The following is a 53538-nucleotide window of genomic DNA, read 5'->3' as shown; positions in this document are numbered from 1 at the left end:
CGAATCACTCGTACAGTGCTAATGGGAATGTAAAATGGTACAGCCACTCTGGAAAACAGCTTGGCAATTGCTAAAACACTAAATATGCAACTGCCATACATCCCAGCCATTACCCACCTGGGCATTTATCCAACAGAAATGAAATTTTGTGTTCACACAAAAACCTGTACACGGATATTTATAGCAGCTTTATTTGTAATAGCCAAAAAGTGCAAACACCCCAGTGCCCTTCAATGGGTGACAAACTGTGATACATCCATACCCTGGAGTATCCTCATCAGTGAAAAGGAATGAACTATCAATGCCTGCAACAGCCTGGATGAATTTCCAGAGAATCATGCTGAGTGAAAAAAAGCCAGTCACAAAAGACTCCATACTGTATGATTCCATTGATATAACATTCCTGAAATATGAAAATGGAAAACAGGTTAGTGGTTGCCAGAGGTAAAGGAGGAGGTGTCACAGGAAGGAAGTGGGTATATCTATAAAAGGATATGAGGAATCTTTGTGGTGATGGAAATTTTCTGTATCTTGACTGTGTCCATGTCAATATCCCAGTGGTGATATTGTCCTACAGCCTTACAAGGTGTTATCATCTCGCAACATTTATTGAGCACCTACCATGTGCCAGGTACAGTACTGAGCACATTAATCCTCAAAATAACCCTATCAAAGAGACACAATTACCATACACTTTTTACAAGTACGGAAACTGAGGCACAGAGTGGTTAAGTCACTGGGACAAAGTCACACAGCTGGGACCCCTGAATAGAAGCCAGGCAGTCCACTGTAGAGCCTTTGCACTTAACCACTACTGCCTGAAATCTTTTTAAAATCATCCCTGACCCTGAGGTTCTTATTCAAAAGGTCTGGGGCAGAGCCTGAGCTTGTCGAGTTACTTACCCTTCCTCACATCTTTTTCTTCAGAGCTGGAACCCCCTAGCAGACGCTCTGCCTTTGAACGTTACAATCGGGAGTATGATACAATTTCAGCTCACATTCCATTGTCCAGAACTTAGTTTCACAGCCACAATTATTTGTAAAGGAAGCTTGGAAATGTAGTCTTTAGTTGCATGGTCAGGTCTCAACTACAATTTCTATAGCAGAAGAGGAGAAAGGATATTAGAGGACAAACAGCAAACTCGAGGCCATTCTGTCACTAGATAATCACCCTTGTTCCTGTATCACTCGACTGTTTAAAACTACGCAACAGCGTCCAAATCTCTTGAGGTAATGTAGCAGCAGGATGACCAGCCATCCCGGTTTGCCTGGGATTCAGTGGGTTCTCGGGATATGGGATTTTCAATATTAAAACCAGAAATGTCCCAGGAAAACAGAATAAGTTAGTCGATCTCCCCAGAAAGCCTCTCATGTCATGAGCTGGCCCCACCCACCTCTCCTACCACTTCTCTCTCCAAGCTCCCCCAGACCTCACTTTCTTGAAAGAGCCCAATGAGCCCTGCTCTTGTCAACCTCCTTCTCATTTATTCAGCCTGTATTTATTGACTATCTACTATGAGCTTGGTTCTCACAGGGGATACAGCACCTCTACCTAAAACCCTCCCTTCCCCTTGGCTAGTTCTTGCTCATCTTTCAGGTTTCAGGTGTCAGTCAGATTCCAGGGCTCATCAAGGAAGTCTCCCCATTCCCCCTTGTCTGGTCCCTGGCTCCTGACAGGCACTTCCTTAGGATAACACTGAACTTTGATTGCACGTTCTCTTGCCTGCCTTCCTAGTAGACGAAGGTCTTGGTCACCTTTTAGTACCAGTGTGGAGAACAGAGTCTAGCACATAGTAGGTGCTCAATTAATGATTGTTGCATGAATGCTGCCTCTCTAGGAGCCTAGGGCTTACTCATACGAGGAGCTATGTCCATCCTTTCCTTGGCCATTTTCCCTCCTCTAAGTGCTCATAACAGGGAACTTATGAGACCCCCTCCCCACCCTTCCCAATCCAACACCGCTGGACTCCATGGGGTGCTGAGCTGAGAACTGCTTTCTGGGAAAAGCAGGAGACAAAGCAACAGAGTTGCCATTGTGACCTGAGTCCCCAGACTGCTGCTTCCCATTCCACACCCTCTGGTCATTTACCTGATAATGATCCTTATAATAATAATAATAGCAGGGTGGCCAGATGGCTCAGTTGGTTAGAGTGTGAGCTCTCAATAACAAGGTTGCTGGTTCAATTCCCTCATGGGATGGTGGGCTGCGCCCCCTGTAACTACTAAGATTGAAAACGGGGACTGGACTTGGAGCTGAGCTGCGCCCTCCACAACTAGACTGAAGGACAACAACTTGTTGCTGATGGGCCCTGGAGAAACACACTGTTCCCCAATATTCCTCAATAAAAAATTTTTGTTAATAACTTTAAAAAATAAATAAACACACTAAAGATAGCAACACTATACCCCTTAATTAGGCAATAATGACACCAGTTTGGCTGCCAAGCAAGGCTCAAAAACTTAATTATTTTTCAAAAACAGAGCTTTCCCAATAACGAGGGGAAATAAGGGTCATTTTTACCCCCCTTCCAAAGTTAAACAAAAATAGCATGCCCTTCCGTCAGCACAGATAACGGAGCAGGCAGAACAGTGAGTGAGCTGGTGTGTGTGTGTGTGTTCCAGGGTGCCGACAGGGTGGTAACAATATGCCGGGCCCATCTGGTCAGTGCACATTTTAAAAGTTCCCAAACAAATGAGTTTCTCATGAAGTTTATTGAGAAGTATAGTGGGGGAGGGAGCAGGAAAGAGGGGGTAAGAGCAGAAGTGGGCCACTCTTGAAAAGGAAACATGGGACACAAGATTTAACCATGGAGCGTAGGGGCTTTCTTCATGCCCCTTGTAGCCCAGCAGGTCACACTGGACATTTAATTCAAACTGGACTCTGTCTGGAGTATGGTCCTAATATATATTTGCTTCTCTTCCATTTTTCTCCTGATCCCTGGAGAAGGGGAGACACATGAACTCAGCCCCCTCTCATTGTCTCCAGGTGGATGACCCACACTGGCTTTCTCAGGGGAAAAGGGGAGGCCAGGTGGGCACACCCACACCCTCCAGGTGCCCAAAGGTCTTCCTCTCCCTTCCTCCCTTTGGTGAGCACCAGGGTCTGTGAATCTATGGATACAGTCTCCTGATGCCCCAGAATAGGTCACATGGGGCTTTAGAAAATCAAATCGGAGCAAGTTCTTGATAAGCCATGGCAGCAGATAATCAGTATAATGACTAACATGCATGAAGGTGGATAACCGAGCATTGGTAGTGATCATAGAAAAGCAGGTGTGCACGTGCCTGTGTTTCAGGACTGAGATAGAGGAGAGCTTTTGCTTCTGCACCACAGAAGGGGCAGCATGGACTAAGGGCTCTACAGGGATACAGGCAAGGCAGGGAGAAGGTGACTGACAGCCCTGTAGGCCCGTTGAGACTGCATGTGAAGGGTTTCCAGGGGCCCCAACCTTTGGATGTATGGGGCCGGGATGGGGAGGAACAATTTGTTTTGATCCAGGAGCCTATTTCCAAAATACCAAAGAAAATAAAAGATGAGGTAGGTCCAGAACAGGTATATACACTGTGAAATACTCAGGTTGATGGACATCTTGAATCAGGGCCAGATGATTCAACTCTACTTTTGGGAGTGAAACCTACAGGTTTCTGGGCCCTGAGCTGGAGCCCTGGTTTCTTGTTGAACTTGACTTTTCATGTTCCATGCCAGAACCAGTGTCTCCAGAATTCCCAACTTGAGGTCTGGATCCTCGGGGGCTCCCATTGGCCCCGGCAGACCCCACAGCCCTGGACGCAGACCCAGGTGCTACACTGGATCCTCTGAGGGGGCTGCCACCCCTCATGGAGACTTTGCCCCCTGAGCTGATCCATAACTTGTAATTCAGTCTCACTCTGGAGAACACCTGGGTCCCACAATTGTATTCGTTCCCGCCTGGAGTAACAAGGGCAGCTGTCCTCAATATCCCTTGCCCATGCTCCCACCCTCAGTGGGCTTGCCACGACTGTTCCCGGACTCCCACAATTGTTCTTCACTCCCCAAGCCTCCTTCTCCTTCGGGTCCCTCTCCACCCTTCCCCCGACCAGGGCTCAGTCCGGCTGTGCTGGACTGGGTCATGCTAAGGAAAGTTATGCCTTTTTCTCTACCTTTCTCAATGGCAAGGAAATCTCCCCATGTTTCCCTTTGGTCCAGAGGTCCAGAAGGAAAGTTTGGAGGAGTTAAGAACTTCAGCACACAGGCCAGGACCTACATTAATCACTACACTCTGGACAAAGGCCCTGACTGGACACACACCCCACCACCACTGACAAAGCTCAGGTGTCGTTTCAGAAATGAGTGAGTTAATTAATTGTCCCATCATACACCTAGGACTGCTGGCACAGGGTCTCTAGTCATGGACACTTGCCCGTTCTCACCTCTGGGTCAGTCACCTGCTTTCCTCACTCTCCAACAGCCTGCAGTAGGTGGTCATCTCCACGTCCAGGGACAGCTGGGCTCCCAGCAGCTCCTGGTGGTCACGCAGCCGCCAGGGCAGGTGCTCCTTAGACAGGAGCACCTCCACGTCAGCCGGCTTGGCCTGGCGTCTTTCAGGGCTGCCTCCTCCTTATGCTTTGCCTCCAGGATGATGTCTTACAGGGCAGTACTCTGCCAAGGGCCAACAGCAAGCAGTAGGGGAGACACAGGAGACCTGTACTTGGCTGGGCTTCTCTCTTGCCCTCCTTCATAATTCACTGCAGAAGATGTGAGAATACAGAAAAGTACAGGGGTGCAGGGGGCGGGAATCTATCCTAACTGCAACCCCCAAAGGCTACCACAGTCTACTGGGTGCCCCACCTGGTCCTTGAGGCGATTTCTGCTCGAAGTCTCTGAATGCCTTCGTTCAGCTCACTGACCTCCACCTCAGTCACTTTGAGGTCACCACCCTTTCTCCCGGCAGTGACCCGGAGCTCCTGGGACTGGAACCAGGAATAGGTGAGAGTGAAAAGGTAACACAGGAAGAGCCAACCCCAGGGCTCCTCACCCCAGACCTCTGAGCCTCCTGCCCAGTCTGGTCTTTGTGGCCGAAACCAACCTATAGAGGATACACACTCCTGTCTGCTGGGATGGCCTAGCTGAGGAAACCAAACATTCCTACATGACATAGTTACGTGACTATCACCTAGCCAAATTCTAGACAGGACTATACCTCTGGTCTGACCTTCCCAGTCAGACCTCGGAGGGAGGGAAAACTACAGACAATCCATACTGGGAGGAAAGCACCGACCACTTCATGTGTGGACCTGGAATTAGTATTTCTGTCAAAGAACCACCTTAAATTGTATTCCACTCAGGTGAGTATTAGGAAGGTCAGGCTTCCTGAAGATGTCCTTCCATAGATGTAGGGTGGGAAGGCAGAGGGGAGCATGTGCAGGTAGAAGGAAGCTGGCCTGGTTGAAACACCGGCTGCCACAATACACGAAATTAAGAGCTGACTATGCTGGTTAGAACACCGCCTTGGTGTCTCTACATGTGCCTGTGTCTGCAGAGTTGGGTTAGCTCTCCCAGCATAGGACTGGCAAATCCCCAGGAAGCCAGAGCTCTAGTCACTTCTAGTGGTGGCTGAGCCAGAGACTTTCATGGGTATCCTGCCCGTTCATCTCCAGGACAGGACATATGAGGTCAGGTGACCCTGCCAACTCCAAGGCCAATGGAGCAGGTCAATCCCTGTCGGCAGGGGTAGGACCCTTATATGCCCTCTGAGAATAATCTTGGTCTGGTACAGGGCCTCGGCCTCGCTCCTCTGGGCGATGTCCTCGTATGGGGCCTTGACCTTGGAGAGGGTGCTGTCCAGGTCCAGGTCCCAGTTGTTGTCCGTGGACAGGACCACGCTGGTGTCCCTGACTGTCTGCTGCACCTGAGCCAGCCCCTGCGCAGCAGGGCAGGGATCCGTCCTCAGGAAATGCTCAGCAACCACCTTTTAGGGTCCCCAGGGCCACCTTGCCGCCAACCATGCGGAAGCTCGGGGGCAGTCCAAGGAACCTTCTCTCTCTTTCTCTGTTTTCCAAGCATCCCAGAGGCTCCCAGGGAGCTTAGACCCCAAACTTACAGCCACATAGAAGACCTGGAGGAATTCACTCTCCCGCTGCAGGGCATGTACTTTGACCCTGAGGTCCACCTTGACCTCAGGTACTGTGAACATCCTGAAAGAAAGGAGGCAGCGGCCCCCGTGGGCTGGAAGAGCTTTACCTGCACTGTCAGGATGCCAGAGGGAAAACGGCATCACTCGGGCTACTCTAAAAGCATCTAAAAACTAACAGAATGGGTGCAATGCCAAGTGCACTTGTAACCTAGTGGTGATATCCTTAAGTTAAAAACAGGACTTCTGAGCCAGAAATCAGTTGCCTTCATTCTTATCACTTCTTTTGCAGTCTTGCAGTCAGCACAGGTCTATCAGAGGTTAACTGGGGTGGGAGTGATTAGCAGCAGAGGAAACTGAGTCCAAAGCACAGAGGAGGGTGAAGAGGGCCAGAACTGAGCCGTGGGGGCAAAAGCCAGCTGCCTCTAGCCTTTTCCAGGGCTGCGGTGGTTCTCGGCATCTGTCCTGTTGTTGATTTCTGCTTCGTATCTGGTAAGAGTCAGTAGCTAAAAAGACTCTTATTTCTCTACTCTCCCCCACCCCTGAACAGACATCTACAAACAGATTCACAAGAAGAAAACAAACACGCATTCCTAGAAAGGGAGGCCAGTTCTATGCCATAGCACTTCTTTCAGACCTAGACTGGCAGCCACAGATATTTTGGCCAAACACCACTATCCCACCTTCACCTGCTCACTTCTTCCTGCATTCCTCTACGGAACCCTGGGTATATGTCACCTCTGCTTACTGCCTGGTCATCTCTGCCATGACCTTGTCCACCTGCCTCCTGAGGTGAACGATGCAGCCCTCCAAGATGGCCTCCAGGCTGCTGGTGTAGGTGCTGACATCCAGCTGCTGCAGCAGCTCCCACTTGGTTTTTAGCACCTGGTTCTGCTGCTCTAGGAACCGCACCTGCAAACAGGAATTCCAAGGACTCAGCCCCAGGGGACAGCTGTAGTGGGCTTGAGGAGTTCTTGCTCACCTGGCAAGAGGGACAAGAGATTCCAGTTTGGCATTAATTGCCGACGTACTATAAGTAAGTTTGGTTAGCCCTATGATTTGGAGAAATTTCAGGTACGTGTAAATGGCCAATTTCTTAGAGCAGTGGTGCTCAAACTCGAGAGGTTATTAGAATCAATCATTTGAAAGATCACAAAGAGCACAGAGGTCCAGGTTTCTTAATGTAGCACAGGGTCGAGGCCTTTGTGTGTTGACCAAATTCATTCCAGAGCTGATTCTGATTCCCGTCAAAGTTTGAGAAGCATTGGCCTAGATCATTAGGGAAGAGCAGACATCAGGGAGAGACTCATCAGTGAGCGAGCAAAGTAACTCACTCTCAGGAATGTTCGTTTACAAATAGCCACGACGATTTGATGTGAACAAAATATTCCCTTTCCTCACACTTCTCACTGTTTTCACGGCATTGCAAGCAGCAGTGGTAATGAGGAGCAAAAGAGAAGGATTAACTAATAATTTAAATTTAAATTTGTTGAGGACCTTGCTGGTAAAGATCAAGAGACATTTGTCTGTACAGGAAATCTCCCCGCTACTCATCCCCACCCCACCCACCTACCTAAACCCCATCAAACAGCCCAGCAGCCCACCGAGGCCCACAAAGAAAGAACAAATAAAAACGAACCTGCAGTTTTATTTCCCCAAGCCAGAGCTTTCATCAAGCAAGAACCTCGTACAATTTCCCACCTCTTCTTTCTTCAGTTTTATTGAGGTATAATGGACAAATAAAATTATAACATATTTAAAGTGCACAATATTGTGAAATAATCCCCACTATCAAGTTAATTAACACATCCGTCACCTCACATAGTTGCCCTTGTTTCACTGTGCAAATTTATTTTTAAATTTATAAATTATAAATAAATCTATAAATTGTACAAATTTCAATTATACAGTACAGTGTTATCAACTATAGTCATCATGAAAGATCATAGTTCCTCAATGCACCATCTATAGTGGTAAAACTGCCCCAGACCCAGAGCTCTGGGCACATTCATTAATTCTGTACTTCTTACTGGCTTCTCCTTATATTAGTCCAGCTCCAAGTCCACACAATAGTGTGAATCCATAGCTGCTCTTCCCTAAGGAAGAGCACCCTAAGTAGAATTAGAGCATTTCTCCAAGACAATCCTGAGTGTCCCATTGGTGCAAACTCAAGATGCAGCCGTCCTGACCACCATTTTCCCCAGGGCTATTCAGAGTAAACCCCAATCCAAGGCTGGTTCAAGAACAGATTGTTGACTTGCCCAGTATAAGATCTGGCCTCCTTTTGGTGTAAAGACTAGATGAGAGCTGAAAGTCAGGATTTCTCAAGGCTATGGACATAGTTCACCATTCCCAGCCTGACCAACAGAATTTAAAAGTCATCTGGTCAAATCATTTGCACTGGCCCCACTCTCCTTTTCCAGAACCCATTAGCAGGGCACCATCTGATTCTGGTGGTCTCCATCCACTGGCTTGGACAGCAGAAATGCCAGTTTGCTCGGAGAGAAGCTTCTAGACTCAGAATCACATGGCAACTTATGGGGGAAAAACCATTTGCGAATGTCTTAATGTGTCCACTTACAAGACACCCACGGACCGTTTTGACTTCTTTAAGACCGGACTTCTTAGCTCGTTTTGATTTACTATTCATGCAGGAGGGATCACCTTTCCTTCAGGGCTGGCTGCGAGGCCCTATATTTGACATGGCAGTGACAAGTTGCTGAGGTTCAGATCCAGTCTCCTAGGGAGGTTTGGAGAACATGGAAAACAAAATGGGCACCTTCCACCAGGACCAACTTTAATGCACAGGGACTGAACAAGTTGACCTGCACTATCCAATATGGTAACCACTAGCCACATTTCGATCATGGCAGAAAGGCCTTGTCTGCAGGTCCCTGGAGTTATTCAGGTCTGGTTGTCTGGCCTCCAGGCATCAGCACTCACCTTGTCAATGAAGGAGGCAAAAGTATTGTTGAGTTTCTTAATCTGCTCCCTCTCCTGTTGTTTCACCTCCTGGACCTCAGGGCCAAACTTCACATCCAGAGGCTCAGACAAACTTGGGTTGATTACAACTTCCTGGATGCCCTCAGGGCAGACTGCTGGACCTATCCACCCCAGCCCCCCAAAACCACTGCCAAGGCCAAAGCCCACCACGCCTAGGTTGCATACCCCAAAATGTCTACCCCCATTGTTCCCCAGACTGCCGCCATGGGCCAGGCCTCCAGCTACAATGGTGGAGATACTCCTGCTCCCCCAAGGCTAATGAGACTCCAGCTACTGTAACCTCCTCGCCCGGCATAGCCTTGGCAGCCGCCACTGCTCTTGAGGACCGACAGCAAGCTTCCTGTCCATCTCCGGCACCCTCCTGACAGGGTGACTGACCCATTGCTGAAGCTTCCACTCTGGCACCTCAAGGCATAGACTGGCCTGCTCACAGTGACTAAGGGGAGTGAGTGACACTGTGAGGGGGAAAGAGGTGTCTCAATGTGTCCCTGCTAGAGCACGGAGGGCTCTCTTTATGTATTTCCCAGAGTTGTCAGCGGGCCAAGGATAGGTTACTGGGTTTGGCTCCCCTGAAGCTAAAAATGATTAGAAAATAAATAATACCATCTACTTGGGAACAGCATGTCAAGGAATTGTTGCTTAGTTAGCAGGGTTTGCTTATCATTATTTATCTGTCAACTATCTGCTGACCTCGGCAATATGAGGTATGTGCAATTATACCCAAAAGCTCCTATATAGGGTGTTTTCTGAGACGGTTCATATTTCAACATTTCTAGTTTCGACTAGAGTGTTATTGAAACTCAAGATACGTCTCCTAGAAGCTTTAAAACAGTGACGCTGATGAATTAGAAACTAATATCTAGAAAGAATAGTGATTCAGAGAGACCCACTCAATTAAGTTCTTGATAGTTGGTGGGGATTGTTTCTGCCTCCCTACCAAAAAAATATTTTTCCCCAAAAAAAAGTCCAAAAAAAATAGAGACTAGTTAAATAAACTATGTCCATCGATGGAATGTTAAATAGATAATAAAAATTATGGTTACAGGGTTTGTTTACGCAAACATTAAATTTTTTTTTTTTTAAATTAAATTTATTGGGGTGACAATTGTTAGTAAAATTACATAGATTTCAGGTGTACAATTCTGTATTAAATCATCTATAAATCCCATTGTATGTTCATCACCCAGAGTCAGTTCTTTCATCACCATATATTCGATCCCCCTTACCCTCACCTCCCCCCCCACCCCCCTTACCCTCAATGTTAAGTGATAAAAGGAGAAATCAAAACTGAATAATCTGTATGACCACTAAATCCAAGGCATAGAAAAGAAGGCTTGCATTTAGACTGGAGATATAGTATGAGCATAGCTATATCCTTTTTAAAAACTGACTAAAGCTAAATATTTTAGAAAAATATGTTCAAAATACACACACACACACACACACACACATGCACACATTTTAAGAAAGGAAAAAACTGTATTGATATATACCAACAACAAAAGATGAATACAAGTCACGTTTGACTTCTGTAATTATAAGAGGTGCTCAAAGTGGTTACCATCAGCATCCAGACACTTCTGGTTACAGTGAACTACTGCTTGAGCAATGCTGACCAAAGTGTTAACATCTCTTAAAATGTGTATATATATTTTTTGGTACCCCTGGTATAACCGCTTTTTTTATCTCAGAGAGATTATTCATTATGAATTTATACCAACTGGACAAACAGTCAACCAAATTATTATTTGGAAGTGCTGAAATGGCTGTGTGAAAAAGTTAGACACCTGAACTTTTCACCAACAATTCATGGCTCTTGCATTACGGCAATGCACCAGCTCACACAGCACTCTCTGTGAGGGAGTTTTTAGCCAGTAAACAAATAACTGTATTGGAACATCCTCCCTACTCACCTGATCTGGCCCCCAATGACTTCTTTCCTTACTCGAAGATAAAGGAAATATTGAAATGAAGACATTTTTATGACATTCAGAACATCAAGGGTAATACGATGACAACTCTGATGGCCATTCCAGAAAGAGTTCCAAAATTGCTTTGAAAGGTGGACTAGGTGCTGGCGTCGGTGCGTAGCTTCCCAAGGGGAGTACTTCAGAGGTGACCATAATGATATTCAGCAATGAATATTTTCCTGGGACAAGGTCGCAAACTAAATTGTCCAACCTCGTGTGTGTGTGTGTGTGTGTGTGTGTGTGTGTGTCAAAGTGTTAATGGCAGTTGTTTCGTGTATGGTTGATTTTTAAATTTTCCATCTTTCCATTTTTCCAATTTCCAAGTTTAAAATAATGAGCAGTTATTGCATTTATAATAGAAGCCATCAAGTCCTGTAAGGCTGCCAACTCCCCTGCAGGGTAATAAGGCAGCCCTTCCTTTAGAAAACACTCAGGCAGTCCAAGGACCCTGATCCCTTCTTGTGGTCACTCCATAACTATGAGGGCAGCTGCCTAAGGGAACCTTCTGGACTCCAGCTCCTCTCACTACTTTTCACCTAGGACAGGAAAATACAGGTTACCACGCTGACTAGCAGTCCCATCTCAGATCCTTAATTCTCCTCTTTCCCCTGAATGTACAGACTGGCAGAAGTCACTTTGTACACCTGCACATATACATCTGCACTGGCAGGGCTCAGCCACTCTCTCAGTTGGTCTCCCTCTCTGGACCCAGGCCAAGAAGCTGGGATGTCTCCCCCACTGGTCATCCTGTACCCTCCCTACTCAGCCAGGCCTCAGTAGCAGGCCCCACCCATTGTATGAACACCCTAATACCATCACTGGGGGAGAGCCAGGCAAAGGGGGGAAACAGAGTGGGGTGTAGTAGAAATAGTGAGAGATGTAAGATCATAGCCTTGACTTTTTATTCCAGCTCCACTACTCCCTAGTTTTGTGTCTGTGGGCTTTTCAGCCTCAGTTTTGTCGTCTGTAAAATAGGGTGAGAATAACACCTCTCCTTGCTACTTAACCAGGGTATTATATTTGGCCTTTGGTTTCTTTTCTTATAATGTCTTTGTCTGATTTTGGTATCAGGATAATGCTGGCCTCATAAAACAAGATGAAAAGGGTCCCTTCCTCTTCTATCTTCTGGAAAACTTTATATAAATTATTATTATTTCTTAATTAACCCCACATATCCCTCATTGCCTGAATATAAAATCATCTCATCCATGAAGCCTTCCCCAGTCCCACAGAACTGTCTTTAACTCTAGTAATGGTAAAAAAGGAGGAGGAGGAGGGGGAGGAGGAGGAGGAGGAGGAGGAGGAGAAAGAGAAGAAGAAAAAGAAGGAGAAGACGCTTACAGTACTGCATGCTTATGATGGCACAGGTCCCATATAATAAACATTTATTATTGTATAGAACATTCCCAGAAACCCTCTAAAGGAAGTATTATGGTTACTTCTTTAAAAATGGTAAATCAAGGTTCAGAGTTGCTAAATAACTTGCCCAAGTTTACACATTCTTTTATCCAATCACCAAGTTTTTATTGAGTGCCTACCAAATTTTAAGGTGTCAAGAACTGAACCACACAGAATCTGCTCCCTTATCTTTCCTTAGTGCTTCTCAAAGTGTGGCCCTTGCATCATCACCAGCCTCAGAGTCACCTAGATGTTTGTTTAAAAATGCATATTTCCAGGCTCCAATCCAATCTTCTGTAGTGGAAACTCAGGGGAGGAGGTCTGTTGGAACCAGGAATGTGTATTTTGAATGAGGTTCCCAGCTGATTTTGATGCACCACTTCTACTCCCAGAGTAGCTCATCATTACAGGATGCCTTGTGTTAACAGCTATTTGTAAATTTCTCTTCCATCCTCCTAACTGGACTACAAGCTCCCTGCAGGATGCAGCATCTTGTGAGTGTCAGTATTCACAAAATAGTCAAATGCAGTACTTTGCCCACAGTTATTGTCAGACAGCCACTGAACGAAAATAAAATGGGCCTTCCCCACTTCACAGCAAAGAAAAGAAGCATGAGCGTTCCATTCAAGGGGACTTCCAGGAGGAGGTGAGCTGTCTAAGGATTCTCATTTCGGTTGACAAAGAAGAAAGAGTTTGCTAAAGGGTGGAAAGAGACTCATTTGAATTCATACCAGGACGCACAGGCAAATAAAGGGAGTGAACCACGGAAGGGAGGGTGTCCCAAATGTTCTGCAGCATCATCAGATATAAATATTTAGCCCAGTTCCCTATGGAAATAAAGCTCGTAAAAACCCTTCTGCTGTGCCCATCTCCTTTTAAAGCCCAGGACCTGACAAGTCTATCACCAGATTTAGTGGGACGGGTGTGATCCAGATTCAGGGCTAGTCTCTCCTGGGACTCCTAAGAGGGAGAGGAGAATCTCTCCCCTGACCTGGCCCCTCACTCCATTACCTGCTCACCGCCAGGTTTGTTTCAGGCCTCGGGCCTGTATCCTCGAGTTAATTTACAAGATTAATTTTGCTTGGCATCCAACATGAAAGTAACATGTGTCTGAGTAGATCTGAAAAGAAAGGCTGTGCCCCAGGTGGGCTAGGAGTGAGGAGCTATAGCCATAGGAGACCACTGATAGTCTCAAGAACTAAGGTAGTTGGAAATAAAAGCTGCCACTTTACCTGCCTCCTCCTTTCCCCTCAGAAAGTTATAAAACAAGTCATTATTCCTGAAGACTTTGAACAGTGCATGAATTGGGGGTGAAGACCTGGGTTCTATGCCCGCACTGGGCCTCAGTTTCCTGACCTAAAATGGAGGTTCACATTCACTGACTGCTAAAGCCCCCTCTAGCCCAAAATGTCTGGGACATTAGATCCTGTTTAAGGTCATGTTCATGTTTGCATGGTACATACACCCTAAAACAGCCAGGCCTCTTGTACTTCTTCCCAGCCTACACCCTCACCTCCACTGACCTCTCCACCTGCCACGTCCTGGACAGGGTTACGGGCCCTTCTCTGAGTGCCACATCACCCTAGAATTGTCAGCCTCATGTATTGTCACCTTGCCGCCAGCAGCCTTCAGAATTCTTCCTGTCCAGCACCCTCAAACCTGGGGCCTGCTGGTCTGGGGACAGGTGAAACCACCTATTCTCTATTAACGCCTCCTCCCCTGCATTTCTCAAAGCCATCTCTACAACCTCTAGAAACAAGAGCCTCTCAGGCTCACCGAAGACCTCACCAAGGTTTTGAAGCTAGAGTCGAATCCCTCAGTATTCTTTTTTCTGAGTTGTTTTAAGCCACATCTGTTGTGTCTGAATATCACATACATGAAGCTTGACCTGACCCAACCTAAGCTACCAACCCCCATTTGTGCAATTCTGGCCAGTCCAATATCAACCCCAAAAGCCCATCCTGCCTACTGAGCCGTTCCTGAGCTTCCAGGAAGCCCTGGACAGGTGATCAGGCCATTTTGGGAAAGAGGCTTAAATTGACTTCACACTCACAGGAGAAGGCTGCCCTGATTGGGACAATCCAGGGGTAGGGGCTCCCAGAGGGCTGCTGCATGAGAGGAGAGAACAGGGACCATTAGCTGCTGAGTGTATTCTGCTCTGGAAGCTGAGAGCTACAGACAGCCTGCCGGGCAGCTCAGGGGGCTCAGTTGGTTTGCCCAGAAGAGAAGGAGCCTCAGATCAGAGCATTTGTCAGAAAGGGTGAGAGTGGGGGACAGTCTATGGGGAAATGCTTGTTAAGAAGAGTGGCTTTTTTGAGAAAGCAAATTTACCACAAATACCCCTGTTGATGTCCTGGCAATATCACAGTCCCCAGGTCTGGCAAATACTTTCTGAGAATCTCACACTCATCCCCTGACTCCAGGGCAAGCCCCTCTTCATCACGGTTCTTAAAGACTTCCAGGAGAAAAACGTCTCTTGGCTTCTCCCAGCCCACACTGCCTCACGGCAACGCACGCCTCCTCCAGGAAGCTTCTCTTTCATCCTTTCCAAATCTCTTCATTTTCTGGTGTCTTAAGTTAAAAAGCAATGAGTAATAGCTCCTGGCTACCCATTTCTGCCAAGGCTTGACATTAAACACACATCACATGCTATGAATTGCAAATGAAGTTTATTGTGCAGACACCAAGACCACAGCACTTTAGAGGCAGAACCAGCAAGACTATATACACAGAAACACCTTTCCCTGGGCCACTGCCAGGGGAAAGGCGCAGGCTTTGAAATGGGGTCCTCAACAGAATACCTGTCAGAGGGGGAAAGGGACCACCAACGGGGCAATGCAAGGAGGGGCTGGGAACAGAAGCACAGACCTAGACAATGCAGATTCTTCCCCAGGGAACAGACAGTGTCACTGGCTCCAACTAATTTGCTTGGAGAGGAGATACTTCAAAAACTATGTGGGCATCCCTTTCCCCAAAAATGCTGTCAGAGGTGGATGACAAGTTTTGATCTGCTGTCAATTAGATGTACAGAGACAAGCTTCTACATTCTGGAGTGGGAGAGTCAAGGGCGGGACTCCATCTTTATCTAAAAGAGTGTGTGTTGGAAAGGTAAATTTCACCTGCCCTGTCGGACCTAGAACCACCCCCTTTAGAGCCACCGCCAGAGCTATAGCCCCCTCCAGAGCCTCCTCTAGAGCCCCCTCCAGAGCCATATCCTCCTCCAGAGCCTCCTCTAGAGCCTCCTCCAGAGCCATATCCTCCTCCAGAACCTCCTCTAGAGCCTCCTCCAGAGCCATATCCTCCTCCAGAGCCTCCTCTAGAGCCTCCTCCAGAGCCATAGCCGCCTCCACCACCACTTCTGGAGCTTGACCCTCTGCCTCCAGAGCCGTAACTGCCGCTTCCAGAGCTGAATCCTCCTCCTCCGGAACCAGATCCTCTACCGCCAGAACCTCCATGGCCTCCTATGCCAGACCTGGATGCCACGCTTGAAGAAATGGTGCTGCTTGTCACAGCTGCAGAGAGAGACGGTGTTACCAGAGAAGTTCTGCCTTTCTCCGCCCGCCTCCACCCAACACACCACACATAGGACAGGACCACGTGCCCCACTTACACACAGTCACATTGTTGCTGAGGTCTCCAGACATCCTGTCAGGGAGAGAGAGAAAATAATGCATGGCAGAGCATTTGGTTCAGCGCACATGTTTTACAACTGCCACGTACAAATGGGCAGGTTAGCTTCGAACATTGGCCACCAGAGCCTGACAAAGCCCCCTCTCTTCTATGCTGCCCAATCACAGAGCTGGAGCTGGCCCCACATTTCCATACAGCCCGGCATCTCAATCCATCTCAGATTTTTGCGCTGATGAAAATGATAAAAAAGCAACCGACTTTGCACCCCATGTTTGTATTTAAGTCCATCTTAGGGAGTCTGATATTCAGAAGACCAGCCATGCCAGGAATTTTGAAATCAGGCTGCCATGCGTGAACATTCACGTCAGAAAGAACTGCAACTCTCTACAGCCTCCCTGCCCCACCCTCCTCTGCTTCATCTGAAATCGTTCCCACTGCCTCGTGCAAGCTGGAGGTAGGAGGCCTGGCCTCGCACACAGGTACTGTGTGACAGCCTGAGCCAAGAGGCTCCCTCTCTCTCATACTGGCTTTCTGGTGGCCCAGGGTAGCTTTCCGCCTCCAGTTGCTTCAGCCATATTAAATCTCCAGCGGTGCTAACAGCACTGACAGTTTTCTAGACCACGGAGGAGAGAAATGTTCCCTTTTAGGGGGTTAGCAAATGGTTCTGTCTGTCCCTCCAGAAACCTGCAAAGAATTAGGTCTGGCGGCTGCTCTTGGTGAGCATGCCTCAGCCAGTCCGCACGTTCCAACATACCATTTCCCCTTTCTAGGTCACAAGGTGGAGAGAGAAGAGACTGCACACCCAACAGGCCCAGAGATCAAGGTTTCACAGTGGCTAGGACAAAGCTGTTTTCACAGAACCCCTTTTCTCTTTCAAAAAAGGCTAAGATTCACTTATTGCTAAATTTCATTTAAACTAATGTAATCCAATTTACTCTACCTTGTGAGTCATTCCATGTTGATAAATCTACCACTGTACAATAATGTTTTGTGCCCTAAATCTCTGCTTGGGGAACACAATGACATCAGTTCTCAGCCCTCAGAAGGCTCTGCCCCACCCCTGTTTTCCCTGCCTTTGCCTCAAGCCCTGATTCTAAAAGAGAAGGGAAAGTGGACCAGGGTCCCTTCTGCCCTCCCAGTGCCCCTCACCTGTACTCCTCGCCCTCCAGCAGCTTGCGGTAGGTGGCAATTTCAACATCCAGGGCCAGCTTGGTGTTCATGAGCTCCTGGTAGTCACGCAGCAGCCGGGCCAGCTCCTCCCGGGCCTGCTGCAGGGCGTCCTCCAGGTCCGTGAGCTTGTTCTTGGCGTCTTTGATAGCATTCTCTCCCCTCTGTTCAGCATCCGCAATGTTGTCTTGCACATTCTTACACTAGGAGAGAAGGAGACAAGGTTTCTGTTTGGACAGAGAGTGGAGTCTACCTGGCAGAGGGGAGAGGGAACAGCAGTGCTTAGGGTTTGGGAAGCCAGAATCACTGGCTCTGAAAGTGTTGGGACCCCCTGGAGTTAATGCAAGTCATAAACAACTGCTAAGACTTGCTGCTGTCTCTGGGGCAATGTCTTCCCAAGTCTCCTTTCACTGGACCCCTTATGCTTTCCCCACAGACCTTTGATCCTCACAATACAGGGCCAGAGTATTATCCCATTTTATAGTTAGCAATGGAAACATCTGATGTGGCGTGCTTCACAGAATTCTGTTGCTTGTGGAACAGATTCTCTGCCCCACCTCATCTCTTCCAAAGCTAATGTCCAACCCCAGGCCACCTCCCTGCAATACTCGTTACCTCTCCATCACACAGCCAGCTATGCTCAGGGCTGTGCTAAACACAAGTGGGAAGCTACAGCTGCAATCCACGGCAAATTCAACGACCTCTTGCTTTATTTGTTATTGTTCCCTTCCACTGGTGTAAGCAATCAAAAGTGAAAACAGTTCTTTCCCTGCACTATTCCTTGCTTTAGGATGTCTCTTAGGCCACTTTAAAAATTGTTATAAACCTTAAATTATGTTAAGCCCAAAACATTTGGGATTAACATATGCTAGGTTAGAACTTCTTAATTTCTTCTCTCTCTCTCGCTCGCTCGCTCACACACACACACACACACACACACACACACACACACACACAACCTCCCACCCCATCCCAGCCCCCGCTCCACCAGTGGAGCTCACCAGTCCTCAAGGCCACACCCACCTGCTTTTTCACGTGCTCAATCTCCCCTTTCAGTCTCTGGATCATGCGGTTCAGCTCGTTGATCTCCATCTTGAGCTCTTTCAAACTGTCTCCGTGTTTCCCAGCAGTGATCTGGAGTTCCTCGTACTATATGGGAAGAGGACAGTTGCAGTTGGGAGGAAGCTTGAGTCAAGGAAAATTTGATACTGGCCCAGGGAGGGTCAACCCAGCTTCATGTCACGGCTGCATTCATGGGAGGTTCGGGACCATCTCACATCCCCAGAAGGACTCGGTGTCATTCTCGACGGAGGACATTTGGGGTACTACGGACACTGTTTCTGAGGAATGATGCCTAACTTCCATTAAATATAAACAGCAACACTCTTACTGTACACTGGGTGGCTGGCTAGAAGAAGCCGTGGTTCTCCCTGAACTCCTAGTACTTGCCTTGCTCTGGTACAGGGCCTCGGCCTCGGCCTTGCTCTTGTGGGCGATCTCCTCGTACTGGCTCTGCACCTCGGCAATGATGCTGTCGAGGTCCAGGTTGCGGTTGTTGTCCATAGACAGGACCACGTTGGTGTCGGTGATAGTCTGATGCGTCTGGGACAGCTCCTACAACACACGAGAAGTCCAGCCATGGCTTCCCTGCCCATGAAGGAGGCACCTGCTTCCTGGTGTTCAGGAAACACAGCCTCTCAGACTCAGCCTGCACTGTGGGGGATTTAAAGTGGTGTAACCACCACTCCTAGGCCCGTGCCAGCATTATCCTGGGAATTATAGGAGGGAGGTCTGTATTTCTGAGCCTCCAAGTTAACAGCCTTCACCATTTATGCAATTTTGCTAAGTGGCCCGACAAAGAAGCCAGTTGACGGAAAATGCCTCAAATTTACTTCCTATTTCAGAAGTCATGTGTGTGCACTTGGTCAGGGAGCGGAGAGGTATGTTACATTTGGCCTCCAAAGTATACTGGACATAGGGATGGGAACGAGACAGGTCTCTTCCTAAGGGGAGCTGGACATTCGGGGAGTGGAGTGAGGGGAAATTGTCCGAGTGTTTCATGAGCCTCACTTCCTGTGACGTCAGAGAAGAAAGTTTCTCTCCTCCAAGACCTATGCCATAGAAGCCCTCCAGTGGCCTGGAATGATGGCAAGTTGAAGTCAGCCCATCCATAAACCCCACTCAACACAGCTTTGCACCAATTGGGAAGGACTTTCGTTTGGGGGGAAGGGTAGGAAGCAAGGTTCTATCCAGCAGCAGCCTCCTTACCGCATCAAAGAGGATCTTCATGAACTCAAGCTCCTGGCTCAGCACGTCCACCTTGGACTGCAACTCCACCTTGGTCATGTAGGTGTTGTCCACGTCCTACAAGAAAGGTCAGGGGCCTTGGGTGAAACTCATGCCCCCCAGCCCCCTTGCAGCTTTCTGTGTGTGGGCCCCACCCTCTCCCTGTGACTCCACTCCACAGTCCCTGTTAGCTGCTCTCCAATATCCCAGGCACCTCCAGATGAGCCCCCATGGGACCTCAGTGGGCATGGAGTCCAAGCTTTGTCAACCATTCTCCCCCTCCTGCTGGAGACACTGTGTGTTCCCACTGTGGGACCTAATGCCCTCTGTGGCTTTTAACAGTCCTCAACCCTCTCGTCTTGTCTGTCTATCCCACCTCTCCTGAATTTCTCTGGATTTTATACCAAAACCTCTGCAGGAACCAGTCTGGGAACCCACACTTTTGCCCTCAAGCTCAAACCTTCATCAGCACAACCAACAGCCTCTGTCAGTAGACATTCTAAGGGAAGTCTCATTCCTTGCCTAGACCTTTTGAAGAATTAAGCATTCTCTGTGTCTGCATTTTTTATGATCCAATACAGGTTGTAAGTAGGTTATTAATGGGAAAGGAAGGTTCTATCAAATTGCACAACATCTTTGAAAATTGTCTCCAGAAGCTTGAACTACAGAAACACTTGGGTCTAAGAGAACCAGCCACAGACAACCCTCACCGCTTTCCCTGACCACTGCTCTTTTCACTCAGAGTTATTCTCCAGCCTGTTTGTTTGGACACAACAAGCATCTGAAGCTCCCTCATCCCTGCCAGCCATGACATTCTCTTACTCACCTTTTTAAGTGTCACAAAATCATTCTCAGCAGCTGTGCGCTTGTTGATTTCATCCTCATACCTGTTGGGACCCAAAGGACATAACTGTTAAATTAGTTCTACTTTGTTTCCTTTTTTTAATTTTCCTTTTTCTAGTGGGGTCACCAGAAATACCCCCATTCTCTTAGAATAGTAAACATTCTTTAACTGTCTAAATTGAAACTATGACATCCCAAACGAGAACAGTTTTCTATAAATTAACACTCAAATATGAAATATCCTGATCTCTAAAGCTCTAAATGTCTTCCTCACAAACAATCAACAAAGATCCTCTCCCCTTTATCACCACAAATGCAATTGAGAGATGAGTGTCTCGCTGGGGAAACGATCAGATGGCTCAGAATACTATTTGTCTTCCACTTAGCATTTACTCTGCCACCTACTTTTTCTTATATTCCTCAACAAGGTCTTGCATGCTGTTCAGCTCTGAATCTTGTGCTGTTCTTTCTGCAGAGAGTGAATCCACATATTTCTTCAGTTGGCCAATATACGCCTGAAAGATGGGATTCAGGTTGGTAGTTTGGGTGTTGACATCCATTTGCTGCAGCAGCTCCCATTTGGTCTGTAACACCTGGTTCTGCTGCTCCAGGAACCGCACCTGCCGTGACCAGAAGAAGAGCACATGAGTTCTGGATTTCCCTACTTTGGAACATAGAGACGTCTACGTGGCTTTATCCTCCTCAGCTAGATGGTGGATAACACCCAACAGCGCTTCTGAGCTCCCTGCCTCCACACTGGGCAAGTCCTACAGACTCCTAATGTTATATCCAGCACTTTCCACGCACAGAACTCTTTTTCCTACTTCACCGCCCACTATTTTGTTTGCAGCTGTTCCCAAGACTCCAAGGCAGTTCCCTCCCCCATCCAAGTTGAGTTCCGGCAAAGGTCCTATAAATTCTGGGGAAAACCAAAAGCAGGCATCCACTGGCACTGCACCTAAGGGTGATGAACAAGAACACTGGAAGGCAGGGCTTCTCAGTCTGGTTTTTAAGAGACTTGTAAATTCCTGAGACAGGTTCAACCACCTTGAAATAGACGAAAACCCTATAGCAGTCCAAAGTGACACCAATAGTTTAGGGATCACAAAACCAAGACTGCTTCTCTTCAGGGCAGGAACTTCATTCATCCTCCAGCAGATATTTCAGATTCAGCTTCCCTTAATTTAATAGAGTAATAATTTCTAGGGAAGGAAGGATGATCTCAGAAGATATCTTACCAATCCTTTCCAGAACCAGCTGTTACAGGACCCGAACTAGTCAGTCCATTATTTGTCTATATCATGTTTTCCAGGATTTTCAGAATTTTCCATTAATATGATTTATTTAGGCAAAAACAATAAAGTCAAGAGGGAAAGTAATTCCTAACTGCAGGCCATTATAGAAGCTATAACCCATGAAGCCAGCACCTTTCCCATTGGGATAGTGCTAATAATTCAGGCTTGTATGACTACACTGATGGCTCCTAGAAGAAACAAATCTCCATCATTTGCTTTGCAATCAGCCCCGGCATCCGGAGCATCAGATGGAGCCAGCTTCTCAGGACTCACCTTGTCGATGAAGGTGGCAAATTTGTTGTTGAGAGTTTTGATCTGCTCCCGCTCCTGAGACTTCACATTCTGGATCTCAGGGTCAACTTTCACGTTGAGAGGCTGCAGGAGGCTCTGGTTGACGGAGACTTCATGGATGCCACCACCGGGGAGTCCTCCAGGCCCAAAGCCACCAGGACCTCCAAAGCCACCGCCACCTCCAAAACGGCCTCCACCAAAGCCGCCGCCTCCAAAACCACCGCCTCCAAAGCCACTGCCACCTCCGAAGCCACTGCCACCTCCGAAGCCGCCGCCACCTCCGAAGCCACTGCCACCTCCGAAGCCGCTGCCACCTCCGAAGCCACCTCCTCTGCCACCAAATCCGCTTCCACCTCCTCCAGCCACACTAATGGAGATGCTCTTTGTCCCTCCAAGGCCAACAAGACTCCGACTGCCAAAGCCGCCTCCACCGAAGCCCCCTCCGCCTCCACCATGGCGGCTCAAGCAGGAGAAGCTGGTGCCTGATCTCCGGCTCGCACCAGAGACCACGGCCGAACCGCTGCTAAAGCTCTGGAATCCTCCTCCAACTCCTCGTCTTCGAGGTTTGCACGTGATCTGACAACTCATGATGCCTGTGCCCAGCAAGGAAAGCTGAAGGTTCCTGAGAAGCGTTAAGGCTGGAGATTCGACTCGGCTGTTGGGAGACTGTCAGGGTCCTTTTTTATAGATGGATTAGGTGTTGGTGTGCATGGGTGTGGGCCCACTTATGCATGGGTTTGGTCTGCCTGGAAGCTATTCCTGGTGTGTGATTATCAGAGTAATAGCTATTAAAAATCTACAATCAGCCCCATACCAGAGCTTGCTTTGATTGCACACTTCTGTTTATCTAGGCATCTCTCATGCAATGATTTTTGTAAAATCATCAGAAGAGGCAATCAGAATGTGGGTTTCTCAATCTGAAAAGGGACCTCTGCAGAATGCTGCTCCTGCCCTGGACCAGCCCAAGGGAGGCCAGCTACCACTCAGGCCTGTGCAGGCTCGTCACCCCAGTTCAGCTGATGAAAGAGATGATGGTTTGGAGTCTGTGGGAGCCCCTTAGTAACAGCCTTAGAGTTCTCCTTGCTATTCCATCTGCCCCAGGAGGAGTTTTAACCATGTGACGTTGGAGAAATAGACATTCTCTTACAGAAAGATACTGGCTCAGGATACTGCAAAAGAGTTGTCACTCTTCAAAATATCTTGACTCTTTCCTTCCCATGCCATAGCAGGAATGCACAATAGCCAAACACTGAAGAGAGGACAATTTTCTTACTGCAACCATAAGTTTTTATAGCCAGCAACCCTATCATTTTCCTACATAAAAACTTAGAGGATAAGGGTCTTGTGGAAAGTTCCTCTATTCCTGGGTCTGTCTCACTCTGGGCACCCAACAAAATGTTGCGGTCCAAGGCTTTCCACAACTCCAAGACCCAAGTGTACATTGATTTAGCCAGCCAGTAATCATGTACTGCCCAGTGATTCTGCTAAGCAATTAGAAAGCTGGGCTCCTCAACGGTACCCAGGATAGATGAATACCAAAGACCCATCAATTCTTCAAATGCACAGGGCACCACCACCTAAACTCAAGCACGGTCTTTTCTTTGTCCATGTTGCCAAGTACATGGGAGAGGCACTATTGAGACTAGAATTGAGTTTAAAGACAGAAGTTCTAGGTTTGAGTCCAAGTTTTGCTTTTATTGTCTCGGTGGCATTGAATTAAACTCTTGAGTCCTATAATCTAATCCATAATATGGGGAATTCACCTGAAGTGTTTTGAAAATCAACAGGCACAATAAAAATATTAGATATCATTGATGTTTTGGGGTGAAGCAAAGATATCTTCTTTTCCTTTCATGGGCTATGACCATGCCCTCCACACTGTCAGCTAAGTTACAGAACCAGGGTGTCTCAGATCCTAGTCAGAGTTAGCATCCAGTCATGTAAAAAACATAAGCTTTGAGCTGAAGCTTCAGTTGCATTGTATTTTAGTTAAATGACCTTGGATAAGTCATAATCCTCTTTGAGCTTTAGATTCCTCAACTATGAAATGTGAATAATAAGAAGAATATGGCTGTTGTAAAAACAGAACAAGATAATTAATACATTTGCTAACCACAGTTCCTAGTTAGCAGCAGAAACTCAGTATCATTTACCTTCTTGTACCACCTCCCCCAAGTTTCCAATCCTCTGTCTTAAAGACGTGGCCAAGGTGGAGATGAGGGTAAAGAACAGGGAGCTAGTTACTTAAGAGATTTGATTTTCAGTAAGAGAATGCTGAAGGAAATAAGTCCTTGTATCTCCTTAATTTATTTTCCCTACTCGGGCTTAATCATAATTATGTGAATAAATTAAATCATAAAGCTAAAAGCATTGGTGAGAATCTCAATCTGAAATCAAATGTGTTGTTATCTGTAGATATCTGAACTACGCCCTAATTGTCCATTACTCCATCATGACTGTGCTGAGGCCATGCCAGTTTCAGGGGGGTCTTAGTCCCTCGGTGGCGGACAGGAACGAACATTAATTGAGCATCTACTACGTGCCAGGCTTCTACTGGGCACACAATCTGCATGTCTTAGTACTCTATAATTCTGCTCTCAGGCCGAATTTCCCTTCCCGGTCTCTCTGCTGAGCACCTTTCCTTTCTAGACCCATTTGCCAGTTTTTGAAAGTCAAGTTGAAGAGGGAGAGTTCTCCTCTTCTCTTGAAATGGAGAAAGTGGAATAATACAACATAGATATTATGTAACATATTTTATTTCCATACTTTTTAAACTTTGTCTTTTATATCATCTTAATGTGCTTGTCTGGATAACATGTTCTGCATTCTTTAAGGTAGTGAAATAGGAGTTAAGACACTTGGTTCCAGCTGTGATTTTTGTGGCTGATTTCCACAGTGGTCCTCAATTTCTTCATCTATAAAATGGGAACTTATCCTGGGTCCCACAGGGTATTGATCTGTCAGCGTAATGGGTTTTAGCTTTGCTGCCTCTGATATCAGAACAGGGATCCTGCAGGACAAAATCCTTCTTTCAAGAAGCTGCCAGCGAGCCGAGGCCCTGAATGCTTTTTCTCATAGGTTTTCAAAAGCATATCCCTTGGCTGGTGGAGCAGAAAAGCAAGCTCCCAGTGTTAAGAAGAGAGGGGGTGAAGTATTTAGCCTGTGGGAAATAAACGTGTATGCTAACACCAGATTCTCCTGGTACGAACTAGTCTCCCCCTCTCATCTGCTCCCTGAGCGTGTGTACTTCCTTATGGCCTCATTACAGTTCTCCTTGTGTTACAGTGAGCCACGTCCCTGGATTTCCGCAGGGCAGAACCAGGCTTATATTTATCTTTACTCCAAACCTCTGTCACCTCAGCACAGAGCAGTCACTCAGGGAATAAGCCTACAATCCGAAAATTATTTTTAGGGTTTCGGGTTTGGAATTGCAGTTCTTCCCTGACATGGAAATATGATGTAGCAATGCTTGCGTTTTCTTCACAGTCTGCCATGTACCTGTTCCCTAAAGATCCCACCTGCAGATTGTCTCAGGTTTCTGTCTCACACCCTACCCCTATGGGGCTTCCCACCACAGGCCAGCGAGGTAAGTCTCTCCAAAGCCTCAAAGCATTGGCGGAACAGAGCTGCTGAGAACCTCAAGCTATCTGTTCACATGGCCCCGGAATGGAAACCAAGTGTTTAGATTTCAAAAACAAAACAAAACCGACAACAAACCCTCCTCTTCCAGCTCCTGCTGCTGAGTTCAGGCTGCTCATGGGACCAACACCAATAGCATCCAAAAACACCAAGAAAGAAGTTCAGAAAGCAGAGAAGATGGCCAGCACAGGCTGTAAGCAAGCTGTCCGCAGCCCGTCCTGCAGCACAAACCTCTCAAGATAGCTGTCCCACATCCCCGTACTGTCTGCTAAACCTGGCGCATTCTGTCAGAACCGCCCCAGCCGCTCTACAGGAAGGTGGGACAGGAGACTTCCAGGCTCCCAGCAGGAATCACTTGCTCAATATCTCCTCTGGGGCGTTTCTTTGTAAGTGATATGTTAAAACTGCTCACTCATCTATAGTCCTTAATCCCTGACCCAATTCTCCATCACAGCCTTGGCCTCCCTTTCTTTCTTCACTAACATGTCCTTTTAAGTTTTGTTTGTGGTTTGTTTTTCAATCAACCACATTTTCTTAGCACCAGTGCCATGGCTATCGATTCTAAGGTGCTCTGGGCAAATTGGTTTTAACTGAGAAGCCAGGCTGGTGGACAGCCAGCCCTACCCACCGCGTGAAGTGCTTGACGCCCCCTGTGTAGAAAAGTTCATTTTGGAATGCAGAGACTCCCAGACTCTCAGGAAAGCAGGATGTGCCCACCTCTTGGAAACAAGTAGGACCCCAGAAACAGGAGGAATGAGGGCAGGGACACAGCCCAGGACACAGCGGGGGCTCATCACATGTTGGTTGAACAAGACAATCCAGAAATCAACAAAGGAAGCCTCCAGCATCATGCCTGGCACATAGTAGGTGCTCAACAATACCGCTTTTCTTCCCATTGCCATTGCAAATGTCACATATAGTTCTAATTTTCTAATGGGGCCCCGGCAGCTCTGACCCAGGCAATGGGAAGTTACACATCCTGGCTTGGCTCTCCATGGGATGAATCCACAACTGAATGAGGCCCCCTCACTGCTGCTGACAACACACTGAGGCATGTGCCTTGTTTGCTAAAATGTCTAGCTACTGAACTCACTCTGACATGTGTGCATGTGTGTTCTCACCTACATGTCTGCATTCACGAGAGAGCCAAAAAGGGGCTTTCCATGAAAAGTTCTTGTCATTCCCAGCCCCAACCCTCGTCCCAGACACCAATATTCTTACTCTTGCCCATTACCATATAGCCACCCCAACATGGAAGGACGAGACAGCCATCAAATAGTCCATCCCATCCTGGTTGTGATTTCAGAAAAGCAGGGTCACCATAATTATGTCATTCATGCCTTCCTCACAGTGCAGAGACTCCTCCAGTTTTCCCCAGATTTAGTGCTGCATCCTTCCTACCCCACCCCTCACTCTTGGGGAGGCTTCCTGCTAATTCCCTATCGCCCTGCTGCCGTTCACAGCTGTAATTCACCATCGGTACCTCTACCTGGACACCTGCTATTTACTCAGCAGCATCCCCATGCCAAGTGCCCACGGAGAATCTCATCAGATGCTTTCAGCCCACACTTTCCTCCCACCCTCAGCCCCCACTTCACCCTGCCCCATCATTTAAAGCTACCCCCCAGGTGACCTCTCTTATTGCTTTCAAGGCTTCCTGTGTTGGCTGGGGAGAATGGTAGGAAGAGGCAGGTAGAGGTACACACACCAGTAAAAAAAAGAGAGAAAAGAATGAAAACAAATGAAATTGTGAAAATCAGAAAAATAGTCCCTTATTGCAAGAGACTCCTGCTCCTCAGTTTAGTAACAAAGCTCTCAAGGTACTTTCACACCTGTGGGCACTGGGTTGCCTCCTCTTGGAAAGAATGGCCAAAGGACTTGATTCTGGGTGACTCGCTTGGTAAGCTATTTTTAACAACAACAACAAAAAAGATAACTGTTTAAAACTCTCTGGACAACTTCTTTGTTTAACATAAAAAATCATGGGTCTTCCAAACCTCTCTTTAAAAGCCTTTTAAATTCTCCAGAAAGCAAGTGAAATCATTGCTAATTAAGCAGTGAATGTTTAATAGCGCTAGTATAGTTATTCAATGGGGATGTGTCAAAGTTATGACGCCAATTATATTTTTATGAACCGTAGACACGCTTCACAGCCCACCAGGTATTCAAAGCAGTGTGTTTTTCTCTAGTGAACAGTGCTTTTATAAGGGAAACTGTGTGGTAGACTGGGGACAGCAAGTCTAGTTGTAACGTGGAGTCTCTGCCAGCAACAAACCATGCTACCCGTCTTGCCGGGGCCTACGTTTCCTCATCTCTGGACTGAGGGGTTTGAAAACCAACAGGAACGGGAAGAACATTAGATGAGGGATCAGAGAACCTACATTTTATTTGCAGCCCTGTAGAACCTAGGGGCAGCCCTCAGTCTTTCTGAGCCGTGGTTTCCTCATCTACAATTGAATTACAGATTAGGTCAGAAGTCAGTTTGTGCTTCAAATGGATATTAATAGGTCAAGTCTTAAGAGCTGAAGTAAGCTCTGGGAGAAGTTGGAAAGCAAAACGTGCAGACCCAGACGCCACTTTCATTTATTTTCTCACTGAGGGACAAGGGCAGAAACGGCAGCCGCAAGGCAGGCAGAGGACCTGGGTGGTTGGCTTCTCCTTTTATTCTTTCTCTCTCCTTCGCATCAGCATTTACCAGCGGGCCTGGGAGCAGGCAGAAAACTTTACCTCTTCTTCTCTGGCTCAGCCACTCAGAAAATTTTTAACAAAAGTTTTTTCTGTCTGAGTTTTGGAGTGTCTGGGATATAAAATCTCCACACTCTCTCCTCCCTTGGGCAGAAGTACTTTTGCTGTTTCTGGCATTTATTTAAACACCCTGACTTTTCTGGTGTTGCGTGCTTCAGAGCTGCGTCTCTCCCACACAGAGAAATATCCAAAGACAGAAATGTCAGGGAGCCTCTCAACAAAGATTCTTGGGGGTGGAGGTAGAGGTGGAGAGTATGTGTGGACCCCACCTTCCCTACCAGTTCCCCTAAGTCAGCATTTCAGCTGGTGACGAAACACTCAAGTGTAATGTGCTGAGGGATTCCTGTGCTCCCATTTTTCAGGGCCGACCCCACACAACCACACCCTCTGGTCAGGACCTGTCCTCTGGAGACCCATGAATACATCATGGAGTGGGCTTATGTCCACACATTGGAAGTTCCCAAAGGGCCAGGACGGTGCCTGTATTTTTCTCTGTAGGTTTAACTCCATGCCATCCACTATTGGGCAGAAATAGTGCTTCTCTGGTAAGACAGAGAGAGGTGACAATGAGAGAATTTTATGATGGGGACATGGTGGTAGGGTTATCTAGGCAAGTTCATGACACCAGGTCATGGCAATCATTTTCCATTGCCCTGTTCCCTGTAGACAGTAAGCAAGCACAAGCCCTGTCATCCACAGCCAGCAGAAAGGAGTGTCATATTTCACCAAGCAGGTCACCCTGGGGACCCCCTCCCACTTGGGCAGTGGACACAGCATCTGGAGTTACTGACCCTGGGAGGGCACAGGAGTAGTTTGTTCACTTGTCTAGCTTCCTCGGCAGGACCTCGAATGTCTCCTATTTGCACAGCCCTTTGTCCTTTACTAGGTGTTTGTTTTGTTTTTTTGTGTGTTTTTTTCACATTCCTCATCTCATTTTTACTATCTGCTGATAATCCTGTGTGGTGAGGAATATTAGAGATGGGGAAACGGAGCATTGCTATAATGACACAGGGCTTGTGCCCAGGATCTCTGTTGTTTTGTTGGTCACAGGGCTTCCCAGCGTTTCTCCAGACAGCAGAGGGCCAGTGGTTTGGAAGAGCCACCCTCCCGGCTCCTTTCCACATATCTTCCCTCTTTCTCATCTCCCTAAGTCTCTCCAGTCCGGAATTCCCCTTTGCTAGCCCATGGGGTGCCTGTTCCCCCTTAACTTCGTGCTCCCTCACTCTATCACACCTGCACCTTTGTTTCCCCTTTCTTTATCTAATTACTGCCCTTTCTCAAGTGGCCAAGCCATGTCTATGGGTCTCAGCTCACACACTCCCAAGCTGGCTTCTTAAGCAGAAGTCCATGGAGAGTCCCTGGCTGGGCTCTGGAAAGTTCTTACAAAATTGGATGCTTATGCAGGAATGTGTAGTTTCGCTGTGAAGAGGGAATAAAGCTCTTCCAGATTCTCACTGAGGCTCATGACCCAAATAGGTTTACACAACAGTGTCCTGAATTGATCTCACTTCCTGGTGTTTCTTGCCACCTGCCCCAGACCCTTCCTCCCACATGGCTCAGCACGTTGCCACTAATATGATGACTGACTCTCTCTCAGGACACTGCCTTTTGGCCACACAAGAGGGTCTGCGAGAAGAGACCTTTGCAGGATATTCTGGGTTTCTGCTCACGCCCAAGAGGGTGGAGGTGGGGGCAGGGAGCACAGACGAGGGGACGCTGCTGTGGGTGTGGACCCAGGAGGGCTGGGAGGAGAAGTGTGATAGATTATCATCAGATTGAGTGAGTGTGAGAAAGGAATATTCCCTTCTCTATTCCCGTGTCACAGGATGTGTGTATGTCACATACTAGAAAGGTAGGGATGAATCTTGGCATCCTTCTCACCCCATACAAAGTGTGAATTTGGCTGGCATCCTCTATTTTTTCTTTTTTTGACAGATGCAAATACTTTTTTTTTTAATTAAAAAGACATAGCCGTGCTCAAAAACAGGATAAATATGTCTATAGACAAGAAATAGGAACCGTAACCAACAGTAATAAACAGAAGGGCTAGTAGCCCCTTTGGTGTGGCGTTTTGGGAGACAGCAGAATAAGTGTCCAAGGCCCTCCTCCTGCTCTTTGTGGCCACAGAGACACTGGCGCAGCAGTGCTCAGGATTGAGCCTAGGTGTGCCTTGACAAGAAGAGTAGCGAGAGGCACCCACCCTGCCCCATAGCAGGAGCCCTGTTCCAGGGGCATTGGAAAGTGAGGAGTCAATCCAGGATGCCATTTGGGAAGTTGCCACTCACAGTGTACAGGAGCCACCAAGCTCCCTGGAGGAAGAGGTCTCAGCAGTTGTGGGGAAGGCTGGGACCTGGAGAGTGTTCTGGGAGCTGGAGGGCCATCCAGGGGCAGACACTGAGCCGGGCGAATGCCCCTGGGAGGAGCAGGGCAGAGCAGAGAGGAAGCAGGGAGCATGAGGAGCTGGTCGTGCTGCTAATCTCAGTACTATCAGAAAACGTGCAGGCTGTCTGTACAGTATTTCCACAGCTGCCACACCCTTGAAGTTTGATCTCTTACTCACCAGCTACCCTCCTCCTGTTATTTTCCACCTCCACTTCCCTGCTTCCCAGGTTAGCAGCTGGGAGGTTGAGCTCAGCTGGATCCCCAGGATTCTGCTGCCTCTTCCTAGCCATGTTCCTACAAAAGGTCCTGTCACCCCAGACCCTGGTGAGGGCCTGGTGATCAGCCCTTCTAGGGGCAACTGCTTCCCAGACAGCAAATCGGGAACCTCACCCCTGAGCAGGCTGGCTGCTTACATGATCTTGGAAAAGCAGCCTTTGCCTTTGCCCTAAAACTCGGACAACCACCTGCCAAGGGGTGAGTGGTCTCCACTTGTTTCCCCTGAGAGCCAGGGGAGGAGCAATGCCTCCAGAGGAGAGGTGAGACTTAGAGTATCCTTTTGATGAGGCTGAGAGCTGTCAGGTCAGGTTTCCTCACTGGCGTCTTAGCGGCAGCAGCTCGGTTCTCTGCCTGGCACTGGGAGCAGCATCCTTGTACCAGGGAAGACCAGGGATGGCATGGCTCGTCGTCCTCCTCTGTGAGCATCCTGGTGGGGAAAGGCATGAGAAGGAGGCTTCTGAGGCTGGGTCTAAAGCTGAGCTGTCTTGTTCTGCCTGGGTGACAGAAACCACAGGCTCAAACACTGGGTCTCTGGGGCTTCTTTCTAACCCTTAGGTCTTTTCCTTGCCCTCTGTCCAGTGTAAAAAGTGACTATGGTATCCCAAGAGAAAAACCTCGGAGGGATTCTCTTTACGGGGAGAAAAGCTATAATGATAAATTACTCTTGCATGGTGCCTTGTAATAAAGGCGGTGCTGGGTGCTGGTTAAGGACATGGATTTGTGTCACACACCTGGATTGAATCCCGGCTTCACCACTTATGAGCTTCTTGACCTTAGAAGAGTTACCTACCCTTTCATGGCCTCTTTCCTTCTCTGTAAAGTGGGCAGCATAGTTGTATTCACTTCAGAGTGTTGGTAGAAAAATAAAGGAAACCATACATGCAGCGCTTAGCATAATTTCTGGCAGAAAGCAAAGTTGTCTGCTTTCCCATTGCATAGAAAACGTCTGAAAACTCCAAAATTGTGTGATAATAAAACAACATCAGCTCCTAGGCTGTATCTTGCCACCTGACATGCACCCCTTCCTGAGGATCACAAGCCCACCTGCCAGTCCCCCTGCTCCCTGGGGGGCTCCTGTCCCTTCCCCATTTCAGGTCCCAGAAGGTAGTCAGCTCAGCCCTGCTCAGGTATTAACCAGACGCTTGTTGCAATCTCATGGTAATGGTTCTAGAATATGAAAGTTCACCCCATAAATGAGTATTTATTTTAAAAGGAGGACTCTTGAATGCTTCAAGACCTACAAGAATGAAGTCATAGGGAAAAGGAGGGACAGGACTCAACCTTCCTCTCCCAGGAAGCAGGCTTTCCAGGGTACCCCAGCAATGCCTCTACTCAATGGCCGCACCCCACACTCCAGTATCTTCTCCAGGAGGAACAACAGTAGTAATGATAGCTCCCTTTGTGTAACACTTGAGATCACCCCCACAGATGTAATTTCATTTTGACCATCTCCTTCTGAAATAAGTTGGGCAAATATTATCATGCCCATTTCGCACATGAGCAAATGGAGCCTCTAAAAGAGTGAAGAAACCTGTCTATGATCAACAGATGAGTACATGGCAGATCTAGGACTTGCCCAATGTCTTCAGGCTCCACATCCTTTCGTGAGCCCCACTTCTACCCACTGCACCCTCTTCTGCCTAATCCTTGCTCCCAATACAGAGATTTAATAAGAATAATCTGTCCGTCTGAATGGCTCTCCACCCCATTCTAGTATATGTACTAAATAACAGCTCAGAAACATGTTAGAGACCACCCCAACTGATGCCTTCATTTTTAAGACGTAGAGACTAAGTTTAGTGACTTGCCAAGGTCTCATGACTAAAGGGTAACAGAGCAGGAACCCAGCCCAGCAGCTCTGCCACCAAACCCTACCACCCGACAGCATGGAATTCCATAGCTAGAAAAGGCCTCAGGTAGATGAAGAGCAGGGGTTTAATAAATAGAGTCAACCCCCAGTTACCCACAATGATAGGAGATCGGAAGTAAACAGGAGCTGTGTCTTTTCCAGGCTTCTAAATATTACATTGAAACACTTCCCCTGGGCTGTTAAGATGTCAAACCAACTGCTCCTTCCTAGTCACATATCTGTGGGTGGCCAGGGAAGGGGCTAATAGGTTGGGTCCAGAAGCAAGATAAATCCAACCCTTGCTTCATCAGACCCTCAATAACCACATGTTGGTGATTGTCCTGCCATGAGATGGACTGCATTTCTTCCCCTGGTCCTGCTGGGGGCACACTCCTCCATGGTGGCACATGGCAGGGCACAAGGGCCAATGAGGTGGCATGAGGCATCTGCCACACCACCTTGCCTCATAGCTTGATGTCCTCACCATGGAAACCCTGTTTATGTATTAACAAACCAAGAGAGAAAATTGCTGAAGAGAAGGCAGCCAAACACAGAGCCCTCACCCTGGGCCCAAGCACACCCCAGCAGTTAGCACATCTGAGTGAAGACACTCAGATGTTAACCTGCGAAAGTTGATAAGGGGTGATTTCAATTGCAGAACCATCTCACGCTTCCTTCAGGGTTGCAGGTGGTGTACTGCATTCTCCACTTGCCCAGAATGTTGTTCCAACTCCACCAGGTTTAGAACAAAAGGAAATCAAATGTGCTGACAACAGGAGAAACTTAAAGCTGATAAGGAAAGAGGCTAATCAATTACCCCATTGCGTACAGAGTAGGAAGGTAGATAGTAGGAATGTATAGGTTGTCGGATCCAAAAAGCTAAGTGAGGGACCTGACCCTCCCCCATCCCTTCTCATCTTCCAAATAATTGAGATTAATTAAGGACCTAGAGCTGGAGGAGGGGCAAGATGGCCTCACCTCAGTCTTCATCTCGAGTACACCTTGCCATGAACAACCCATGCTCAAAGACTGAATTCTGGTATTTTCTTAACTGAACAAACAAAAATGTTCTCCAAATCACCAATCAGATCAGCTCAAACCAAGACCAAACTTTTATACTTTTTAAATAACTGGTCAAAATATTCTGGAAGTTGAATCTGGGACTTGAGGCAGGAAGAGAGAGAGAAGAATAGGGAGGATTTGGGAAGATTGTGGGGAAAGGAGGCAACCGTGGGATCTCAAGTTAGAAGTGGTTCCATCCAGGGTTTGCCTCTCTTCTGAAGCACCCCTGCTTCGGGAAAGGCCAGCCGACTTGTGTGTCTCCAATGGAAACTCACTCATCATCTCACAGGGCATCCCCTACCACCATCAGATACCAGACCTGGCTGAAGGTTCTTCAGAGTGACCCCTGTCACTTCCAAGCAAGAACAAGCCTGACCGTCTTCCATACATCAATGGTGTGATCCATCTTCAGTGAGCGTGACGGTCACACCCACCCTCAGTCATCTATGATTTCCTTCCAAACCCCTTCTCTGCCCCAGTTCTTATCCCTGAGCTCACACTAGCTTTCCTGTGGGTCACTCAGAACTTTCCAAATGATCAGGATTGAGCTCAATACCCAGGGGAGAGATCTTTCTCCCACTGTCAGATATTCTCTGTACCAAGAAGAATTTAGCTTCTTTTTTTATGTCTTTATGACCAACAGAATAGAACCAAGGACAAGTCTTTTTTTTTTTTTAATTATTCCCAAGCAGCTTTCTGAAATATCCATATTATATCATCTTCAGTCTCACCACCCCTGGGAGCTACTGCCTTGTCGTAACCAATGCAGGTCCCATCGTTGTGTGTAAAGGAGCCTTTGTACCAGCAGAGGACACTCCATACTGTCTAGACACAACTAACAGGGCCCATTGACAGATTGGAAACTGGGCGTGGGCACCAGGGAGGGGTGGGAATAACACTACATGAACCTGAGAAGGTCATAAGTTGTCTAAGACTGTGCAATTTTTCTAATAATGGATTGGCAAGGAGTGACACGTTCGCTCCAGCGGATATGGGAGAGGCAAGCACAGTGACACAGAGCATCCCAAGGCATCTTGGGTATCCACACTTCCAACAAACAACCAAAAATTGCCAACAGCGCCCAAATGTCTCATGGGCATCTTTACCCTCCCTTTCATCTGGCATAAGACTCCAGCCAACTGGCTCCAGGAAGCAACTTTATAGACCCCATCTCTGGCTTCCAACTGTACTCAATGTGTTAGCCATGCCCTCCTCACGAGGGAAGGGGCCTGTGGTGCCACTGCATCCCTTCCACCTACCCAAATCCTGACCATATTTCTAGGCTCTTCTCAACATAGTTACTACAGAAAACTTCCGCTCACACTTGACTTCTTTTCCTGGCTGCCTTTGAAATGTGCTTCCTTCCTGGTTTCCATGACATTGTGCTCTCTCACTTCTCCCATCTTCCGTGACTACTGCTTTATACTCATTACTGATGTCTCTGTCTTTGTCTGGTCCTTAGGCAGAGTGGTCTTGAGATTTTGTTCTTGATTCTTCTCTCTCTCTCTCTCTCTCTCTCTCTCTCTCTCTCTCTCTCTGTCTCAAGAGAATAAGTTCCTTTAATGGTAAATAAAACAGAAACTAATGGAAATAGTTACGCAATTCAGGGGTTCACATAATATACTCTCAGATGGAGATATGGCCTTTCCACAGCCTCTCCTCCTCAGCGCGCACACACACACGAGGACAACTGAAAATATGTGCCTGATATTCTCCCCTGGAGGCTCTAAAAATGTCCCCAGCCACAAAATGTCCCAAAACAGCAGTACTGCCCAATAATCTTTTAAAATTCTGTGGAGACATTTATTGCTTATCTCTGTGATGTGGAGGGCTGTTACTGACATTTGGTGAGCAGTACCCACTGCACAACCTTTGAAAGCTCCACCATTTATTATGGTTCAGCCCAGGACGTTATACTCCACGTCACATCACATATACACGCAAAGTACTTTTGCTCTGTTTTCAGATACACTGAGTTGCTGAGAAATGCAACTACTGTGTACATCGAGGAAAGGCTGTATTTCCTTTTCATGGGGAAGTTTCAGAGGTTTTTACCTTTTTGGAAAATTGTATTGTCAATGGCAAACTTGCTCATTTTATTTAAGTTGCCAGTACAGCATATGTGCATCACCCTGCATTTGTAGCTAATTGAACGCATGGTAATTCAACCTGTCAGTGCAAACATCTGATGCTTCAGTGTGTCTTCTAATACAGTCTTGCCTGAGAACTTACAAAATATATATGATATTATTACTCGTTTTTTCCCTTTTGTGTTTCCTTCATATTGCAGTTAAGGCATCATGTTGATACTTGTAAATTATATGTGATCGTAAGGTGTACCATCTATGTTTTTCTTTTCTTGGCAGCAAAAGGTTATTACTTTAATTTTTGTTATAAAACAGAGGTCAATAAGACTCATACCTTTAGAATTACTGACTTGAAGAAACAATATTCTTTTTCAAAAGAAACTTTCATCAATAACCATAAAGTCCCTGTTAAAATGGACACGTTTTGACAGAACTGGCCAGTTGCATGAGGCTTCCTCCTACTCCCTCCAAGGGACCCCTAGAAAGTCCCCATTCCAATGCAGTCTGTCCTGGGGCTTTGGTTCCTCAAATTCCACACAAACCCACAGGCTTCTGTTCAAGATCATCTTTTGGATTCCCTCTCCTTTGGGCTGGTGAACCCCCCTAAGACTAATGAAGACTCTCTCCCAAGGGAAGGAGTAGGATGGTGGGATGGTGGCATTGAACTAAACTGAGCTCGGATCTGAGAAGCAAGGGTTACAGAAAGAGTTGCTGGATTCTGCCGTTTTCCCAGGGGCACTAGATGATTGTCTTAGGCCTGGAATTGTGCAAGAGGAGGCAGTTAATGTGTGGGGAGAAGGTGGGAAGATTGTTCTTCTCTCGAGTTAGATGAATCCCAGAGCTTTATTGGAGAGATGGCTGTGTAAGAGCCACACTGTTCGGGAAAGAAACTTTGGCCAGTTAGGGAAGGGAGACTGTCCACCAAACTGACAGCTGCAATACTGCAGCCATTCAGAGAAGAAGGTCCCAAAGGGTGCCCCGAGGCTCTATTGGCCAATGAACTGAGGGAAGCATTCTGTCCTTCTAGCTGAGATGCTAGGAGGAAGACACAAGGATCTAGACCCACGGAGAAGAGGTGTGTACAGATAGCCTAAGGTTAGGGAGAAATGCTGATATTGGGTCATAGGCTGTGGCCTATGGGCAGAAGCCACAGCCAGATTCCAAAAGGCTTATCTGCTGAAGACCATGCAATTCAAATCCCAATGGAGCGGAGAGTGAGGTCTGTGGGGCTGGGGCAACCCCTTTCCTTCCCATTGGCCGAGTACAGAGTAGCTTGAGGTTGTAATAAGCCAATAGGTCCCAAAACCCCATCTGAGAACTCCTGACGCGCAAACAATAGTCCAGACTCCACTGAATGCCTACAAGGCCTTTCTTGATTGGATCTAACTCTTCGTACTCATTTCTTGTCACTAACTTCATGTTCCTTCAGATGATCAAATACTTCGTGCAATTTCCCTCTTCCATGTTTTCACCCATATTATCCTTCCTGCAAGAGTGTCCTCCTCTGCCTTAAATGTCCTTGTCTGCCTGACAAACTCCTATTTATCCTCTAAAAGCCTGCCAGGCATCACTTTTAATAATCCTCACATCCATATGTACCATCTCTATGCCTTGTATGTGTTTCTGTCATTGCAAGGGTCGTGTGCATTGTAATGACATGTTTATATACTCCCCGTCACCCAAGTCTCTAAGCTCTTTGAGAACACGACCATGTCACACTCATCATAGTACCCCAATGTTTGATGTTTGGCCTCATCCCTCATCACACACATGGTCTGTGTGCAGGAACTACCTGTTGAACTGAACGGAATTTAGATTTTTCCTTTACTGTCTTTCTAACACTAATGCATTTGGGCACTTGATCTTACTCAGTTTACTTCTACATTGTATACTGACTTACACAGGGTTTATCTTTAGTCCTTGTGACTTACAAGTTTTGATAAGTTTCACTGTAAATTGTACTGGTCTCTGTTTCATGTCTGACCTTACCAAGAAAACAAGATGAAATGTGACTAAAGAAAGTTGTAACCTAATAAAAAATTTAGAAAATATGTGTCAGTGCTAGAATACGTCACTGTTCATTCAACAGTGTCCTAGATGCTATATCTCGTGGCCCCAGAGGTCCGTTCTCCTGTGGAGGAGGCAAACCATCTCCCCCTCAAGGCCACCCAACTCCCATTGTTCTAAATCTGCCTTTAGTGACGACTTCAGTTTTCCAGGTACCTTGATAGCAGGATGGGGAGGCTCTGGTAGTTCAGTCACTGAAACTGTAAATTCCCCCACAAGCTAATACATAGACATTCTGGCACACACGTTCATCTCTCATGTGTTTGATTTAGAAATATCTGTTCTCCAGAGCAGATTCAACTTGAGTGCATTGAGAAAATCAATTTCATGTCCCTACAGAGCTATCACTGGGCCACAGTGACCATATCAAGTTACTTCCCTCCTTGGTGGCCCTGACAGCCAGCCACTGCCTTCTACTTCTTTGTCACTCCCTTTTAATTTCACTTAACTACTTCTATATGCTACATTTATAGTTCACAAAGCACTTTCACGTTCTATATTTTATCTTCTTGATGTCTAGAGGTAAATATTCTCATCCCCATTTCACCTCTAAGAAAACTGAGGCTCAGAAAGGTCAAATGACTTGTCCAAGGATCCACACATGCTGTAAGCTATGGATTATTTTCCTTTCACTGCCCCTTAAATACCACAGTAGATGAAACTCAGAATCAACGTTCCTTGTTCTTTCTATCGACCATCATGTTATCCAGACTCTCACATCAGTCCAAACAGGAAGCAGCTCTGATGAAGGGATGACGGGGAGGAGAAATGGAGCTCACCAAGCTGTGCTTACAGAATACTTGTGGATCTAGACTCTCTAGTCCCCTTGTCTCTGCTTGACACTGGAGCTAGGAATATTTTTCCTAATTGGAAGCTATAAAAACTGACCCTCAGAGAAATTGACTGACTTTTTCATGGTCATAGAACCACTGGGAAGCTAATGTTCATTTGTGCATTAGAGCAAGTACTTAGAGTGGTCTAGAGACTAAGCAGCAATGTTACAACAGCCAGATCATCATCATCATTGTCATCACCATTATCATCAAAATTGATATTTAATGAGGGCTCACTATGTGCTGATCATCTTTTTTAAGTCTCACAATAATTCCCATAAGGAAGGCATTATTATCCCCATTTTAGAGATGGTAAAACTGAGGTGCAGAGAGGTCTGTAACTTGTATATTATCGCAGAGCTAGTAAACGGTACTATGGTAATATCCAAACCCAAGTATATCTGAATCCAAATGTCCATGCTTCTGGCCACCATGCTATCCTGTTGTGCTACGGCACCAGTACAGGCTATATGTCCACAAATGAACTTTAGGAATAACCTTAGGAAATCAAGCAGAGCTTTGGGTAGTGGTCTGAAAGAGAGGGGAAATGGATATACAGCTCTCCATTACCACTCTTGGTTCTTGAACTCCCCAGGCCAAAGTCTATATTCTGGCTGTCGTAGCTGCTGACCCTGCATTACCCACACCCCTCTCATCACTGGCTGTTCCACATGAACAATTACTTTTCCATGCAATACTTTGCCCTCTTCTCAATGTTAAACTCCTCCTTCCCAACCTGATTGCTCACTGCTCTATTAAGAAAGCCTTCTCAGAGGAATAAAACCTGCTACCCTAGTCTCTCCATTTCTCTGTAACATCCACACCCTCTGGGAAAGAGCTTGTTCTGGTGAAATGTTTAAAGCTAACTGCTGCCTGACCAGTCTCCCATCTTCCTCATGGTGATGTGTCCCAACTCCCCCATAGGCCATGTGGCTCAAGGCCTCCCTTCTTTCCCTCCCACAAAGCACCCATCCCGGATAGGCAGTGCCATGAACTAAGAAATTTAAGACTCATAGAGAATTTCAAATGCAGTTTATTGCAGCCACACAAGGAAATGGGAGTTTAAGATCTCTCCTCAAAAGACAGTCAACTTGCTTACACCATATGTACAAAACCAAAGCAGCACAGAGCTTGCTGCAAGAGATAGGATAGTAAGGAGTCCAGAGCAGGTGTGTTCCCTGCATGACAAAGAAGGGGTGGGTCTAACCAACCCTCATCCGGCGGACTTAGGAGGTGCTTTGAAATGTAATGTGTATAGTAGTGATGGCTGAACTGTTTCTGAGGCAAAGCACAAAGCAGGGTCATAGCCAGAGACTGAGCTTGCCACTGACTTAAAATTTTCTTTAGGAAGCAGAGCAGAAAGGAAAGAGCTGGGGAGGTATGATCAACCAATGTAACCAATCATAGCTTTTTTCTTCAGTAAGGCGGGGACAATTGACCTTGGTCTTGCCAAGCATATTTGGGAGTGACAGAGAAAGGGAGCTAACAGTATAGAGAGCACCTCTTTATCTGGTCCCTCGGGAATAGCTGGTGGAAATAAACTTCACGCTGGAACTGCCACCAGAGGTCTTGGTGCCCCCATAGCTGGATCCCTGGCCTCCAGCGGAGTCCCAGCTGCCTCCGGAGCTCCCGCCGCCGCCAGTACCCCTGCCGCCAGAGCTGCCGCCGCCCCCTCCAGAACCTCCTCTGTGTCCCCCACTGCTGCCTCCGGCGCCGCCATAGCTGCCGCCGCCGCCACCTCCGGAGCCGTAGCTGCCGCCTCCAGAACCGTAACTGCCACCTCCGGAGCCGTAGCTACCCCCGCCGCCGCCGGAGCGGTAACCCCCGCCTCCTCGGCCACCACCTCCACTGATGCTGGAATGGCTGGTGCTCACAGCTGCAAAGGAACACTCAGTTATCTTCAACCCAGCTCCCTTTCCAACCCAGCAAAACCTGCACAGGCCCCAGAAAAATCAGCTTGTACTTACACACACTCACGTTGGGGGCACACTCTCCTGACATCCTGTGGGAGAAGGAATAACAAATCCCTCATCATTGTCCAGCTTTGCAAACCTCTTCCCCAAGCCCTCTCAGCCCTCCCAAAGCTCCCTGTCTGGGTCTTTTCCTTGATTGGAAATCTAATCCAGTCCCCTCTCGCCTCCAAATCTCTAGTATGTTTTTCACAAACAGGGAGACATCGCCATAGAAGTTAGACAAGTGTTGCAGCTAGTGGCGGGTTTCCTTTAAAGGCACTGACTTTAGGCCATATGACATCTGAGCAGCCCAGATGAAGAATACATTTCTCCACTCAAAGCACTTCATAAAGACGCTACAGCCCTCAAAAGAGACGAATGTGTGACCCTGGCTCCCAAAGTGAAACTGAGCCTTTCTCCCCCGCACCATCTACCTTTCCTTTCCCCACACCCAGGACGAGCAGCAGTCACATGTTTGCATCTTCAACAGCGGTCAGCTTCAAGGGAGGAAGAACATAAGATGGGGCCCAACTGTCCAGGGTCCCTTTTTCACCTGCTTTCCTCTCCTTCCAGCAGCTTCCTGTAGGTGGCAATTTCCACGTCCAAGGCCAGCTTGACGTTCATGAGCTCCTGGTAGTCACGCAGCAGCCGGGCCATGTCCTCCTTGGCCTTCTGCAGGGCGTCCTCCAGCTCATTCAGCTTGCCCTGGGCGTCTTTGAGGGCATTTTCACCACGTTGTTCAGCATCACTGATGGATTGCTGCAGCCCAGATATCTGAGAAAGGAGAACCCAGCACATTACACACGCTCCGATCACCTAATCCCACCTTGGCCTTCTTATATCAAATTGATCTCTTCAACCCTGTGAGGCCTGTACTCTGGGTCCAACAGAACCACGACAGCTTAAGTCATCTCCTATATTCTCCTGCCTCCAGATACCGTAGCATATCACCATGTTGACTTCCTTAAACACCCTTAAAAGTGATGCAGCAGCCTCTCTTGGTCATGAGTTGAGGTTCCTCTACCCCTTGACATTCTTCTAACTGTGTACCCTGAAACCTTCTGGCGGCCTTTCTTCTCATTCACCATCGCGTAAGTCTCACTTTGGGTCATGGGCTAGGTCACTCATGACCATCACTTCTATTTCTCTACTAGGTCATTTTCACAAGTTTCCTTAAAGAGAGCCCTCAGTGATGGCTGAATTCTGGAAATCAGTATAGTCACCAAAAGAACTAGAAATAATACAGTAACCTTGATGTGAACTGCAAGATTCAAAATCAGAAAAATACCCTCCAATTAATTACCTGTGGGTCCCCTTTTCCCCAATCCAGTAGCAGGTGGAAGCAAGTACCTGTTTCTTGACACTGTCAATTTCAGATCTAAGTCTCTGGATCATCCGATTCAGCTCTGAAATCTCCATCTTTGAATTTTTCAAATTGTCCCCATGTTGGCCAGCAGTGACCTGGAGCTCTTCATACTAAAGATGGTGGATCAAGTCAGTTAGATGTGGCAGAGTACACTATGGCTCACGCACACAAATATAAGAGAAAACGCAGGATAGCAAGACAAGACATTTCAGGAAACCTGGCCAGACATTCAGTCCATTCACCTTGCTGTGGTACAGGGCCTCAGCCTCAGCCTTGCTCCTCTGGGCGATCTCCTCATACTGGGCCTTGACCTCGGCGATGATGCTGTCCAGGTCCAGGGAGCGGTTGTTGTCCATGGACAGGACGACATTGGTGTCACTGATATGAGTCTGCATCTGAGACAGCTCCTACAAGACATAATAGTTCAGTGACTCTTGTAGTGTTAACACAAAAAACACCTTAGACAGAGGGAAGGGTCTCAAGATGGAAGGTATAACTGTTGGTGGGAATGCAGACTGGCACAGCTGTTATGGAAGGCAGTGTGGAGGTTCCTCAAAAAATTACGAATAGAATTACCATATGACCCAGCAATCCCTCTCCTGGGTATCTACCAAAAAATCTGAAAACATTTATACGTAAAGACACGTGTGCTCCAATGTTCATTGCAGCTTTATTTACGGTGGCCAAGACATGGAAACAACTAAAATGTCCTTCGATAGATGAATAGATAAAGAAGTTGTGGTATATATACATAATGGAATACTATTCGGCAGTAAGAAAAGATGATATAGGAACATTTGTGACAACATGGATGGATCTTGAGAGTATAATGCTAAGCGAAATAAGTCAGACAGAAAAAGCAAAGAACCATATGATTTCACTGATATGTGGTATATAAACCAAAAACAGCAAAAGAACAAGACAAACCAATGAGAAACAAAAACTCATAGACACAGACAATAATTTAGTGGTTACCAGAGGGTAAAGGGGGTGGGGGGTGGGAGATGAGGATAAGGGGGATCAAATATGTGGTGATGGAAGGAGAACTGACTCTGGGTTTTGAACACACAATGGGATTTATAGATGATGTAATACAGAATTGTACACCTGAAATCTATGTAATTTTACTAACAATTGTCACCCTAATAAATTTTTTTAAAAAAGATGGAAGGTATAGCTCTATTCTTCTGGATAGTGGTGGGTTCAGGCTTAAAAGCTCTCCATTTGGGTAAACGTGGTTGAAATTAGAGGACTTACCACTTGGTAGAGCATTGTAAAGAACTCAATTTCTTGACGCAAGTTGTCAACTCTGGCCTGAAGGTCCACCTTGGTCATATAAGCAGTATCCACATCCTAGAGGAACAATAGACATCATGAAGCCATAGTCTTTCCAGGGCAAGTCCCTCTCACCAGCTGTGAGGGGATCTTCCACATAGAAAAGCTGTTTGGGGCCTTCTCTACTCCTTTGTATCACAGGTGGATCATCATCCCTAAATCGCCCCACCCCTAGGATCACAATCACGAAGGAGTTTGCCTGATTTGCTGAGAACTTGCCTCCCCACTTACTACATGAAGTGCTGAGGGATCTGGAGAAGTAGATGCCTGGATAAGTCCAGGTTCATGCTCATGTGGGGGAGGCGGGGAAACTCGACTTCAGCTACTCATCAGGCCCACTTCCTGGTTCTCCACATCTTGACTTCTTTCTGCTTAGTACTTGGACACCTTCTTCTATTGTTTATTTCAGATGTGAGGTCCATCCTACAGAATTTGCTCACCTTTTTGATGGTCACAAATTCATTCTCTGCATTAGTCCGTTTGTTGATCTCTTCTTCATATCTGCAAGGAAATCAGAAGTGAACTCAGAGAAGGTGAGCCCTGAAGTTCTGCTTTCTAGACTAAAATTGGCACTGCCTATCACTGCTTTTGTATTATAAGCCTGGGACATCTTAGCCACCCCTTTCTTTGGAGCAATAAAAACCATTAAGCCCTTTCGAGCTTCTGAAAAGATGAAGATATCTGAAAAGGCCAAATTGATCTGCCTCTAACCTAAGACAAGACACTGTTGCATACTGTTCATTGTCTTCGCTTGTCACAGTCTGGAAATATTTTAGAACGAAAGTCAAGAATTGCCCAGTCAGTTTTCCTTACCTGTTCCGGTAGTCTTCCACCAGGTCTTGCATGTTCTTCAATTCCGTATCCATCCGAGATCGGTCACTCGTCAGTTGGTCCATTCTCTTTCTAAGATTATTGATATATGACTCAAAGTAGGGCTCTAAGCTGTGGGTCCTAGTGGAGGTGTCCACCTGCTGCAGCAGCTCCCATTTCGTTTGTAGCACCTGGTTCTGCTGCTCCAGGAACCGCACCTAAGAACACAAGACCCTATAACTCACTGGTGCAGAAGTGGAGTCCTATGGCCACTGAGCACCAAGGGCTACCGCACAGCAAGGCCATACTTGACTTAGAAAAGAACTTCAATTCCTGTTTTCCTGGCCATGACAAACAGAAAAAATAGGAAAAAGAGGATCGAGTTCGTATGATCTTCATTGTAAAACCCAACTCACTGTTCATTCAGTGAAGCGTTCATTTCCCTGAGAATGGCAGTTAAAGTACTATTTCAGTTGGAACTTTAGAAGGGAATAGCTGCACAAAAACCAAATAGCAAAACACACGTAAAAAAAAAATTACTGCAATTACACTTTGAAACAGGTACATGATGCTTAAGAGATTTGCCTTCCGAATTTTTTTTAGGTAGGTTGCCGTAAAAATTTGTTTGCATTCCCTGAGCATGCACACAGTTCAAAAGTATATGGGGGAAATCCAAAACTGGATTCCAAATCTATTACGGATAACTTGAGTTGGCATTATTGATGATTAATCAAAAAGTGAAAAATGGTTTACATGTTTTTCCAGAGCAGATACTTGGAAGTATAAGTATAAAAATATCTTGACCCTGATCTGGTACCAGTGTAAAATTTCTCAGAGGGCCGACTTCCCCGTCTGACAGCAAAAGATGTTTGGCACTGACTACATACTTCCTATGACAATGTCCGTTGCACTCTGTTTACACTCAACAACTTTTTTATAGTTAGGAAGACTTTTCCAGGGCTCTCATTTGCACCCTCCAGGGTTGAGTTAGCCTCTTTTCTGTTATCTTCATTCAACATATGTGAGTCCCAATTCAGTTCAAGGGCTGAATTAAAAAACACATTAAGGCGATGTCAAATTCACACACGTTTATGTAGCCCACAGACCCTTTTGTCAGAGAGAGTTGTCATTAGCATCATTCACAAGCATACTTCTAACATATCTCCTAGAAGACAATTTCACAAAATACCTTTTAATCATCTAAACACAGAAAGTTGTGGCTCAAACCCACACATGTCTTGTCTGCGCCCATCCCAAATGGACCAAGAACAGCTCTTCCGGTGCACTGAGCTGATACACTCACCTTGTCAATGAAGGAGGCAAATTGGTTGTTGAGTGACTTGATTTGCTCCCTTTCTTGAGACTTTACTTTTTGGATCTCAGGGTCAATTTCGACATTGAGGGGTTGCAGGAGGCTCTGGTTGATGGTGACTTGCTGTATGCCACCAGGGGGGCAGACAGGCCCAAAACCACCCCCAAAACCACCTCCACCAAAACCACCTCCACTGCCAAAGCCACCACCAAAACCACCACTGCCAAAACCACCCCCAAAGCCAAAACTGCCACCTCCAAAGCCACTGCCACCATAACCACCACCAAAACCACTACGTCTACCTCCTCCAGCCACACTGATGGAGATACTTTTACTGCCACCAAGGTTAACAAGACTTCGACTTCCAAAGCCGCCACCAGCTCCCCCACCACCACATCCTCCACCTGAAAATCTCCCGCCACCTCCTCCACTGCGGCGCACAGAGCAGCTATTGGCCCTGCGCTGGAAGCTGACCACCCCGGCAGACCCAGAGCTGAAGCCTCCTCCACTCCGGTACCCAGACCTGGAACTAAAGTGGCGACTCATGCTGACTTAGAGAGAGTAGGAACAAAGTGAGAAAAGAAAGGAGCAAACACTCCTCTACCCCAAGCACAGAGACTTCCCCTTATATACAGGGAGTGATTGGGCTTGGTCCTCGAGTCAGCGGGATGCAGTGCCACTCAAAGGTTTGACTTGCCTGCAGCCATACAAGAATTTTACGAGCCTCGACAATACAATACAATAAACACAACACACCTCACTCCCAGAATGGCTCTCAAAATTGCTGTGCATGCAAGATTTCTCTTGTAGTTATCACTTTATCAGACAAAATCTCTCTTCAAGTGCTTGCAACTTTGGGAAAATAGGACCCTACATCTGCCACCTGGTACTTCTTGACAGGATTTCATAACCTCCTGTCACAAAGCTATGCAAGTTTCCATTCTTGCCTTGCCCTACTGAGACATTCTGTCCTCGGGCACGGCAGGTACAGTTCCCCATACTTGAATCTCAGAAGGCGCTCTCTCACCCATTTCTGAGATCTGCCCTCCAAACCCCAGAGCTTACCACATGATGTCTCCTGACACAAAGTCAGAGCTTAAATAAGTGAACAATCAAAATAAATCATTTTTATTCAATGTTAGCTTTATAAGTACACTGCCTTAATATTAAAGGAGGAGAAGCTATCATCCATCAAACAGGAGGAATGGGCAGGTGAGCTGGAAGGGCCAGAAGGGAAAGACGTGTCCTTTTCTAAGTGTTCCAGTGATTCCTCTTCCTCAAAGAGACACCAGCCATAGAAAACAGGTGCAAACAAAGGCATGACAAGCATACAAAGCAGTGAGATGAGCAAATAGAAGCTATTTCATACATTTTGTAAAGCAAAGGGGTGGAGGTACAACTTGACAGGTGGCTCAAGTGTCACCCTAGACTATGTGGAAAGATAAATGTAGGTTTAGAAGGGAGTCTGGGAAGCCTGATCGGAGAATCTTAAGTTGTTTCTGGACAATAGTTGTGGCAGTAGTAGTAGTAGTAATAATAGCTAACATGTAACAAAATAAAACCTGACTGTAGGAGGGGTGTAAATTATGGGGTCTAACTATCATGTTGCTTTGTACACCTGAAACTAATAAAAAAGTCAAAAAACAAAAAACAAAACTGACCACGTACCAGGCACTGTTCTACACATTCTATACATATTAACTTGATTTTCACAACTTTGAGATTGGTGCTATTATGCTACCCGTCTTTAAAATGAGGATACTGAGGCACAGAGGTTGACTAGCCTGCCCAAGTTTACCTAGATGGTAGGTGGCATGGCTGAGATTTGAACCGAGGATGCCGAGCTACAGTGTGCAAGATCCTAGCCAGCGTGTTGTGTGACAGCACAGCAACTGAATTCAGGGTGTGCTGCCCACTGTGTGTAAAGCCAGACAACATGGGAAGCTGTCCCACTTCAGAGAGCTGCAGGAGGCCCATTTTATCCTTTTGCACCCTTGGCTCCAGATACATGCTTGGAAAACATTTCTTCAATTCACTCTGAGAAGGGGAGATTGGAGGCGCAGAGTTCACAGGGAGATTGAGCTTCCATCCAGGTGCAATAGTACCCCGCATGCAGTGTGATGGGCCAGGAAATCCCAGAAGCCTTCCTGGAGAGCAGCATTTGATCAATCTTAATGGGAAGTAGTGGCATTGAGATTGGAACGACCTGAACCCCACACAGACTTTCATTCTGAGGCTTCTTAGAAGTCTGGCATGCTCCCCACACTTGCATATGAATACAGAATTGAAGATTCAGTGTGGAGAAGCCAGTGCCAATTTCAGCTCGCTCTAAGCAATTCTAAGCAGTGAATCATAGACCCGTATGGGTGGTCTCCACTGTGGAATACAAGATATACAGGCAAAAAGGAATCTGTGAAGACTGTCTGGTCCTGTTGCCCTATGGTTCTGAACCAAGACAGCTGAGTGTCAGGCCTCTCCAGCCACTGAGACTTGCCCCTCCTCTTCTCCCCCAGTTTTTGCCCTACACCCTCCTCCAGAAAGTGCCCCTCACCTCTCCACTGCTGCCTCTCCTTCCCTACCATCTCCATGGCACTGTTGTCTGAAACTGTCCTAACAGCATCCTTGGGCTGCTAAGCCACCTATGTCTATGGGAATGAGTAATCCAGATCTTGTTCCTGAGTAGGAACAATGGGACTACCTGGGATAGTCTTGGCGTGGTAATGACTGTTGCCTAATTGTCTTCTCACAGGCAATCCAAATTATTTCAGTTCAGCACACTCCCTCATGAGCCGTATCACACTGCGCAATTGATTCCTTCTAGCATTTTGGAGGGGTGTGCATATGTGTATGTATGCATGTGTGTATTCATCCTCTCACCGCTGCCAGCCAACAACAAATCTTTGCAGTGATTCATGCTTCCATCCTCAAACTAAGAAACCAACAGAGAGAAAAATCAAAGAGGTGAACGGTCAGGTAACCGACAGAAATTTGCAGAGCTATATGACTTCTAGCTGCTACCATGAGGAGAAAAAGACACCGGAACTAGGAAGAACGAGAAGACATAAAAATCACTACTGGCTTGTATTTGCATAGCTCACCTCACCAAGAACACACACAAATACTGTCCCTACAAGACCCCTGAGACTAGACAGTGGGGCTATTTTTAATCCATTTTACAAAACAGAAGACTGAGGATCAGAGAGATGAAATGACTGGCTTAGACATTAGAGCTGGGACAAGAACCTGAGTTTTCTGGTTTCGATTCAAGTGTTCTTCCTCCTAAACTGGAGAAGAGGGTCAAGAACAAGCCACTGGAACTGGCTCTCATAAATGAGGGCACAGAGAATCACAGCATATTCCCGTCTACAGGAACTCAAAGGTCCTCACCATCGGACCTACCTATCGAAGGAGAGAGGAGCCAGATCCAAAGAAGCCAAAAACATGTCTCCAAGTCATGCAATCGATGCCTGGGGAATCTTCCAATTTCTGAACCAAATTCCTATTCTCTTTCCACTGCTTACTTTTGAGGCACCCCAATCGGGCTGGAAACTGCCCTGCTGCCAGTTAACCAAGCTCATCATTTTCTGTGTCGCCAGGGTTGTGGAGGGTGTGTGGTGACATTAAAGTGGGAGAAAGGTGTGAACCACACACTCATTCCTGGCTTGTTTGTGTACTTACTCCGAAGTTATAAAATAAAGGCAAAATGAAAATAAAAACGAAATGAAAGAGGAAAGAGGCATTACTATCTGCAGAAAACAACCAGGTGCGAGGAGCTACCTCTCATTTAAACATCACAAAAAGTCCACAAAACGGTAGTTATTAGCCTCATTTTAAAGGAAAGACAACTTAGGTTCACAGATACGTGCCCAACTCCCTCAGGTGGTAAGTGACAAGCCAAGTTTATCAGACGCCGGGTACATGCCTGCCTTCGTCCCACAGGCCCCCCCTTGTCAACAGCCTGCATCACCTACAGCTTTCCTGATCACCTTCTCATCGAGCCTTACACCTTGACTTTTCCCCTCCCATGCTTTGCTGAGGGAGACGCTTCAGTCCTCTTCTGCCCCTTTTCTCTGTTCCTCTCCGTCTTCCAAACCCACTTTTCTCTTCTCTTCTCTGAAAGACCTTCTAGTTGCCTTGGCTACTCTCTTCAAACTCCTATCTATAGTCTAGCTCTGGAGCCACCTAAAGGTTCAATTCCTGAGCATTTGGGTCTGGATCTGGTTTTGGTCCATCAGGCCTTGAGGGCAAATGCCAACATCTCCTCTGCTCCCCGGGGCACTGGATAGGCTGGCTCTTCCAGGGAGTTTTCTTCGATTAACACTACTCAGCTGTTCCGTTGGTTTCTTTTTCTAAACTCAAGTTGCTACCAGATTCAAGTGTGTATTTATATACCAATGGGCTCATTTTCGTATGTGTGTGTGTATGTGTGTGGGCACAAGTGTGTGTGTTTTCTGGTCCCTCAATTGCTCCGTAAGCCTTTTAAAAGCAAGTCCTCTGTATCCTTGGGTGCCCTCCCAGCACCCCCGCTTTCCCCAGCCTCCCACATAGTCCCCTGCACTTCAGGGGTACCCCCATCAGTGCTGGATAACAGAAAGCCAGAGTACCTCCCACCCCAAGGACAGACACACACACACACCCCAGAACTGGTCGTGGAGATGGGGCTGTCAGAGGCAGGCCACGGCAGGGACAGGTGTGGTGGTTTTGAGAACTTTTGGGGGGATGGGACTAAGGAAAAAGTTGAAGAGACGCAAGCAGTGACAAGCCACCCAGCCCTGTGGGACTCCACCAGGAACGTGGGAGAAGGAAATTTCAGGGGACTGGGGAAAGCTGAAACCTGGGAGGCATAAAGGAGAATCAAACAATGGGGAGGCGGGGTGAGATGTTGAAAGCTGGCAGCCAGCGGAGGAGGGGCCAAGGCTTCTTATACAGGAGGCACAGGTACAGAACGAGGGGCAGCTTGTTCAGGGTAGACAGCAAAGAAGGAAGCGCCCAGGAGCCACTCACTAGTAGTGCTGAGCAGAGTACAGCCCGGAAAGGAGGAAGCACGCAGGAGAAGGAGGTGCATGTTGTCTTACTTTGAGGCATGGAGTCATCCAGATGGGGCCCCACTCCTGACAGCAAATTTGTAGCTGTGCGACCGTAAGCAGGTCATTTGCCCTCTCTGAGCCTAGGTTTCCTCGTCTGTGAAATAAGGACTGAATCTACCTTACAGGAAAATTGAAGTGCGGTGGATAATAGGTAGAGGGAGGAGGAGGGATTCTCTCTCACCCTTGTACTTAGACGGACGCAGAAAATGATCTAACTATTAGGTAAAGCTTTCGAACAAGCCCCTGGTGCACTGGACACAGTGGAAAGACCCAGAAAGAAAATTTAGGTTCTTGAAAAGAGGACAACTTTTAGGAGAAGGCCTTCAGGGGACCATAAATCTGTACTAGGGAAACCAGGGGCCCATCGCATACAGGAAGGCTTGCTGAGCACACCTGAAGCAGAAGAAAGTGAGGCTAGACTCGGAATTACGCCCACTGTGGAATGCCTGCTCGGCAGGGTGGGGATGACCCCCAGGGCTAAGCACACTGGGACAGGTATGGAAGCTGGGCCACACACTCTGAGTCCTTCATAAGCCCATCAGGCCTGGCACTGGGACATTCAGAACTGACCCTCCATGCTGGAGAACCTGCCAACGTCCCAAGTGCCGAGCTCAGCCTTGTAACAGAACATTGATCAACCCAAAGACATTCAGTACCCTGCACTGATCAGGAAACTGATAAAACCAGGGCAACAGAGCCAACAAAATCACGGGGGCTATACTGAGCTGGGAGAGAGACTGTCGAAGCACACAGCTCATAATTTGAAGACACATCCTGGGCCACTTGGCTGGGAATTGAGTGTGAGGCATCGGTCTTGAGAGATTTCCTTAAACCAAGGACTCCCCAGCCCAGAAACGCACCTTGTCCTAGGTCAGACAGAGTTGGAATTTTATGAAGTCAATGGTTGTTCCTCCTGTTCACCATGTTCCCAGATTGAAATCTATGTAGATGAGAAGCTGGTGGAATTAAATTTAGATTCCCAGAGTACTCCGCCCTGCGGTGGCTCTAAGAGGGAGGAGCAGCTGGCAAACTACCCTGGGAATCCTGCTGCCCTGAGTGCTGTTCCTGCTTCCCCTCTGTTGATTAATGGATGGGCCTGCTTCGTTCTCCCTCTGAGTATCTGCCTTGTGGGAATAGCATTGACCAGAAGCAGGGAGAGAGTGCTCCATGATCCCTAGAAGGACCACAGAGCCCCCACATATGGTCTCCCTAGCCCTCTCTCAGGGCCAGTGAGAATCATATGAGATAATGCATGTAGGAGCATTTTGTATATGGTAAAGGGCTAGGGAATTGCTCATTGTTCCCAATGGAATTGCTTCTTACCTGTAACAGGAATAGTGTTTATCCCAGGAAACCTCTCCTGGTATCGTTCAGTGCTAGCCCCCATTGCTCAGGCCCAGAATATCACATCACGACTTCTCATTTAGACTCCAAGATCCTCCTTGATTAACTCCCTCTCCTTGGCCTTCGTTTCTCACACCCCTACTCTGTGGAATCTCTGTTCCAATATTCCTAGAACTCAGACATATGACTATGACTGAGACGGTGAAGGCTTCTGAAGAGAAAAGACCGGTCCATGTTTTCTGAGACAACCCTAATTCCTGTGCAGAAGGAGAAAGATGGGAAAGTTGACCTCAGGTTGGCCTTGACCTTGTGTTTTATCCCAGAGCCAACGTGGATTCCCTAAGAACATCCTACACACAGGCATGTACAGGGATAATCAAATCATACCCTGTAATAGTTCTAGTGGTGCCAGAAAACTTGGGTTCATTTTACAGTCCAAGCTAGAGCCCTTGGTCTCTCTATGACTTGATCCTTCCCTGGCATCTGATTTTAATTTTCCCAAATATAAAATAGAGACTAGAATTCCTTTTTTCTCAGGCTCCATCACATGAATTCTTAAGACAGCAAAGACATGAAGTGTTGCCATACGCATATCCCCACCCATGTTTCGTGTCCTCTCTCAACCTTTGCCAAGTGATTAGCCAACCTCTTCTTGAAATGTGTTAACTCCCCACATGGCCTCTCCTATCTCAGGATTAATAAAAAGGTGCTTCTTATATTGAGACAAATCTGCTGCAGTTCCAACCTGTCCCTGTGGATCATCAGCTAAGCTGAACCCCGTCTCTGCTAGGGAAACTCTTCAGATCTTTGCAGTTAGCCATCACGTCTCCCCCGAGACTTCTCCCCTCCAGGGCCTTCCACTGTCCTCACGTGGCCGGGATTCTCATTCACCACCACCACCGCCCTGGCCACTGTCCTCTGAATGGGCTCTTATTTAGAAATCCTCAGAGTGGTCTGATTGCAAAAGAGCCAAAGCAAGCTCTGCACACTACTCTCTTCCTGGTCCCCATGCATAGCCCCAGCAGCCACCACACCCTATTGGTTCTCATGTGTTGTCACTGTCAGCTGAACACTCTAAATTATCATGTTTACACCCTCTGCTGTTTACCCCTGTCTTCCTGTCCTGGTCCTCATGCTCTTGCTCTTTGATTTCAAAGTGTAAGAACTGCTTATCTGTCTGCCCCCTCTCTCCTTCCCGTCAGGCAGCCCCTCATCGACCTTTCCCTTTCCCAGCCCCTCCCCCCACAGGCCTGCTGCCAAGACAAGTGAGGGGGCAGGAACTTCTCAGCGAGAACGGAGGGGTGTGCCTGAGAACACAATGCCTTATCCATACGAGCTGTAGTCACATTTGAGTGATGCTCATATCCAAGATCTATCTGTATTCCTTCAGGGCATGAGA

At 47.1% G+C, this 53538-nt stretch overlaps 3 protein-coding genes across 3 annotated transcripts; all 3 read right to left on the bottom strand.

Moving 5' to 3' along the window:
* Window positions 1-6535: 6535 nt before the first annotated feature.
* Window positions 6536-12434, bottom strand: LOC109443665 (keratin, type II cytoskeletal 2 epidermal). The gene is given in 5 exon segments (XM_074324891.1): window positions 6536-6599; window positions 6808-7022; window positions 9054-9358; window positions 9361-9549; window positions 12425-12434. Coding segments are annotated over 5 exon segments (783 nt in total).
* A 2727-nt stretch (window positions 12435-15161) lies between these two features.
* Window positions 15162-22924, bottom strand: KRT2 (keratin 2). Its single transcript, XM_019724377.2, has 9 exons — window positions 21976-22924; window positions 20813-21027; window positions 20391-20451; window positions 19547-19642; window positions 18728-18892; window positions 18302-18427; window positions 17261-17481; window positions 16092-16126; window positions 15162-15993 (listed from the first exon to the last, which is right to left on the bottom strand). The coding sequence occupies exons 1-9, from the start codon at window positions 22579-22581 to the stop codon at window positions 15563-15565; spliced, it is 1956 nt and encodes a 651-aa protein (XP_019579936.2). The 5' UTR covers window positions 22582-22924; the 3' UTR covers window positions 15162-15562.
* Window positions 22925-39948: 17024 nt separating this feature from the next.
* KRT1 (keratin 1) lies at window positions 39949-46310 on the bottom strand. The gene is made up of 9 exons (XM_019724501.2): window positions 45700-46310; window positions 44400-44614; window positions 44027-44087; window positions 43509-43604; window positions 42494-42658; window positions 42236-42361; window positions 41439-41659; window positions 40901-40935; window positions 39949-40809 (listed from the first exon to the last, which is right to left on the bottom strand). The coding sequence occupies exons 1-9, from the start codon at window positions 46252-46254 to the stop codon at window positions 40439-40441; spliced, it is 1845 nt and encodes a 614-aa protein (XP_019580060.1). The 5' UTR covers window positions 46255-46310; the 3' UTR covers window positions 39949-40438.
* Between the last annotated feature and the right edge of the window lie 7228 nt (window positions 46311-53538).

The sequence above is a fragment of the Rhinolophus sinicus genome, linkage group LG02 (genome assembly GCF_036562045.2).
Source record: "Rhinolophus sinicus isolate RSC01 linkage group LG02, ASM3656204v1, whole genome shotgun sequence".
In the NCBI taxonomy this organism is placed as follows: domain Eukaryota; kingdom Metazoa; phylum Chordata; class Mammalia; order Chiroptera; family Rhinolophidae; genus Rhinolophus; species Rhinolophus sinicus.
Note: the sequence above shows the minus strand (reverse complement) of the source record. Positions and strands in the feature narration are given on the sequence as shown.

Coding starts and splice junctions, on each gene's coding strand:
- KRT2 (XM_019724377.2), bottom strand. CDS start 22,581: ATGAGTTGTCAGATCACGTGCAAACCTCGAAGACGAGGAGTTGGAGGA. Junction 18,428..18,727: donor AGGCCCTGTACCAGAGCAAG/GCAAGTACTAGG, acceptor CTTCCCATATAG/TACGAGGAACTCCAGATCAC. Junction 15,994..16,091: donor CAGCAACAATGTGACTGTGT/GTAAGTGGGGCA, acceptor CTCTCTCTGCAG/CTGTGACAAGCAGCACCATT.
- KRT1 (XM_019724501.2), bottom strand. CDS start 46,254: ATGAGTCGCCACTTTAGTTCCAGGTCTGGGTACCGGAGTGGAGGAGGC. Junction 42,659..43,508: donor TTACAATGCTCTACCAAGTG/GTAAGTCCTCTA, acceptor TATGTCTTGTAG/GAGCTGTCTCAGATGCAGAC. Junction 40,936..41,438: donor CTGGAAGGAGAGGAAAGCAG/GTGAAAAAGGGA, acceptor CTTCTCCCACAG/GATGTCAGGAGAGTGTGCCC.